The following is a 72,089-nucleotide window of genomic DNA, read 5'->3' on the forward strand; positions in this document are numbered from 1 at the left end:
GCTGTTGTAAAGGAAAAACACATCAAAAGCATACGACAATGTCTGAATGTTGCTCATAATTGTTAAAAAATGAAATATACCTATTCTTACTTTACTTTAGGGATACAAGGCTTTATTAATGAGTTAATGCCAACCGTAGCCTATTTCGTTTTCATCTTCATGACTTACTAATCGCAAATTTAAAATAATAATCAATTTAGGATAAATTCATTATAGTGTAAGCCAATATATTATATGATTTTAAATTAGGAGTAAATTTAAAAAATTTAATTTAAATTAAAGATGTTAAATTTTGACCATATTTATTTAGTCACCCAAGACACAGGTGTATGTTTCGGAGTCAAGGAGCAGACAAACACAGCGTTCCCACGAACCAAGCGAATACGATCGCCATTGCTAACCATGCTAATGATGTGCCGAGTCGGCCATTTTTGGTATTCGAGTACTTTAGTACTCATATAAAAAAGAATCGAGTCAGTACTCGAGTCCAGAGTATTCACAATGTACTCGAGTTAGCATGAAGTACTCGAGTACTTTGTAACACATAGAACCACGGAAGACCAAAAAAAAGGCACTCACTAAACAAAATTAAACAAGTTGTTACTTGCACAATTCCTGCTGCATTCACTCGTTTGCCTATATAGGGTACATAAGACTGGAGACAGTGTACGAGTACCGTCGGTATTCGAGTATCACTGGTACTCGAGTACCACTTATTAGTACTCGAGTATGCGAGTTTATGTAAGTACTCGAATACTGACTCGAGTCGACCTGACTCGGCACATCCCTAAACCATGCACATTACACTTGATTCGTGGAACCGTTTGTGTCCCTACAATAGATTAAATAGTCTTTTTGCACCATCTTATCTACAACAAACAAAAATATGAAACTCACACGATGTCTCTGATTACAATGCGTACAGAATTCACCGACAGGGGGCGCCGGGGGCAGGTACGACTTCTCCTGGTCGGGGTTGGAGGGCGAGGGGTTCGGCTTAAACGCACTCAGCGGTTGCAGGGTCACAGTGTCGCACCCCACACAATGGTAGACCATCGACATCTTACTACATGGTGAAAAATATGAAATAAATTATGATTCGGTAAAAAGCTTTTATGGAAAGTCAACCTGAAAATTGAAGTTCCATAAAAGTTTTAAGATAGAATAACTTTTTTAACACACTTTTATTAGCTTGGGTTGTATGTATGTATGTATGTATGTATGTATGTATGTAACTATGTAACGGAATCTTTGAACCCGATTTCTATCCACTTTGAACATTCAGTTTAATACAAAATTTTGAAGAATTATCAAAAACCGATGACAATACACGATTTTAAAAATTTCGTACCATTGTCCTTATCAACATCCTCAGGATTAACGATTTTCGAGGCGAGATTGTTCAAGCGCCTTAGAGAAAGTACATCGCAAGTTACTAGATCGATTTTTAGGACTCCGTACTCACAGGGTAAAACGAAACCGTCCGCTGTCTGTTCGTGTGTCACAGGGCTTTATCTATTAAACCGTAATAGATAGACACTTGATTTTTTTTATAAAGGATGCATAATGGTGGTCACTATGGTACAAATACTAAAAATTAATAAAATAAATATACATAGTTTATAAAACTAAAAAAAACACGCTTTTATGATAAAATCCATTTATCACTTTTCGAAAAGCACCCCACACTTTTTCCACAACTATACTATTTACTGTTCCTTAATAGATTTCTAGATTGAAAATTATTATTTACTTTTTAGTTGATTTGACAAGACACAAAAACTTCAACAAATTCAACAAAAAACAAAATCTTTAAGAACTATACACAATTTAACAAACGCGCTATGAAAACAAGAAAACATTCGAGTTCGATCGGCTACACAACTTAAAAATGGAGGCACAAAAAATATTTTATATCCCGATTGTAATACCATTATCACATTTTTTCAATCTACCTTGTTTTTCAATATTATTATAGTATAGAACTTTTTTTTTCCGGTTCCGGCGGTAGATTTGTCAATACGCACGTCACAGAGCTCCGCGAAAAATAAAAATAATCAGTGTAAAAAAGTGCCAACAAAGTGTATCATACAAACTATTCACTTCAATAAACAACAAAATACGTGACCAGCGAAAAAATATACAGAAAAAGTGTTAAATTGCGTGAAAAAAATCTAACCGCTTGTAAACATTCTTACCTACAAAAGTAATGTCATCGAAATTACAGTGTACATAGACAATAGAGTGGGAACTGTAGTGACATCATTGCCATCAAAAAAATAAATCACCAGTGTTGACACGGCAAAACAAGTGTTGCCATAGTATTAATACAAAATTACCTAAAATGGATAAAAGTATGGAAATCCTATTGGCAAAACTAGACGAAAAGTTAGACTAACAGACTAAACTTATAACAGCTTCAGTAACACAAAATGTCATGGCAGCACTGGACGAAAAGCTAAAAGCAATCACTGAAGAAAACGCCCAACTTAAAAATAAAATAATAGAGCTTGAATCAAAACTCAAAATCGTCGATAAGGATAAGCGCAAAAATAACCTTGTCTTTTTTGGCATCGAGGAAGGAAAGGCAATAACAGAAATGGAGCTAGTAGACTACATAAAAGACATAATAACAGAAATGGAAGTGCATTTTGAAGTTTTCGAAATCAATAATATTTATAGAATTGGTAAAAAGGTGCATGGTAAAAACCGGCCTGTTGTAGTCTCCCTCACAACTATGTGGAAAAAACATATGATTCTGCGAAACAGCTCTAATAAACCTGCCAGAAGGTGTTTATATTAAAGAGAATTATCCTAAGGAAATCATAGAAAAGCGTAAACAGCTACAGCTGCAAGTTGAAGAGGAAAAGAAAAAAGGGAATATAGCATTCATTACATATGACAAATTGATAGTAAAGAAACCACAAAGAGGAAAAGAGACACTTCAGTATCACCGAAAATGCCCTCACAAAATAAAGTCAATGCATGTAACACTCAAAGTACTTCGAACTCCCAGAATAACACCCCCTATAAAACTGCAACAAAGGAATTAATCAGACCAAATTTATTGAACTACGTAGAGCGCGGGAGATCAGCAACATTCTCAAACCCTTCAAAAAACTAACAAACGACACCCGGATCCCGCCACCGGGATGACGACCCGCGTGGCGGAGCGGCCACCATACCGGTCTGACGCGCAAAGGGTCCCGGGTTCGATCCCCGGCCAGACAGATATCTAAATGATGAATTTAGATTTCTGTTTCTGGGTCTGGGTGTTTGTGTATTTGTCTATGTGTGTGTCCATGGCACCCACGACACAGGGAATCCTAGTGTGGGGCTGTGAGTGTAGAAAGCGTTTATTTATTATTTATCCGAACAACCCCAACAACCATATTACCAAACACAACATTTACAAATTGCACCCCAAGCCGGCTTGCCACTGTGGGGGAAGAAGGCAAACACCCTCCACCCAAATCAAAAAAAAATATAATTTGAAACACCCTAGAACAAAACTACATATAACAAACATGCACAAAAAGAAAACAACATGGATAAAACAAGATAGAAAGAACACTGAACAAATAAATGTCTGCACACTGAACACTCGGACACTAAGAACAGAAGAGAGCCTACAAGAATTAGAAATAGCCATATCTAACATAAAATGGGACATACTGGACGTTAGCGAGATGAGAAGGCCAGGAGAAGGGATAGAAGAGAGGAATGACTATATCATGTTTCACAAAGGAGAATCCACTGGACAAAAAGGAGTAGGTTTCCTTATTAAGCCTAAATTGAAAAAGAACATTGTGGGATTTGAAGGAGTTTCTGACAGAATTGCCGTAGTCCATCTAAAAGTTCCGGGTTACAGCCAAAACTGGGCCATCTTCCAAATATACGCCCCAACGGAACAAACCGGGAAATCAGACATAGAATCTTTCTACGAGAGTATCTCATCTCAGAAGCAATAAAACCGTACTACAAAAACAATATAATAATCATGGGCGATTTTAACGCACAGGTTGGAGAAAGGTTAATTGGAGAAGAATCTACAATCGGAAAATTTGGGCATGGCAAAAGAAGCCAAAATGGTCAAAAACTAGTAGAATTCATGATGGAAAATAACCTTATTTTATTGAACTCAATTTTTCGCAAAAATACTAAAAGCAAATGGACGTGGTCCTCCCCAGGCGGAAAATACAAGACTGAAATTGACTTTATCATAACCAACAAAGCAAGAGCGTTCACATATACCAATGTAGTTAAAAACCTCAACTTTAACACAGTCCACCGCATGGTAAGAAGTTGTCTAAACCTAAACCAACCCAAAAAAATCCAGGAAAAACTTAGTAAACAACAACAAGCTGTATCAAATCTCAGAACACAGTTATGTCACTAATTTCCGCACAACAGAATCACTCAATCAAATTATTACCTCCGACGTAGAAACTGGGATCAAATACAGGAAATTACAAAACAAACTGAACGAGATGGTAGTCAGTAAAGCCAGTAGCAAAGCAAGCTACTTGAGCAAACGGACACTAGAATTAATAGAAGATTACTAATAACAACCAAAGCGGGTGTTCAGTTTTGTCTATGGTTCTACGGATTAATTATCTGTCGTTGGTATTAATTTTAATCTGTAGGATTAAAAGCATAGAGATTTATAGTTTGAATTAATTCGTTGTAGTGTCGTTGTCGTCGTGTCGTTCGCGGTGGCGGGAGCCTGATGGCTTCCGCCACCGCAATTATATATATATATATATATATATATAGATATATATATATATATATATATATATATAAAGATTTGCCAAAGTAATCCTGGAAAGAATATCAATAACACTAAATGAAAACCAACCTGTAGAGCAAGCAGGATTCAGAAAAGACTCCAGCACAATAGCCCACATCCACACAATAAAACAGTTGATGCAAAAGTATAATAAACAACTCTAACTAGCGTTTATAGACTACTCAAAGGCATTTGACAGCCTCAGACACCAATACGTATGGCGGAGCCTCGAACAACAAGGGGTCCAAAGTCACTACATAGAATTACTGAAGAGTGTCTACAAATTTAGCAAGGCCAGTATTAAATTAGAATCAATAGGCGAACCATTTCCTATTAACAAGGGCGTACGCCAAGGGGATCCTCTCTCTCCCACGATATGTAATGCCGTACTCGAGTATATCTTTAGACAGCTGAACTGGGAACACTTAGGTCTGAACATTAATGGAGCTCGCCTAAACCACATAAGATTTGCCGACGATCTGGTGCTTCTTGAAGAGAATCCAGCAGCAATAGAAAAAATGATGCAGAGCCTAGCAAATAAAAGCAGAGAAGTTGGTCTGCAAATTAACGCCAGTAAAACAAAACTGATGACAAATTCAAGAGAAATAGACATTATGGTAGATGGCAGTAAGATTGAATATGTTAAAGAATATATCTACTTGGGACAGATAATATCACCTAAAGATGAAATGACAAAAGAAATAAACAACCGTATAGCCCAAGGATGGAGAAAATACTGGTCACTGAAGGAAATAGTGAAAAGCAAGGAATTAGGCAACTACATAAAAAAGAGAACATTCGAGACTTGCATTCTTCCGATCCTTACTTATGGATGTGAAACTTGGTCAGTAACACTCCATCATAGGGAAAGACTAGCAAAATGTCAACAGGCTATGGAAAGAAGCATGTTAGGGATAAAAATCAAAGACAGAGCCTGGAATGGAGATATAAGAAAAAAAACAAAACTTACAGATATTCTTACTCAGATAGATGTCCAAAAATGGAGATGGGCTGGGCATATGCTACGCCACCCCGTTAATAAATGGAGCAAGCAAATCACTGTTTGGCAACCAAGAGACGGCAAAAGAAGAAGGGGGCGTCAAGTCAGGAGATGGGAAGACGACTTAAAACAAACAGCGGGACCCTTCTGGATGAGAGTGGCAAGGGATAGGGTCTATTGGAAGGAATTGGAGGAGGCCTATGCCAAAAGGCACACTGAGCTTAGGGACTTCCTGTAACCCTAGGTTTAGGAATAAAAAGGCTATAATAATTATAAAAAAAAATTAACAAAAAAATACAACCGACTTCTATGTCACTACAAAGTAAAAAATCATTGAAATAAATGTTGGTTTTGTACATATTTCTGAAGTCGGCACTCAATATATTTCGTTGGATAACGATGTAAACAGCGTGTCTAATATGAGCGCCGACTTCAGAAATATGTACAAAACCAACATTTATTTCAATTATTTTTTACTTTGTAGTGACATAGAAGTCGGTTGTATTTTTTTGTTAAAAATTTTTTTCACCCTTTTTAGTGATGACATACTAACATTTATATTAATACAATATAAAATTGTATAAACGTGATCATGAATTAAGGTAAGGTCTGAATTTACATTGATTGGAACCGCCCGCTCGCAGGCCGCTGCCGCGCCCTGCTCGCTTAGTTTTATATTGTATTATATGTTCCAACCTAACCTAACTAAATAGTCAATGATGTGAACCTAGAACCTACACGAAATATCTTCAAACACAACTCAATTATTCCCATCGGTTGAGGAGTTACATATTTTGTCTCCGAGCCACATTATCAGACCCTTAAATAGTCAATGATGAACTGGCTTTGTAATTTCATTAGAACCTACAACAAATATCTTCAAACACAACTCAATTATTCCCATCGGTTGAGGAGTTACATATTTTGTCTCCAGAACCCGCTCTGATCCTCATCATATTTAAATGGGACCAACTTGTAGCAATTGTACACACACGAAACTAAAGGCATTAAAATAGGTTCATAAACGGCGAAGTTATGGCTGTTATATTTACATGGGTGGAGGAGTTCCCCTCATTTTCTCCAGATCCCATCGATGGATCCTAACCAAATTTAAATGGGACCAATTTCCAGCTCGTCTCTATACAATAAAAAAAGAATTATTAAAATCGGTCTACTAACGGCGGAGTAATTCGTGTACATACATAAAAAAAAAAAAAGATACCGGCCGAATTGATAACCACCTCCTTTTTGAAGTTGGTTAAAAATAGTATAGAACGAAATTCAGGTAATATAAATATTAGAAAATGTGAATTGATCTTAATTTATTTAAATTATTATTTTATTATCGTTGTAATACTTTAATATCGTCAAATATAAGAAACTACCATTTGAAACATATGTTCTTGATAGGTCAACACCTTTGTTTGATTGATTTAATGATTAAAGAATTAAGGTGTTAGCGTGTCTCATATAGAGGCTTAAGGTGACAGAAAATATTTTTTATAAAGTGTTGAACGCGCCACAGCCCGGCGCACGCGATCGGGTGCGGGGAAGCGGTGCGGGGAAGCGGTGCGGGGTGCACCTTCCTCCGCGCCCCTTACCAAGACGACGGAGGCGGGAGCGCATTTATCCTCGAGCGACCAGCCAGTGCCTTCAAAACCTTCAAAGCGACCGCACGCTACTAATCTGTAAAATTTCGGTTAACATTATACCAGCTCCAAACACTTCTACGTCTTTCATTTCGGGGCAGTTACCCCTAGCTCAGGGAGATAGGGACTGCACGCCAACAAATGGTCCTTCGAAGCAATCAAGACGCTGAAATTTAACAAGATTGATCAGAATTCGTCGATTCAAGAACGCCGGCGCTTTTTAACGGACTTCGTGCCACGGCCGCCGTTAAGTCTTACCAGTCGGCGCATTCATCGAGGGCGGATTCAAATAGTAACGGGCGGCTACGTCAACTACATCGCGGGACAAGAAGCTCAATTACGTGGTGCACCGTAATCGTGAGATCGTTTCATATTCCTATTTATAATCAAACTTTCACTATCCATCCATTTCATTGCATCTATTTATTTCATTAAACGTGTACCATTTCATATTCACTTCCATTAAATTTCAACATTTCTTCGAGACTTCATTTTCATTTCGAAAATCACTTTACTGTTTCATATATTGAAGGTGGTAGAACCCTTTGTGGTTCAACTCCGGCAGCACCACCGCCACACCTATTTCTACCTAATAACAGCAGTGTTAGTCGCTGCTTTATTCCGGTTTGAAGGGTGTGGTAAGGGAGACAGACTTTTCCGAGGCGTTCCAGCTTAGTCCTCAGGGGTAGCGGCGCATCTGTGGCCGACCTCGGGTAGGAATATCTAATCCTATCTGAGGTTGATTACGGATGTCCATGGGCGGCAGTAGCCACTTACCATCAGGTGGACTGCATGCTCGTCTGCTACTCTTATATTATAAATAAAATATATATTCGCATTTCATGCTATTTCATAGAATACTTCTCTTCCTCCATTATTAAGCCATTAATCATACACATCCATTTACAGTTTCAAATAAATCCCCTGTAACATTTTTTTTTCCTTTGCAGAACACGTGGTGGCGCAACGTGCTTATATCTGCTTTAGCATATTTTTCTTTTTTTTTTTTCTCTCCTCTTTTGCAGAGCACGTGGTGGCGCAACGTGCTTATTTCTGCTTTAGCCTATTTTTTTTTTCTTTTCTCCTTTGCAGAACACGTGGTGGCGCAACGTGCTTATATCTGCTTTAGCATATTTTTCTTTTTTTCTTTCACTTTTGCAGAACACGTGGTGGCGCAACGTGCTTATTCTGTTTTATCCTACATTTTTTTTTTAAAGCGTAGCTTGCTTGCATTTTCCTTCTTCTATTACTGGACAATATTTTCCAATTTTTTTTTAATATTTTGTGAGCTACGAATATATTCTTTTTTGCCATTCTGCTAGCCTTACTTAATTTACAATGGCTACCGAAAGTAAAATAAGTGATTTATGTAGGAAACGTGGTTCCATTAAAGCTAAGCTTACGCAATTTTCCACATATTTAGCTGTTGTAGAAAGCTGTGAGAAGTTGAGTCAACGTCAATCCTCAGAATTAGATGTACGCCTAGTCAATATTAACAACTTATATGCAAAATATGATGCTTTACAGACCGACATAGAACAGCTGGTGGAAAATCCCAACGAGCAGTATGAGGAACGAGAGCGGTTCGAGAGCCAGTATTACGAGCTGGTGGCCCGCGCTCATTGTTTGCTCCCGCGCAGCAGCAAGGCAGCTACGGGACTTAATACTTCAACGGTAAGCTCATGTGGCGGATGCAAAGATGGACACAAGAAACGCGTTAAATTGCCTATTGTAGAATTACCTACCTTTTCAGGTAGCTATCAGAATTGGCTTGAATTTAAAAATACCTTTATTTCTTTAGTTCACAATGATACAGAGATGGACAACATAGACAAGTTACATTATTTACGGGCTTCTCTTAAAGGAAATGCTTTATTAGTCATTGATAACTTAGATTTTAGAGGCGATAACTACAATATAGCATGGGAGCTGCTTTGTCAAAGATTTTATAATAAGCGACTGTTAATTAATAATCATGTACAGGCAATTTTTTCAGTAGAATCCTTTCATAAGGAGTCCAGCGCTTCTTTACGTTACATAATTGATGTGACCAATAAAAACTTACGAGCCTTAGCCACATTAGGTTCACAATCGGTGGATCACTGGCTTGTAGATACATTAATAATAAATATTATGACAAGTAAGTTAGATAATGTAACCAAGCGACAATGGGAGGAAAATAGAAATACTTTAACCGATTCTCCCTCTTTGTCTCATTTTATTAAATTTCTTAGCAATAGGGCTGACTTATTAGAGACTTTGGAAGAAGGGCAGGTTCCAAAAAATAAACTTGATTCACAAAAACCTAAAAGTTTTGTTATAGCTACTGGAAAAAGTGTTAAAGCCATATCATGTCCTCTATGTAAGCAATCTCACTTTTTATTTGCGTGCCCTGATTTTAGAAAATTAACCGTAGATGAACGCGTAAATAAAGTCAATGCGTTTAACGTTTGCATAAATTGTTTACGTCCCGGTCACAAAAGTTTTTCTTGTCGCCTCAGTAATTGTAAATATTGCAAATTAAAACATAATACACTTCTTCACGTACATAACGACGTACCCCAATTACAAGAAAGTAACGTTGCCTTATCTGCAAACCATTCCAATAACTCAAACATTGTGTTACTGTCCACAGCCTTGGTGAATGTTCTGGATGCTAATGGGGAGCCGCACAACGCCCGAATCCTTCTGGACAATGGGAGCACGGCAAACTTTATAGCTAAGGATCTTTTACGCAAACTTAATCTTCCTAGTCATGCCACTGGTTCAAGGGTGATAGGCATAAATAGTCAGGTGTCAAATAGTTCACAATCATGTTCAATTACATTAAAGTCGTCGATTAGTGACTATAAGATTGGCATTGACTGCTTCATTTTACCTGAAATTACTTCTTCTCTTCCTAGTACATTTATTAATATTAATAATTTATCTCTTCCATCCGGTATTCGTCTTGCCGATCCTACCTTTAACATTCCGTCGTCCGTTGATATATTAGTTGGAGCGGAAATATTTTGGGACATTGTAGGCGCGAATCAAATTCATTTGGGTAAAAATAAACCCACTTTAGTAGAATCAAAATTAGGTTGGCTTTTATCAGGTGTAGTGCAAAACAACAAAAATAAATCACCCGTACCTGTATGTATGTTCACACAGAATGACCGTTCAGATTTAGACTTGTCGCGTTTTTGGGAACTTGATACGATTCCTATTAAACATGAACTTACATCAGAAGCATGCATACGTGCATGCGAGAATAGCTTCATAGATTCTACAGTACGTAATAATAATGGACAGTTTGTTGTTACAATTCCTTTAAAAGAAACGCCTGATAGTTTAGGTAGTTCTTTTGAAATGGCGAAACGTCGATTTCTACATACTTCACATACACAACTTAAGCCATTTGTGCGCCATCGCGCCTGTGAAGTTCGGGAAGATTTTAGTAATAATACGTGGCGCTACGTTCCTTCCCATGATAATCCCGCTGACCTCGCGTCGCGAGGCCTCAGTGCTGACCGCATAGGAGATTCATCTCTTTGGTGGTCTTTATATGGCTTTAACACTTTTTCCAGTAGTTATAACAAAACTTTTAGGTTTTTGTGAATCAAGTTTATTTTTTGGAACCTGCCCTTCTTCCAAAGTCTCTAATAAGTCAGCCCTATTGCTAAGAAATTTAATAAAATGAGACAAAGAGGGAGAATCGGTTAAAGTATTTCTATTTTCCTCCCATTGTCGCTTGGTTACATTATCTAACTTACTTGTCATAATATTTATTATTAATGTATCTACAAGCCAGTGATCCACCGATTGTGAACCTAATGTGGCTAAGGCTCGTAAGTTTTTATTGGTCACATCAATTATGTAACGTAAAGAAGCGCTGGACTCCTTATGAAAGGATTCTACTTAAAAAAATTGCCTGTACATGATTATTAATTAACAGTCGCTTATTATCGAATCTTTGACAAAGCAGCTCCCATGCTATATTGTAGTTATCGCCTCTAAAATCTAAGTTATCATCTTAGTTTTTTCGAGGGTAGGTGCTTAAACAGCTGACACGTATTTTGTGCAACTCTACATTTTTATTAAATTTAAAATAGTAAAACATTACATAACATTAATGTTTATGTGATAATAAACCCACCTACCAGCTATTTATCCTTAGTTCAAACTCACAATTAGTTTCCTAGTGACACACATTGCAATAACCTAAAATAAAAATGGAGTCACTGCAAAGTTCACTGTCAGCCATGTCCACACTGTTCACAAGCAAGATGGAAGAATTCCAACAGCAGCTGCAGCAAAGTGGTTCTTCCCCACCATCCACGTCATCCTTGTCGGCAGACTTCACCGCTTTCCGACTCTTCATACTGTCTGCTTTGGACACTCTGCAGAAGCAGATGGAATTTCTGGCCCGTCAAGTAGACCGCTTGGAGATGAGGGGAAGGCGTAAAATGATCTTGCTGCATGGAGTACCAGAACAAAAAGGTGAGGACACAATAATTACTGCAGCAAACATTGTCATGAGTAAAATGAATCTTCAGATTGCACATGACTCAATAAGTCGGTCACATAGATTAGGCCAGCCCACTCAGAACAGACCGCGGCCCCTGGTTGTCAAATTTAAAGAGGTTGCAATACGGGATCAAGTGTGGTTTGGCAAGGCTAAACTGAAGGGCACTGGAGTCACGCAGTCCGAATTCTTAACGAAGTATCGCCATGGCCTCTTCATGCGGGCCAGGCAGCAGTTTGGGATTCATAGGTGTTGGACGCGGGAAGGTGTCATCAACGTTCTGGCACCTGACGGTTCGCGACATCGTGTGGAGTCCTTGGCAGACCTGGAGGCCATTCCCACAAACACCTCTTCTGCGCAGCCAGCACTAGGTAGCAGGCCGCTGGACGACAGGGGTGCGCCGCGCACTCGGAAAACAACGAAGAAGTGAGACACCGTGGTTGTGGTTATCTTCTTAGTGCTCTTATTTCCGATTTTAACATTCCCCCGCTGAAGTGAGTAACGCTGATGTAAATATGTTCCATGTTCTTGTTTTTCTTATATTATTTCACCGTATTTTATTCATTTCCACTCTGTAGATTAGTTGTTATTGTAGTATACTATTTATATTTGTTAATATTATTGTACTGTTCGAACTTTTTTACGCATACCCTGTTTGTTTACAATATTTTTAACATTGATAATGGCCATAATTTATTCTTGCTTCTCAAACTGACATTGCAATCTGTCATGTCATAGTTTTTGATGTGACGTCGCACGTCAGACTGACATTGAGGCAAAGATCAACGTATAATTGTGCCATTGACGTGTCAATTTTTAATAACATCAATTAAATGTCGCTTTTTTTTATTTTTATTGATCTATTTTCTGTTGTTTGATTATTTTAAATCTCCGTTGTTATATATTATCGTTTCTTATACAGCTTATTGTGTGTTTTAATAGTTTATTGTTGATAATTTGATTTGTTATTCTATTTACTTATTTTTTCTTTTTATCTTTCTTTTCATACAGCTGGTGGGTAGGGGTTAAAGAGATAATTATTTTATAAACTTAACTTATAATTATTGTTATATACATACATACTTTAAATTAGTACTAGGTTAGTTTGTACCTACTAAAATGGTATTAGAGGACTGTGGCGAACATTATTTTTCCTTTTCTTCTGCCTCTGATGGCTCAAATAGTGACGACAGCTTTGAAAGTATTCCTCCCCTAAATAAGACTCTAGATTCTCACTTCTCAGATGTTCTGAAGAATTTTAATGTAGTTCACATAAACGCTCAGAGCATTCCGGCACATTACCCCGATATGTTGTCAACATTCGATAGCCAGCACATACACGCCATCCTAATTTCAGAGTCATGGCTTAAGCCATGTCTTCCTTCAACTACTTATTCTCTTCCCGGATTTCATTTAATTCGAAACGATCGCACTGCTCGGGGCGGTGGCGGCGTTGCAATTTATCTGCGTTCCCATATCCCTTTCACAATAATAAGTATGTCACCGCAGGACTTGTCTGGGAACGCAGCTGAACATCTTTTTATTGAAGTTCAGCTCTCTCATATTAAATTGCTTCTTGGTGTATTTTACAGCCCTTCTCTCAGCATCGATTATTTCACCTGCCTGGACAAACTGTTTGAAGATTTATGTCCTCTCTTTCACCATACAATTGTTATGGGAGATTTCAATACTTGTTTAATCAAACAGAATGTCCGATCAGTTAAATTAAGAAATATATTCGATGCCGCTAACTTACATTTACTACCCCTTAATGCAACACACTTTTTTCCTAACAGTAACCCATCTTTGCTTGACCTTATCATTGTCTCTTCCCCTGATTATGTTAGCAAACATGGTCAGTGTGCTGCTGAGGGGTTCTCCTATCATGACCTCCTCTACATGTCATATAAAATTCGACCTCCAAAGGCAAAGTCAAAAGTTCTATTTCAGCGAAATTTTAGTGGAATGGATTTAGTAAAGCTCCGTGAAGATGCTGCCAAAATTGATTGGAGTGCCATAAAGGAAGCTAGCGATATTGACGAACAGGTGGCAATTTTCAATTCTCTTTTAATCAATTTATATGATCTGCATGCACCTGTCCGTCCGGTACGAATAAGACATCCACCAGCTCCATGGCTGACCGATGAACTAAGGGCAATTATAAATAAAAAGAACTCCGCAAAGGCGAAATACAAGTTGGATTCTAATGACGATAATTTTGAAAAATACAAGACAGTTAGAAATCGGTGCAACATGATGTGTAGAGACTTACAACGACGCCATGTCTATAAATCAGTGCAGAATAAAGATCCCAGCCGTGTCTGGAAGTTTCTCAAAAAATTAGGAGTTGGGAAAACACAGAACTCTCTCCCACATGACCTGGACTTAGACAATTTAAATCGTCATTTCTCTAACTCTTCTTGCATGGAAAGCAGAATTAAAAAAGATACCTTAAATCAGCTGTCAGTTTTTCCCAATCTTAATTCTCCGTCTTTTTCTTTTAGTCAATTTGCCGATCGTGACGTTGAGAGGGCTCTACTCTCCATTTCCTCGGACGCAGTCGGAAGTGACAGCATTAGCCGTAAGATGATCACTCCCCTCCTTGATCTACTCGTCCCTATTATATCATTTATCCTCAACCAATCTATCCTAAAGAACTCGTTTCCCTCTCCCTGGAAAGATGCTCAAATTATTCCTATTCCCAAAAAATTGAAACCTACTTCCTGTTCTGATTATAGGCCTATTTCTATACTTCCTTTCCTTTCCAAAGTCCTTGAGCGCCTTATCCACCAACAACTACATTCCTATCTCTCCAATGATGCCCTTTTAAATCCCATGCAATCCGGATTCCGTAGTGGTCATAGTACGGCTACTGCTTTACTGAAAATCACTGATGACATACGGGAGGGGATGGACAACCAACAGCTCACGGTGTTGACGCTGCTGGATTTCAGTAAAGCGTTTAACACCGTGGACTTCGACATCTTGTTGGGAGTTCTTCGTTCTCTTAACGTATCTCCGACAGCGATTGAATGGTTTCGTAGTTACTTGTTTGGACGCCGGCAACGTGTCCAAGTTAAAGATTCTTTCTCTAATTGGACTAGTACTGGAGCCGGTGTCCCACAAGGTGGCGTGTTGTCCCCTTTGCTCTTTGCCATCTTCATAAATTCTATAAACCTCAATCTCTCTTCTCTCTACCATCTGTATGCAGACGATCTACAAATTTATCAGAAAACATCTTTAAATAATTTACATCATACGATACATTCTATCAATGCGGATCTTACTTGTATTTCGAATTGGAGTAGGTCATTTTGTTTAAAATTAAATGCCGAGAAATCTCAAGCTATAATTGTCGGTAGTTCAAGGGTGGTAGCTAAAATTAATTGGTCTGAGCTTCCATCTCTCACCTTGGACAATGTGGCTATTCCCTTCAGCAGCCAGGTAAAAAACTTAGGCCTGCATATAGATCAATGCTTGTCCTGGGTGCCGCAAATTGCCGAGGTAAGTAGGAAACTATTTGCCGCGGTTGGGTCACTGCGGAGACTAAAAAATTTACTACCCGTTCCTACTAAAATTATGCTTGCGCATTCCTTGCTTCTACCTATACTTGACTATGCCGATGTGTGCTACGCTGACATTACCGAAGAGCAACTTAATAAGCTTGAGCGCCTTCAAAATTTATGTATACGGTTCATATTCGGTCTTCGTAAATATGACCACATTTCAGAGTACCGCACTAAACTCAAGTGGCTCCCCATTCGTCTTCGTCGGAATGCTCATATTCTGTCACTTCTCTACTGCGTGCTATTTGATCCCAATTCTCCTCCTTACCTTAAAAGTCGATTCAATTACCTCCACTTAACCCATGACCGCTCCTTACGTTCCACAAATAACCTTATCCTCAGCACTCCTATACACTCCTCCTCCTTCTACAAAAAATCCTTTACTGTTGTTGCTGTCCGCCTCTGGAATTCCCTTCCTAAGTCTATCCGTCTATCCAGTTCTTTGTATATTTTTAAGAACCAAGTCAAGGCTCATTACTTGCAGCTTTGACTTGGTTTCCTTCTTACTTTTATCCTTTCTTCCTCATAACATATTTCCTTCTTATGTTTCCCTTCTTACCTATGTTACGCCATTGACACAGGATCTTTCTGATATGTATTTATGTATATACTTTCTTATTTCTATTTATTATATACTATATGTGTACACCCTACCTTCTTACGATCTCATATTTCTTTAACTCCATCCCAAAGGTTGTCTGGAAGAAATCGCTTCTAAGCGATAAGGCCGCCTTTTTGTACGCTATCTCATTTATTGTGTTATATGTATCTTATATGGTGTACAAATAAAGAGTATTTGTTGTTGTTGTTGTTGTTATCAATGACTAATAAAGCATTTCCTTTAAGAGAAGCTCGTAAATAATGTAACTTGTCTATGTTGCCCATCTCTGTATCATTGTGAACTAAAGAAATAAAGGTATTTTTAAATTCAAGCCAATTCTGATAGCTACCTGAAAAGGTAGGTAATTCTACAATAGGCAATTTAACGCGTTTCTTGTGTCCATCTTTGCATCCGCCACATGAGCTTACCGTTGAAGTATTAAGTCCCGTAGCTGCCTTGCTGCTGCGCGGGAGCAAACAATGAGCGCGGGCCACCAGCTCGTAATACTGGCTCTCGAACCGCTCTCGTTCCTCATACTGCTCGTTGGGATTTTCCACCAGCTGTTCTATGTCGGTCTGTAAAGCATCATATTTTGCATATAAGTTGTTAATTTTGACTAGGCGTACATCTAATTCTGAGGATTGACGTTGACTCAACTTCTCACAGCTTTCTACAACAGCTAAATATGTGGAAAATTGCGTAAGCTTAGCTTTAATGGAACCACGTTTCCTACATAAATCACTTATTTTACTTTCGGTAGCCATTGTAAATTAAGTAAGGCTAGCAGAATGGCAAAAAAGAATATATTCGTAGCTCACAAAATATTAAAAAAAATTGGAAAATATTGTCCAGTAATAGAAGAAGGAAAGTGCAAGCAAGCTACGCTTTAAAAAAAAAAAATGTAGGATAAAACAGAATAAGCACGTTGCGCCACCACGTGTTCTGCAAAAGTGAAAAAAAAAAGAAAAATATGCTAAAGCAGATATAAGCACGTTGCGCCACCACGTGTTCTGCAAAGAAAAAAAAATGTTACAGGGGATTTATTTGAAACTGTAAATGGATGTGTATGATTAATGGCTTAATAATGGAGGAAGAGAAGTATTCTATGAAATAGCATGAAATGCGAATATATATTTTATTTATAATATAAGAGTAGCAGACGAGCATGCAGTCCACCTGATGGTAAGTGGCTACTGCCGCCCATGGACATCCGTAATCAACCTCAGATAGGATTAGATATTCCTACCCGAGGTCGGCCACAGATGCGCCGCTACCCCTGAGGACTAAGCTGGAACGCCTCGGAAAAGTCTGTCTCCCTTACCACACCCTTCAAACCAGAATAAAGCAGCGACTAACACTGCTGTTGTTAGGTAGAAATAGGTGTGGCGGTGGTGCTGCCGGAGTTGAACCACAAAGGGTTCTACCACCTTCAATATATGAAACAGTAAAGTGATTTTCGAAATGAAAATGAAGTCTCGAAGAAATGTTGAAATTTAATGGAAGTGAATATGAAATGGTACACGTTTAATGAAATAAATAGATGCAATGAAATGGATGGATAGTGAAAGTTTGATTAAAAATAGGAATATGGAACGATCTCACGATTACGGTGCACCACGTAATTGAGCTTCTTGTCCCGCGATGTAGTTGACGTAGCCGCCCGTTACTATTTGAATCCGCCCTCGATGAATGCGCCGACTGGTAAGACTTAACGGCGGCCGTGGCACGAAGTCCGTTAAAAAGCGCCGGCGTTCTTGAATCGACGAATTCTGATTAATCTTGTTAAATTTCAGCGTCTTGATTGCTTCGAAGGACCATTTGTTAATATTAATAACTTATCTCTTCCATCCGGTATTCGTCTTGCCGATCCTACCTTTAACATTCCGTCGTCCGTTGATATATTAGTTGGAGCGGAAACATTTTGGGACATTGTAGGCGCGAATCAAATTCATTTGGGTAAAAATAAACCCACTTTAGTAGAATCAAAATTAGGTTGGCTTTTATCAGGTGTGGTACAAAACAACAAAAATAAATCACCTGTACCTGTATGTATGTTCACACAGAATCACCGTTCAGATTTAGACTTGTCGCGTTTTTGGGAACTTGATACGATTCCTATTAAACATGAACCTACATCAGAAGCATGCATACGTGCATACGAGAATAGCTTCATAGAGTCTACAGTACGTAATAATAATGGACAGTTTGTTGTTACAATTCCTTTAAAAGAAACGCCTGATAGTTTAGGTAGTTCTTTTGAAATGGCGAAACGTCGATTTCTACATACTTCACATACACAACTTAAGCCGTTTGCGCGCCATCGCGTCTGTGAAGTTCGGGAAGATTTTAGTAATAATACGTGGCGCTACGTTCCTTCCCATGATAATCCCGCTCACCTCGCGTCGCGAGGCCTCAGTGCTGACCGCATAGGAGATTCATCTCTTTGGTGGTCAGGGCCGGACTTTTTAAAATTATATTCTTCATATTGGCCTTCTTAATATAATTCTTAATTTCTTTGTTAATTAATAAATTCCCTAGCCTTACAAAACTAAAACGTATAAGTGCTTATATTTTCAGATTTATAAATAAATGTCGTAAGGTTAAATGTACATCGGGACCTTTAACGTTAGCTGATCTAAATAACGCCACAAATGTACTTATTAAATTTTCTCAAAAACATTCCTTCCCTGAAGAATATTCTGCCTTAAAGGCTGGCAAAGCGTTACCCAGTAAAAACAGACTTTTGTGCCTTTCACCTTTTCCAGACTCTGATGTCATTATTAGAGTTGGGGGCAGGCTTAGCAATTCATATTACGAATATAATGTTAAACACCCTGTTCTTCTTTGCAGCAAACATCATTTAAGTACCCTTATATTTGACATGCTTCATAAAAATCTTCTACATGCGGGTCCACAATTACTGCTAGACACAATTACTGGGTGTTAGGCGGTAGAAATTTGGCAAGAAAAATTACTCGGTCTTGTACTAAATGTTGTCGAATAAAGGGGGAAACTATACAACCCATTATGGGAGATCTTCCAAGGGAACGTTTGCACTTAGAATTTCCATTTTTAGATACCGGTGTAGATTATGCCGGGCCAATAATGATAGCTAACCGTAAAGGTAGAGGATGTAACTTAATTAAATGTTTTATTTGTGTCTTTGTTTGTTTAGCCACACGAGCCGTTCATCTTGAGCTAGCCTCGGACTTAACAAAGGAAGCCTTTTTAGCCGCTCTCAATAGATTCATAGCTCGAAGGGGAAAGCCGCGTAGCATGTTCTCTGACAATGGAACAACCTTTGTCGGTGCATTTAGCGAATTGACTAAACTTCTTTCACAGGATCTACTAAGCGGCTGTCTTGACAAAGGTATTAATTTTCAATTTATTCCCGCCTATACTCCACACTTTGGTGGCTTATGGGAGTCAGCGGTAAAATCTGTTAAACATCATTTAAAACGAACCTTAACCTTAACTAATTTCACTTTTGAAGAAATGGCTACTTGTTTAATTGAAATAGAGGCAATTCTAAACTCTCGACCTCTCACTCCACTTTCCAATGATCCATCAGATCTTTCTCCTCTTACTCCAGCTCATTTCCTTATTGGACGATCTCTGATAGCGTTGCCGCATCAGAACATATGCAATCAAAATATAAACAGTTTGCAACGTTTCCAGCGGATCCAAGCACTAAAACAACATTTTTGGACTCGCTTCTCTAATGAATATATTTTGTGGCTTCAACAGAAGACAAGGTGGAGGCAATCAAGAGGAGAACTAAGGGTGGGTGCCTTAGTCCTGATCAAGGACAAGTCCGCGCCACCACTTCAATGGCTTCTGGGGCGCATCATAAGGCTACTGCCCGGAGCTGACGGGGTTGCGAGAGTAGCCGATATCCAAACGCGCAAGGGTGTCATCCGCAGGGCTTACACAACGATATGCCCTCTTCCCGTAACATCATCAAATTTTGAAGAGACTTCAAGGCGGAGAGTATGAACGCGCCACAGCCCGGCGCACGCGATCGGGTGCGGGGAAGCGGTGCGGGGAAGCGGTGCGGGGTGCACCTTCCTCCGCGCCCCTTACCAAGACGACGGAGGCGGGAGCGCATTTATCCTCGAGCGACCAGCCAGTGCCTTCAAAACCTTCAAAGCGACCGCACGCTACTAATCTGTAAAATTTCGGTTAACATTATACCAGCTCCAAACACTTCTACGTCTTTCATTTCGGGGCAGTTACCCCTAGCTCAGGGAGATAGGGACTGCACGCCAACAGACATATATATGTACTTTTCTGTGGCTTAGTTGTTAGGAATAACGGCGCATCTGTAGCCGACCTCAGGTAAGAATCTAATCTTGTCAGGAGTTGATTACAGATGTCCATGGGCGGCAGTAGCCACTTACCATCAGGTAGACGGCATGCTCGTCTGCTACTTTGAATATTATAAAAAAAATTAGGACCGATTACGGAAATACATATTTATAAAATAAATATAGTGAGTCAAAATTGGAATAAGAACTTTTAAAGAAACAATGGCAAATTTAAAATCAACTTTTATATTATACCTACCTTAATATGTTATTGTATTGTATGCCCATGAGGCCGGAATATGGCGGACAATTACCCAATGTACACCTATGTTTTTAAACCTATGTTCCACAATAAAGTTATTTGATTTGATTTTGATTTGATTCTCAAGTAGTACACACGCATTTAATACTAAATCAAAAAGGCTGAGATAAATATTTATTTTCTGAGATGAAATGGTAGCTATAACGCTGTACCTATTCAATGTAAGTATAACGCAATTGAACGCCACCCCTACATACACAAGTATTAAAATCGAACGTGCCTGATCATACCAAATAATCTCGGTTGCAACGCCGCTGTCCGAATCAATTAGGGCCCCGAGCCTTTTAGGACTTATCGTGAAACTGTAAGAATGTTACGGTGTGCGGAATTAATAACTGCAATTAACTCGGATCTTATTCGAAGTGATGTTTGCACAACCCTAGTGCTTAAGCCCCCACACAAGTACGGAGAGCGTTGTTTAGTCTGCTCACAATAGACACCGTTACGTCGACCCTCTCAATAAGAGAATGATGTAAAATGTAATCTCGCTCGGAAAACATGAACATTGTAATGTAAATTTCTCTTTTAACCCTGGACTTTTTTTGGAGTTTACTCCTTAAGAAACGATTTGAGTTATAAGGCCCGGTACGGAAATTTTATGAGGAGTAAAATCAAGTGTAACACGAAAAGTTGAGGCGTAACGGTAACCAAAATATGAATCAAGAGTGCTTTTATTAATTTAAAATACAGTAAGTTCAAATCCCATATGAAAGTAATTATTACAATAAAAATAATTAGCAATATATAAAACATTAAAACGTCATTAACTAATTTGTTTACATTTTTGCATAAATTAAGTTATAGGTTTGATCATTTATAAACACTGTGAAAAATATGAACATTGGCGCCATAATATGATTAACAATCTTTTATGAACGTTTTTAAAGAAGAGTAACATATAAAATCAGTAAGCAATTGAATAAGATATAATATTAGCAAAATAAGTTTTTAACATAAAGAGGCTTTTGTAAGTTACTGATATATTAATTTAACTTATAAAAATGGATGCATTATTGATCAGCACCATCTATCAACGATAAACGGGCAAAATCAAAACAGTATTATTTAATATTTATTACAGAATTATTGCTAATGAATTATGTTCAAAATAAGTTATATGAAATTAGCAATAATAATAATAATAATATTCTTTATTGTACCCAATATAGTAAACAAAAATAAAAACATACAATTTAGGACGATACAAAAGGCGGCCTTATCGCTAACACAGCGATTTCTTCCAGGCAACCTTAGGGTGAGGAGTTAAAGAGGGGATGAATTAAAAGAATAGGTAGGGTGCAAATAAATGTTATTTTAAATAGTACTTAATACATAAAATCAAGTGTAAATTAAAGATAACCATAATAAAATAATAAACATGCTTAATATAGATATTATATATATAATTATAAACAAATAATAAACGAAAGGGGAAGAAACTATAGATTAAAATTAAAAACAAAGATAACACAGTTTAAAAAGATTGAAAGCAAGAGCACAAATTTAGGAAGGAAAAACAGTTAGAGTTTAAGGTAATGGGATTTGACAAGATTTTTGAAGGAGTATAAGGATTGGGAGTAACGAATAGAAACAGGGAGGGAGTTCCAAAGACGGATAGCGGATACAGTGAAGGATTTTTTGTAAAAAGGAAGTTGAGTGAGAGGGAGTATAGAGAGCAAGATTTTCTGAGGAGCGAAGGGATCGGTCATGGGACAAGTGGAGAAACTGGAAGCGTTGTTTAAGGTAAGGAGGGGCAGTTGGATTAAATAGTAAGCAATAGAGAAGAGATAGAATGTGAGCATTCCGGCGAAGGCGAATTGGGAGCCACTTGAGCTTAGCACGATATTCTGAAACATGGTCATACTTTCTTAGGCCAAATATAAACCGTATACATAAGTTTTGGAGACGCTCAAGCTTATTTAATTGCTCCTCGGTAATGTCCGGATAACACACATCAGCATAGTCAAGTATTGGTAGCAAGAGAGACTGTGCAAGCGTAATTTTAGTTGGAATGGGCAAAACATTTTTTAGTCTTCGTAGTGAGCTCACTGCAGCAAAGAGTTTCCTACTGACCTCTGAGATCTGAGGTATCCATGAAAGGTGTTGGTCCATGTAGATACCCAGATTCTTTACCTTATTACTATAAGGAATATGCACATCATCCAATACAATTGGTGGTAAGTTGTGCCAATCAATCCTAGAGGTCAGTCGCGAACTCCCTATAATGATTGCCTGAGACTTAGTAGCATTCAATTTTAAGCCAAAGGCTTTGCTCCAGGTCGAGATGCAATCTAGATCAGCATTAGCAATCCTGATGGCGTTGGGTAAGTTGTTTAGGCACGCATGATTGTAGATTTGCAAATCATCTGCATATAGATGGTAGAGAGAAGTGAGATGAAGACTAATAGAATTTATGAAAATAGTAAATAGGAGAGGAGACAACACGCCACCTTGTGGTACACCGGCGACAGTATTCAACCAGTAGGAAAATTTGTCATCAATTTGAACCCGCTGCCGGCGTCCGTACAAGTAACTATGAAACCAGTCAATAGCCGTCGGAGATATGTAGAGAGAACGCAAGACCCCCAAGAGGATATCGAAATCAACAGCGTTGAACGCATTGCTGAAATCTAACAGCGTCAACACTGTCAGCTGTTGATTTTCCATCCCCATGCGTATGTCATCAGTGATTTTTAGCAATGCAGTAGCCGTGCTATGACCTGGACGGAAACCGGATTGTAAAGGATTAAGTAGAGCATTAGCGGAGAGAAAAGAGCTAAGCTGTTGATGGATAAGGCGCTCAAGGACTTTAGATAGGAAAGGAAGTATAGATATGGGTCTAAAATCGCCAAGGTCGGAGGGATTGGACTTTTTGGGTAAAGGGATGACGTGGGCATCTTTCCAGGTCGAAGGGAAGGAGTTTTTACGGACGGAATTATTTAGAATGGACGTAATGGAAGGGAGAAGTATGTCAAGGAGAGGAATGATCATTTTCCGGCTAATGCAATCACTGCCGACCGCATTTGATGGTATGGAGAGTATTGCCTTCTCGACATCACGATCCGAAAATTGACTAAACGAAAATAAAGGAGAAGTTGGATTGGGAAAATGTGAAAGTTGATTTAAAGTTTTTGCTTTTGTTTCGCTATCAATGGAAGACGTGGCGGAAAAGTGACGATTTAAATGAATTCTATACCAATACGTTTTCAATCAATACGTTCTATATCAATACGTTTTAAATGAATTCTAGAATTATAAAACATTCAGAAACAATCCAAATTACATATAATAACATGTTTATTGAGTCTCATATAAATTTCATCCGTAAATTGCAACAAGGATATTTTATAGATGGCAAAGAAATTATAATTATTGAGTTTTAAGTTATAAAACGTTTAACATTGTTTTAAATATAAATATTAAATAATTATATTATATTAAAATTTACTTTAATATAAACAATTATATTAAGTTACCATTATAATATTTGGCACCAAAATACATAGATTGATAAACTTGCAAACTTACAATTTATAAAACTTGCCACTAGATGGCGCTATTTTATATTATTTTGTAACATACTTTATGTAATACGCATTATTGAAGTAATATAAATAATCCGAATAATTACAGATATATGTTTGTTTCTCTTATCATTTTAGCAGATGCGTTCATTTACCTACCCTTTTTTCTATTCGATATATATCATAATTATCATTCGTAAGGAGTAAACTCCAATCGTGCGTCGTAGCTGACACACACACACTTTTTTTTAAATTGAAGCAGGTAACGTATTTACTGTCCACGGCCACTGTCGCCCATAGACATTAATGACGCAGCTCATACAGAACAGGATCTACCTGAAATCGATCACAGATGCACTTTACTTCTGGGGACTATCATTGTCGCCTCGTATGTAAGTCAGCCGGCGTCCACAAGCACATTCAGCATATGGACGACTGTCAACATTTAAGGACTTTATTTTTATTGCCAAAGAATACATCTTTTTAAGAATAGTAAACAGACATGCAGTTATGTAGTTCACAAATGGGAACGAAGTGCACGCGAATCTGCTAGTCTGCTCTGAATATAGAAATGAGTCGCGCCGCCCTAGCAAATTGTACATCTACTCGCAACAACTTCAGAGCGGACTAGCAGTTTGGCGCAGACTATACACGACATCTTATCGTTAATAGTGTTAGACATTTCCAAAGAATCCACAGACAAAGTCTAATGACTTCTCTCAAGTGATAATAATCCGATGACTTACCGTGTCTAAAGAAAATTGTTCAAGATTTAGAGAAAAATATAAGTTCAATTCAACGTTAGTTTTAATTATTAATGCTAGACTAGACAAATCTAAGAAGTTTTCTGTAAGGATTTAAGTTATTCAAAAGAAACAAACATAAACATCTTGTTCATTGCCTTGTTTATTTTATCTTAAAAATACAGTGTTTTATTGTAATCGGATATCTAATGGGTATGTCTATAACGGGTGTATTCAAAAGTAAATTCGGCAGGCGGTTCTCAAATAAATTAGGTAAAAATCGTGCAGGAGTTCATTGAAAATTAAAAATACTTTGTATTTTAACCTCAATAATCTACGTTTACTTTACAAGAAGTTTCGTTATAAAAAAAAAGATTTTCAAAATAAGTTTAATCTACATCTACATATATGTAAAGCTAATCCTCAAATGGTATGACCTTAGTAGCAAATAACTTAGTGTAACACAGGATTAGGTGTGGAGTAAAGGTGGTAGAACCGGTGGTTACGGTTCGAATCCGGTGGCACCACCGCCGCACCTATTTCTGCCTCATAACAGCAGTGTTAAACGCTGCTGTGTTCTGGTTTGCAGGATGTGGTAAGAAAGACATACTCTTACGAGGCGTTCAAGCTTAGTTCTTTGGGGTAGCGGCGCATGTGGGGTCGACCTCAGGTAGAAATATCTAATACTATCTGGGGTTGATTACAGATGACCATGGGCGGCAACTCACTCGTCGTAGGCCGTCAGCGTGCGGTGTGTGGTGACACAGCGGCGACAGCGGTAGGGCAGCCCGCTGCGGTGCCGGCGGTGGTGGGCCGCCGTCTGTGTGGGCTGCGATACCATTCACCACACGCGTTGCACGCTAACCTGGAAAATTAACATATGAAGTCATAGATAAGTATGGATATCTCACCTCCTTGTAATTGAAGGAAGCCATTAAATAGCTTAAATTGCTGTCATGGTGTAATTTAACAATGCCGACGTGTGCAGTTACGTAGTGCAAAAACACGAAATCAAAGAAAAAGTGCGGAGAAATACCGTTTCATTCGTAAATGCTCTAAAAACTACATTTTTTCATATTTTTCAAACACGAAAATAGATGACAGTGACAATTTCAATTGTCAAAACTGGTTACATTTTTTGATAAGAGTGAGTATTATGTATGACGTTCACATTTAGTCACAGAAATCAGTTTTGTAAGGTAAATCACCCTACAGTCTCAGTTCTTTGCTTGTATATATGCAATATGTTGAGAAAACTTCGATAGCGTGATTCAGAAACGTGTGGCGCTCTTGACGAGTAGCGGGAAACCACCAGGGACATGATGATATGATGAAAATGTGGATCTGAAGTTGGTTGAACCCTTTGTGGTTCGACTCCGGCGGCACCACCGCCACACCTATTTCTGTTATAACAGCAGTGTTAAACGCTGCTATGTTTTGGTTTAAAGTGTGGTAAAGGAGACATACTTATCCAAAGCGTTCCAGCTTAGTCCTCTGGGGTAACGCATCTGATGCCGAGACCTCAGGTAGAAATATCTAAAATAACATCTAATCTAATAGGGTTGATTACAGATGTTCGCATGGCAGTAGCCACATACCATCAGGTGGACTGCATGCTCGTCTGCTACTCCTATATTATAAAAAAATACATATAAAACTCACTTAGGATTAGTGAATGTGACAGTATGAGTCCGCATATGAGCCAGTAGTGCCTGCGGGGTCTTGCACCGTTGCTTGCATATGCTGCATATCGCGTCCTTGGATGGCTTGCTCTCCTGCTTAGGGGATGTTAGCCCAGGGGAGCTCTTCTGTCTCGGGGGTAGCGTTTTTAGGGATATCCTGAACGGGTAACGAATATATTAATATAATACCTTTAGTTAATTATAGTCCGAGTCAAACTTCTAGTCCGCTCTGAAGTAGTTGCGCGTGACAATTTATAAGTAGAGTTCCTTTTAATGCTTTGTAAAATGTTTTACCAAATTATCAAATGGAACTGTTATTGATAGTCATTAAACATTTTGTATTTATAAAATATAGATGGGACCAGTTTAGCGATAACTTGTAGCTTTCTATTGATCAAAATGATTGAAACAATTAAAACTAGATGGCACTAGTTTAGCAATCACTTACAATTTTTATCACTGCTTTGATCGAAATAAAATAATCCTACTCGACACTAGATGGCTCTAGGGTTAGATCCTTACAGTACTCGGAACGAAGTTCCGGTTTAAAATCAGCACTTTATAACTTATGTAATTATGTAATAATGTTTAAAAAATGTCTTATTTAATTATATGTATCAGCAAATATACAGTACTATTTATAATAATGTTTACATTATTATTAAGAAGGTTAAATGATTATTTACCTCAAGTGATTTTTATGTATTTATGATTTATCATTATTTACTATATATGAGACATGATTTAAAATGTTAAAAAAATAAAATATTTAAAGTAATTTTAGTTTAGAGGTTGAGAAAGAAAAATAAATTAAAATAGAAATTAAAATGTGCAATGAGTATAGTTCATGGGTTGATTTGCATCAAATCTACGATTGGTCAAGGGGGTTCTCGTCACTGATTGGATAATGGTAATTCATAAATAAACTCTTTTATGCTATTAAAACACAAATAAAATTAATAACAAAATGTATAAGAACAATCTAAATATGTTTTAAAACAATTATTGTATTAAGAATCTTAGCTGTGATACTGGACTGTCAAACAATTTAAATATAACTTATGCTTGATGCTGATTGGCTATTATACACAATAGATGTGTGTGTAAAATTCAGAGGATATAAAAAGGAAGGAAAATAAAGGGAAGCGACTTTTTGGACTTCCGCCGCACTTACGTAAGTTAAGTACTTCTTAATATAATTTTATTTTCATTGTGTTTTTGATCAATTGTTGTGTAGTGTGTACTGACTATTAGGTATGTAATAATTAATATTTGTTATATTCCTCTGTAATTTAATTGTTTTTGAATTATTTATTGTGTTCTTGCTATTTTTTAAAACTAACTATTTAGTATTACTTATACTACTTTTTTGGTTTACGTTTTAGTAAGACCACTGGTCATTATTTTTAATTACCTTCCATTACTCTGTCATTGTAAATGTATAATAATATAATATTAAGATATTATGTCCTGTTTAAGTCTAAAGTTTAGACCACTGGTCATTATTTCTAATTACCTTCCATTACTCTGTCATTGTAAATGTATAATAATATAATATTAAGATATTATGTCCTGTTTAAGTCTAAAGTTCTCTTTTTCGTAACAAATGTAAAGGTGTTATGTAACCTTAAAAATAAACCCTAAGTTTATGAAGGTATTATTGTTTTTATTAAAGACATCCCTTACACAATTAATAAAAATACATAGACTACGTACCTATATTTCTAAAATCATTAGCTTTTCCTAAATAAATTGAATTATCTGATATATTTTAACATGGGTCTTAGGGATTTTCTAACACGCGCAGGTGTAGTCAGAGAGCCAATGCGGTCGAACACAACCACAAGCAATACTCCGTAATGTGTCCGCGGGGAGTCTTCGTCCCGCTGATATCTACCATTTGCTGTTGCGACGCAACTCGTTTCTATATTCGGAGCGGACTGGCAGTTTGGCGCGGTCTCTACTAGTATTAAATCGCCCAGAATGGATTCCAAAAATACAATATATTCTCCCACAATCATCATCATATTTGTAATAATACATCTGTATCCACTAATGTATCACGCTTCGATTACAAAAGACAGCAAAAATGATTTCACAACTTAAAATTGTGTTATAAGTTATATGCGTATTAGAATTCAATTATAACATGCTTTAACGGTAAAAAAAAACATGAAAAAACCTACACGCCCAAAAGTTCTTTTTAAACTTTTTAAAGATGTATAAAGTCTACCTACAGTCTACATCTTTTTTATATAATATTGGAGTATCTGCTACTCCAATATTATATTTAAAAAAAAGACTGCAGAGCATGCAGTCCACCTAATGGTAAGTGGCTACTGCCGCCCATGGACATCTGTAATCAACCCCAGATAGGATTAGATATTCCTGAGGTCGGCCACAGATGCGCCGCTACCCCTGAGGACTAAGCTGGAACGCCTCGGAAAAGTCTGTCTCCCTTACCACACCCTTCAAACCGGAACACGACAGCGCCTAACACTGCTGTTATTAGGTAGAAATAGGTGTGGCTGTGGTGCCGCCGAAGTCGAACCACACAGGGTTCTACCACCTTCCTAACTAATTACCACCACTTAGTACTTACTACCACTTAGTAGACTATGGCCTAAGCATCTCACTCTGAGAAGAGACCCATGCCCATTAGTGGGACAGCGAGACACACTTACTTGACTCTTTTAGCTGGTAACTCTGGTTTAGTGTCCCTCTCTCGTGACCGTTTCAGTCTTGATAATGTAGGCAGACTGTTCTCCGTCTGTAACATAGAAATATATTGTAGTTGCACTGCCTTTACTGAGGCAGAGTGTGCCTTTATTAAGGCAAACAGTGCCTTTGCTGAGGCAAAATGTGGCTTTGTAAAGGCAAAGCCTGCCATTATTACGGCAGAGTGTGCCTTTACTAAGGAAAAAAATCTGCCTTTGCTAAGGCAAAATGTGCCTTTATTAAGGCATGGCCTGCCTTTATTACGGCAGAATGTACCTCTAATAAGGCAGTGCATGCCTTTAATAAAGGAAACCATGCCTTGACTAAGACAACATGTGCCTTTAGGAAGGCAGAGCTGCCTTTACTAAGGTAGTTTGCCTATAATTGTCAAGTACGTGTCAGTTGTATAAAATGTTTATTTTTTTTTTTCTTAAATAAACATAGTTGACATAAGATTAGAGTCAAACATGAATTTGGTTACATATCTATGAAAGAAAATTAGGAAATAGCAGAGTTTAATTTAATGAATGGATTTAATTTTTAATCGAGTTTTCTTTCAATCTACCCCTGAGAACTAAATTGGAATACCCCAAATAAAAGCCTTAGTACCTAGTAGTAGTAGTAGTGCTGTCATAATAGAAATAGGTTTGGCGATGTTACCACAATAGAATCCTTCAAGATTCTCATGAAATTTATTTAAAAAAAATGAAAATAAATAATAAAACATACCTTTTTGTCTTGTCCCTTTTTCAAAATTGACTTTGGCGGTGGTGATAACGACTTTTTCCTCTTCGACTGAAAAAAAAAATACACTAATGATAAACATTAATTACCTCATAAAAGATGGAAAAAAAAATAATGATGATTAATTTCTAATACGCACATAATATTAAAAAATCTCTGAAGTGTGTAAACGTGTCTACCTGTGTCTACCAATACGCACTTGTCCAGCACGGTGGACTATGACTTAATCCTTCTCATTCTGAGAGGAGACCCGTGCCCAGCAGTGGGACAGGAATGGTTTCTTTTATAATTATATAATATAGGAGTAGGAGACAAACTTCCAACCCGCCTGATGGTAAGTGGCTACTGCCACTCATGGAAATCTGTCATCAACCTCAAATAGGATTAGATATTCCTACCCAAGGCTGCTACTAAGGACTTACGAGGACTAAGCTAGAAGGCCTCGGAGAAGTATGTCTCCCTTGCCAAACCCTTCAAGCCAGAACACAGCAAAGCTTAACACTGCTGTTATAACTGAAATAGGTGTGGCGGTGGTGCCGGAAACGAACCGCAGTGGTTGCTACCACCTTCAAACTAAGGTTGACAATGTTATGATAAATGCAGTTTTGGTTTATATCAAAATCGGCTTCGCAACTCTTTTCAGCATTTTTCACTAATCCTTATAGTTTTGGATTTGGCCCTGAAGGCCTATTAGAAAAATTCACTCTGTATAAAATTCTCTGTATAAATAATTCTTCTAATTATCCTGCAAGTATTTATAATGACAGATTTTTATTATTAAAACAATAACATATCTGTAATTTATTGAGTGTGACATTGTCGCTCTCCTTGTCCCGACCGCCACGTCGCAACCGCGGAGGACTCGGCTGCCGTTTAGATCTCGACTCGCGACCTAAGTTGTTCGTCAACTGTTGGTCAGAGAAATCAAGTTAATATGGTACATGTGGTTCTACTGTCACACTTCCATCCATCAGCCTTTACTAGTCCACTGCTGGACATAGGCCTCCCCTAGTCTGCGCCACTCCGACCGGTCTTGGGCCGTCTGCATCCAGCGGTTACCCGCCGTCCGCTTCAGGTCGTCAGTCCACCTGGTCGGGGGGCGTCCTTGGGGGTTGTTGCCATAGTCACCGCGCTTGGCTGTGCGTGTTGGTGACCGCAGTATGGTGGTAAAATCACAGAGAGACGCTGCTGCCCATCTCCTGGTTTTTGTCCCTTAGTCGACTCTTACGACATCCACGGGAAGAGAGGGAGTGGTGCTATTCGCAGCCGGCACCACACGGCCACGACACAGCACACTTATTTATGTTATAACAGTGTAGTTTCTTTTTTTTGTTATCGAGTGGGATATCTTCAATAGGTACCCGGTGCCGTGGGAGCGACACAGGGTTATGTGGGACTCTTACCGTACTAAAACCCACCCGGTGGCCGTCCTCGACGCTGCGTAGAAGACTCCGGGATCTCCAAAGGTACACAACCGGAGTCCTCTTAGCGCGTTGCCCCGTCGGGCTCCGCCCAGGTGAGCATAACGCTCGCCACATCATTTGATGTACACGACGGTACCCGAACACACATATTGCCGTCCTTCCCGATATCGCTTGCTGGACGGTTCGAGCTTCCACTCTTGCCGCCCGCAACCCCGGAAGCCCCCTTTTAGTCGCCTCTTACGACAGGCAGGGGATACCGTAGCCCTATTCTGGTCCCGGGACTACAAGGACAAACAATGTAGTGCTGCTGTGTTCTGGTTTTAACTCGTGGTAAGGAGACCCTTATACTCATCCATTAGCCTTCAGGGTAACAATGCATCCGTGTACCTCATGTAACTTGTGGCGAGTTTACAGGTTACTCGTAGTTTACAGATGGTAGAACCATCTGTGGTTCTACTCCGGCGGCACCACCGCCACACCTATTTCTGTTATAACAGCAGTGTAGCGCTGCTGTGTTCTGGTTTGAAGGGCGGTAAGGAATACATACTTTTCCGAGGCGTTAGCGTTGAGTCTTCAGGAGTAGCGGCGCATCTGTGGCTGACCTCAGGTCAGGAATATCTAATCCCATCTGGGGTTGATTACAGAAGTCTACGGGCGGCAGTAGCTACTTACCATCAGGACTGCATACACATTTACTAGGGTTGATTACAAACGTCCACAAACGGCAGTAGCCACTAACCATCAGGTGGGCTGCAGGCTTGTGTACTACTACAATATTATAAAAAAAAAACTGTCTTCATGCATTATAATTTTTTTTTTTGTAATTTCTCGAGGGCGCTTGTGGAAAATCTTATGAGCCTGAATTATGACAACACCAACAACTAATCAACACCGTACAGTACTCCATCTATACTAATATTATAAAGAGGTATAGTTCGTGTAAAACTGCAAGTCCGCTCTAAATATAATGAATCGCGTCGCCATAGCAAATTGTATGACTACACCTGCTCGCAACAACTTCAGAGCGGACTAGCAGTTTGGCAGGGACTATAAAGTTTGTAACTACGATTGTTTGTTAGTTTGTTTGTAAGGGCTAATCTTCGGAAATACTGAACCGATCATGAAAATTCTTTCACAATCAGGAAGCTACACTATTCAGGAGAGCTATAGGCTATATTCTATTATAATTGAACAAAAAGCGGGCGAAGACGCGGAGACTGCTAGTCTATACATATAAATAAAATTGGAGTGTCTGTTTTGAATATTGAAATAACCGCTTTTTACTACATGCATATGAATATACATACGGTACATAGTACATACACCCAAAATAACATCTTTTTTACAATTTTTGTCTGTCTGTCTGTTTGTTCTGGCTAATCTCTGAAATGGCTGGACCGATTTTGACGGGACTTTTATTGGCAGGTAGCTGATGTAAGAAGGAGTAACTTAGGCTACTTATATTTTAGAACTAGCTGTGCCCCGCGGCTTCACCCGCGTTATTTCATTGTAACGCGGGTGAAACCGCAGGGCACAGCTAGTATTATACATTACCACAATCTTGACTTCCTTCTTCTCTGGTTCCTTTTTGATCTTGCCACCTTTCAGCACCTTGGTCTTCTTGTCTGACAGTGGCTCGTTGGAGTCCTCATCATAGACACAGATCGGCTCCGTCACCCCCAGGATGCAGTCACCGGCGTCAGGCTGTGGAGGAAGGAACATTTTGGAGATAAGTTTCTTAGATGTAGATTGTAGACGGTATAGTTGGAATGGCAGCCATAGAAGTAAATGCATTGTGGAAATTTGAACTGTCTACCTAATCCAATTCAAAAGACAAAGCCAAAAAAAAAGAAGGAAACTGTTTCTCATAAGGCAACCTCCTTTTATTTGTATTTAGTATGTAAACATTTCAAGTGTCTATCTGTTACAGTTCACAAGACTGCCCTGTGACAGGCGGACAGACAGCAGATGCTTAGTTATAGGATTTCTATTTACCCTTAGGGCACTGAACCCTAAAAAGATTTTTATCTTTTCTATTCTTTTTAAATGGGCATGATGACAGTATTAAAAAATTGAAGAATAAATGATTTACTTAAAAACAATATATTCTCAAAAATAGCCCAGTTTTAATAAAAACTTTAGGATTCATCATATTTTCAATAAAATAAAAGTGTAAAATAATGCAGTCGGCCATCTTGTCTAAAACGCTAAATTCAAAATTAGAAAGAAAGAAAGAAAGAAACATTTTTATTTAGATAAATTGCAACACAAAAGAAATATAACGGAAAGACGGAATTAGTTTTAAAAATGCTAATATTTCCGTTAATACTGAATTTATTGCCGAAATAATACGATTTTTGGAATCAGTAGACATGTAGCTACATTATAGAAGGGGAGTTCAAAATTTGTCATCATGCCCATTCAATATAGGTTACTATCAGAAAGAAACGATCACTAGAGAGATGGTCACATACCGTTCCCAAAGGCATCATCTGCGGTGGCAATCCAAGTCTTAATCTCGTCCGTTTGTTTGTCTGCCGGCACATCTCCAGGAACTCGTAGAAATCATTCACTTTGTCCACACAAAGCTCGCAAATTAACGGAGGCATCTTATCATCCTGTTGTACCTGGAAGAATAACGAAGATAGCATCAGTGTGGTTCTTTTTTTTTATAATATAGGAGTAGCAGACGAGCATGCAGTCCACCTGATGGTAAGTGGCTACTGCCGCCTATGGACATCTGTAATCAACCCCAGATAGAATTAGATATTCCTACCTGAGGTCAGCCACAGATGCGCCGCTACCCCTGAGGACTAAGCTGGAACGCCTCGGATATGTCTCCCTTACCACACCCTTCAAAACAGAACACAGCAGCGCACACTGCTGTTATTAGGCAGAAATAGGTGTGGCGGTGGTGCTGCTGGAGTCGAACCACAAAGGGTTCTACCACCTTTAAATTGGTTCATCCAGAAACATCAATTTCTAACTACTTTTTTTATTTTAGTGAAGTAGGAAATGATCATGCAGTCCACCTGATGATCAAGCTACTGTTGCCTGCAGACATGTGTAAATAACACCATATAATATAAGATTCCTATCTGAGGTTGGTAATAGGTGAGTTGCTACCCCATGAGGACTAAGCTTAAACGCCTCGGAAAAGTATGTCTCCCTTACCATACCACACTTCAAACCAGAACACAGCAGTGTTTAACATTACTGTTATTAGGTAGAAATCAAAGATTAAAAAATAGAATCTCAAAGATAGAATCAGCATGGTTCAACCAGGTACCATCATCACCTCTATGTTTATTGTGAACCAGTTCGGCGAGCCAGTGTGCAGGTGTGGATGTACTGACTTACACATGAGGACCGGCTAAGTGGGGCGTGGGACCGACGTAGGAACATGTGATCGGCTTCAGGTAGAACCTACTCTATATGGAGTTGAGTTGGTTACAGATGTTCTTCCTTCAGTGATCACTTATCACCTATACCCCAGCCAAATTGGAAGAAGAATGTTTACCAACAATCGTTGCTTAGCAACCGATAAGGGCGTATAACAAAAACCTTTTTTCGTCGGTGCAATTTTTTTACAAATAATATAGTAAAATTTAAATGGTTTTCTATCAATATTGCTTGTTCTATTTGGCACATTATGTCTGCTTTGAATTCAATATTATGAATAAATATTTGACCTTGACTTTACTTTTAGTTTTCGAGATTAATCTCGTAAATTTTATTTATTATTAATTCGTATTCAAATGTGTATTAAGAAAATTCATAATTCTTGTACTTATAATGAATTGTGAAATTCTATTTTGATGATATAAATGCATATTCATATTACAATGCATGCATGCGTTCATGAACTCACTTGTTACAATGAACTGTGAATTGGTAGATACTCATATCCAACCCACAAACCACTCTGCTGCGTTGTGGATTGGTAAAAAGTATAATAAATTCAACTGTATTTAAAACACCAAATCAAAATGAGACCAAATCTTCTTACAACCTGGCATTCACGTGACATGGCCTATTTATAGGGTTATCTTATATGCATCGCATGTAATGAGGTATAGAAATAATGGATATAATTTAATTGTGAGGTTATCTGTAGAATTAAACATAAAAACAAGGAAATTAGTAATTTTTACAGTGCCAGATTTTTGATGACCCTAAAATCGGTTTGTTTACATGAATTCTCTTCGCATCGTGGCGGAGGTATAGGACTGCATGGTATTGTGTGTATCAAGTGCAGATAGGTACTTTTCCCAGATATGTAGGTTTTCTTGTATTTTACTTCATCATTAAGCAAGCGAAAAATCATTTATCATTTCATAAGTCTGTGATCAACTTCAGGTTGCCTGCTTCATATGGGCTACAGATGTCAACAGTGACCTTACCATCAGGTGGACTGCATGCTTTATTGCAACTTCGATCTAAATACCTTATAAAAATATAATGCATAAATGAAAAATGCACCACCATTACATTATTACTGTTATAACAGCAGTGTGGCGCTGTGTTCTGGTTTGAAGAGATACTTATAAGAGACATTCCAACATAGTTAAAGTTATCAATGTGTGTGGTCAACCTCAAGTAGGACTGCAATCATGTCTAGAGTTTGTCAGTCGTAGCCGGTAAGAGCCACTGACCATCAGGTGGATTGCATGCTTATCTGCTACTTTTATCGTATTTTTATATAGAGTATATAGAAAAGAAGCTCTAATAAGTATAAACATAGCACGGGTTACCTCAATTTGAACACATTCTCTTATTTTCTGCCTTAGTACCACATCACAACCGTCCAGGTTGACAATACTTTGAATTATAGGCATTTTGTAGCCGCCACCCGCACCACACAACCGACATGCTCGGTATATCTCGTAAATAGTATGTTTCTCTATCTTTTTATTAACAAAACGATCCATTGTTATTATAAATAAACTTATTTCTGAAATACGTAAATGTCAATAATGACGATGTTGACTAGCGATGTGCGGTATCGATTATTTATAATCGATTAATAGATTCCACAAAAAATCATTCACAATCGATTATTATTTAGATAATCGGTTGTAATCGATTATTGGGACAAAACTAATTAAGTTATGGTAACCCTATTTGCTAAGGGAATCCCCGTCTCTATGAGTAGAAAACTGTTGTAGTAATCGGGGAAATCCCGAAAATTATATTTTATTATTGCTTTCAGTTTTATAAAGTTTTTTGATTCATTATTCTATGAGACGTACAAGATCTATGACGCATTTAACTCGACTCTGCTTATATTAGTGAAATTTTAAAATGAAACGCCGGCAAAGTATTTCATACGTGTGGACTCATTTTGACAAAAGTGAACAGGAAGCTACTTGTAAGTTATGCCAAAAGAAAATTAAACAATCTATCTTATGCAAACACTATGAAGAAGCAAGAACACATTTGAAAATGATTTTGAACGATGTGGAATATATGGCGGCAACCACAGATACATGGACTTCTGATTCTAATAAGTCTTATATCACTATAACTGGGCACTGTGTATACAATGATGAATTGCAATCATTAGTTCTTTCGACAAGAGAACTTCCAAGTCCACATACTGGAGAACACATAGCAGAACATTTGCGTCAAGTATTTGAAGAATTTTGTATTCTATACAAAATAGTTACAATAGTTTCAGACAATGCACAAAATATGAAAAAGGCAATTAATCAGAGTCTTCAAATACACCACCATCCATGTATTGCTCACACACTTAATTTGAGTGTCAAAGAATCGCTTTCTGGAGATCCATCCTTGCAAAATGTAATTCAAAAATGTAAACGAATAGCCACGAACACGACACGAAAACGAATTACCCATTTCCGTCACAGAGCCAAAAGTACTGGGATTCTGTCTGCAAAACAAAAACTAATGAATATGCCAATTTTGAAATTAAAACAGGATATAGAAACTAGATGGAACAGTATAAGTATTATGTTTGCGAGATTGTGTGAAGTTAAAATCCCACTTACAATTGCTCTAACAAAAATTGATGTTGCATTGGAATTGGAACCCCCTTGATAATAACGAATGGAAAGTATTAGCCGAGTGCGTTGAAATTCTAAAAAACATAGAAGAAGTTACAGAACAGTTATCTGGCGAAAAATATCCTTCCTTGGGAATGGTAATCCCATTAATACGAGGACTGCAGTACAACTTAAATGCAACGAATACCGAAACATTAATTGGAACCCAAGTTAAAGTAACACTATTAGATGTCGTACAAAGACGACTTGGTATGCTAGAAAGCAATAAACATGTGGCAATAGCTTGTCTATTGGATCCACGTTTTAAAAAACTTGCTTTCGGTACCGATAGTAATGCAGCAAATGCTCAACAACGTTGTATAGAAGAACTTACATATCTCAGAAATAGCACTATAGAGGCTAATGAGCTTGAAGTTACACAGACACAGCAGCTTGAACATGTAACTGCAAAACCATCAATCTGGGATAATTTTGAGCAAAACAAATGAAATTTTATCGCAACAACTGCATCTGAGAATATAATAACATTACGACAATATTTAGAACTGTCTCTGCTTCCGAGGACAAGTAATCCTCTGCTATATTGGAAGAGTATGAAAACAAATAACTCGCATTTATACAAATTGCATTTGAAATATTCATGTATTCCCGCCACTTCCGTTCCCTCGGAGCGAATTTTCTCTAAAGCAGGTCAGTTGACGAATCTAAGGAGAAACAGACTGGACCCAAAGCATCTTGATTACATCATTTTCTTGAACGCTAATTGGAAATTATTTTCTGTTTGATTTTTAATGTTAAATATTGTTGGTTTTATTATTATGTGATTATTTTTTGTATGATGAGTAGTCATAAATATTGTTTTTTTTTTTTTTTTTTTTTAAAGTGAGTGATTAGGTTCTGTTTGACGTTTAGTTTAAATATTGTTTTTTTTTTGTAATAAATAAGTGGTTATGTTCTGTTTGATCTTTAATTTTAAATACCTTTTTGTAATAAATAGTGGATTAAATTTTGTTGTTTGTTTCATTTAATCTTTAAGACAATTTGACATTTTAAATTTAAGACTAATAATCGATGAATAATCGATTAATAATCGATAACATAATTTCGCATAATTGGGTACTTGACAGTTATAACAATAAAATATGAAATATGTTGGATATGATAGCTTATAAGTAAACATAAATTATGCAGTATTTCGTTTATTTTTTAATACGCTCTAAGTATTTTAATTTTTAAAAAGAAATTTTCGATTTTTTATCTGTGGATTTTAAATCCCAAAACGGCGACAGTGCTGCCTCAAATGTCATGTGACGTCACTACATCGAAACCAAACAAGACAAATAATAATTAAATCGTTTGCTGTTACAGTTGGTTGAATTTATAATATGTTGTGAACCGAAATGAAGCCATACTATATTAAAGCTGATAGCGTGAACCTGCTTAAAGAATCTCCATATATGCAGTGCAATAAATCAAAATGGATACAAAAACTTCCGTGAGATAACCTATGGAAATATCAAATAAACAACGTAAGTAAAACATTCTTTATATTTACATTTAATCATATCGGACAATTAAAACATTTCTTAACTGACTTCAGACAGAAGAAAGGTTGTCTTCAAGTGATTATTAAGATTTTTTTTAAATATACTTATATTCTTATGTGAACTGTTTTAAGGTTATTAATTGGTTATATTTATATTTACAGATCTTCCCGACAATCGTATAGTGACGACGTTATAGAGTATGTGCAGTTTAAGAGGAAGGCAAGTTTGTGTTTCATGAAAAGTAAAAGTTGTCCTGAACACAAGGTACATCAATGAAAATGAAAATGTGATGACTGTCCTGCCTAGAAGAAGTGAGGAGCCAAAAGTTTCGAAAGTGGGCACCAGTCTGAAATACATAAAGTAAGGACACGGGAAATAGTACTTCTTTACTTGCGTAACCTACCCAACAAGATGAAGGAAGAAAAGTGACCATACAGTTCCTATTATTGCATTGCAATTTAATTCTGAAAATGACAGTGATAAAAATATATATCCATTTGTTACGGAAAATAATTTTAGTAATGAAGAAAAGCAGACATGCAAGCAGCACAAAAATGTAGCTTAGGTGATCTGTAGTAATTATTGTAACTGTAACATATGATAAATATATACAAAAGTTCTACTGTATGTACTCACTAATAGAACCATATAAACCAAATAAACAAAGAAATCGGTTAATAAAATACTAATATTAGCAAATCATGTATTTTTAATTATACAGTCCAGTAACTTTTTTGACGGTGGTAGAACCCTTTGTGGTTCGACTCCGGCGGCACCACCGCCACACCTATTTCTGCCTTATAACAGCAGTGCTAGGCGCTGCTGTGTTCCGGTTTGAAGGGTGTGGTAAGGGAGACAGACTTTTCCGAGGCGTTCCAGCTTAGTCCTCAGGGGTAGCGGCGCATCTGTGGCCGACCTCAGGTAGGAATATCTAATCCTATCTGGGGTTGATTACAGATGTCCATGGGCGGCAGTAGCCACTTACCATCAGGTGGACTGCATGCTCGTCTGCTACTCTTATATTGTAAAAAAAAAAAAAAAAAACTTAATCAGTGCACATGCACCATCAATAATAACACAGTCATGAAACATTTTAATTGTGTCCTATTAATTACAGAATGGGCCCGTAAAATAGAATTCTCATAGACGTCTTATAATTCTATTCTTATCATAGACATCTATATAATATATTAAATATATGAATACTTCCACTTGCTGTTTTGTTTTGATTACGTCCCGTTCCAATTGATTTGGAATTGACGAGTCACTCGAGAGTTACTAAATTTATTCCTTTTCTTCAATAATACTTCTCTTACATAGATAGTATAAAATGTCATTGCTTGCAAACAGAGGATTTAAACATATAAGAATCTGCAAGTTCTTTAACGTTTATGAGATTTGGGTTTAGGAACTTGTATAAGCAAATTTGTTAGGATATTTAGCGATCGTACTTGAACACATCGTCACTGCACACGCCTTGTAATTTGACATTCTTGCAATTGTACTAATAAAAGTTAAATAATTCCCAAGATTTCCCCTAAAGTATGTGTAGCGTCGAAGTTTATTTCTATATTTTCAATGTGTTGACGTCACGCTACGAAATGACACTTGACCGCCTGTTTTGGCGTAACGTTCCGTTTACCGTAATAAAAATATGTTTTTTATTAATAAATAGCCCTTTTTTCGAAAAAATGATCAATGAAAGGCATATATAATACGTATATGAATTCATTAAAACAGTTTCCCAAAAAGTGTCAAGTAGCCAATCGATTAATCGATTAGTCAAATAATCGAATCGGCACATCACTTATGTTGACCCACTTGGCGCCACGGTTGCCAACTTAGGGGTTTTCCCCCCAGATTTAGGGGGTAAATGAGTGGTATGGGATTTTTCTAGGGGTTTTATATGTCTAGGGGTATTTTTATGGGTTTTGTAAAGGCGCGGCGAGCAAAAAAAAAAAAAAAAAACGGGAAACGTGTCATAAGCTTGCACGGCGTCCAAAACAAACATGTTCTGAGCCGGCACGGCGGGGCTAAAAAAAAAAAAAAACGGGAAACGGGTCATAAGGTGGCACGGCATAAAAAAGTGTAATATATTTTTAGGGGAATTTTCAAATAATTAATGCAATTATAGGGGGATTCGACTTCAGTTTAGGGATAAATATTTTTGAGAGTTGGCAACACTGCTTGGCGCTATTTGGGGACTTGACATTTGGCTGTCAATGTTATCGCGTCTCTCGAACACCCGCGCAAGTTCTAAAATCGAAAAAGCTTAGTACCGAGTGTTACTAGGAGTGCCAATAATCAGGATTGCAGTGTTTGGATGCCCTTCTATTGGATTGCAGTGCAAACATAAGGATTGCAGTGCCCAATTAGAAGTGGAACCAGCCTGCTAAGCCGGACGAAAAGCCTGCGAGTACCCCCCGGGACAACTTTTTGTAAGTACCCTCCTAAAATCTCACTTCGGGGTGCGAGCGAGAGAGCACCATAGTGTGTCTCCGTACACCCGTCCCTTTCGTGTGTGAAAGGGTGCGAGTGCCGGAGTGACCGCGCCTATATACAACCGCCGTCGTCGCTGGCGCCTTACTGGGCTCTGCACAAGCGCGTTTCCCCCGGTAGGGATGGCCGCACGACGGGAGAAGAGCAAGGAGGGAGCGCGCCGGTCCTCCGGCGCGAACCCGCGAAGCCTCGAAAGGGATGAGGGTAGACGCCTCTTGGTGCGCGACATATTTGCGCCCCGGAGTGAACTACCTCGACCAGCAGAGGAATCCCTGCACTCCATGATTGTGGTTAGCAGGGACCGAAGGGGGACTTGGAGAGGCTCTGCCGCCGCCACCACCAGCCGAGTAAGCTCCGCAGGAGCCCGGCAGGAGGAGGAAGACGACGTGCCCTTGCCCCTAGGACCCAGACAGGACATGCTGGTCCTAGATCTCGACGAGCCGACACCCGTGGCACCACCATCGTCGCCTCGGAGGGCGAGTAAGATTCCCAGACGGGTCTCGCCCTCGGACTCGCCCCAAGAGCCACCCGCGAAGTTGTCGGCCGTAGAAGAGAAGATGCCTGCTTCTTCATCAGAAGAGTTTGAGGACAGCGTGGCCTCGGCGGATACTGCTACTGCCGTCAAGCAGATACCTAGGTCCCCCCCGCGCTCCCCCTCCCTATCTCCTCCGCCCCCGAGGGTGCCTTCCGTCGAGGCCGGCCTCGACAGCACGGCGATAGCGTCGCGATCGCTGTCGTCGCCGGGCCACGATGAGGCCCCCGCGAATCCAGGCATTCCCGCACCGACCTCACACCCTCCTTCCCCTGTAGGGCACAATTTGCTAACAGATAGGGACAGGGTTAGTGGCAGCCCAGTCTCACCAGGAGCAGTGAGACGGGAACACTCATATGCCGCGGCAGCGTCGATGCAGGCGTCACAGAGCGCCGCTTCTACCCCACCCCGAACGGCAACTGCTGGAGCAGCACCGCCCTCATCCGTCGTCGGTGAGTCCCGCGGGAATCGAGTCGACGACAGACCCAAAGGGTATCCGCCCATAGTAGTGGAGCGGCTACCCAATTGGGTGCAGCATTGAAGTGCTGCACACCCGATTGGGCCGGGCGCCTAGCGCTCGGCCCTATGGAAGGGGGATACGCTTTTTCCCCTCAACCCCGGAAGAATACAGGATAATCCAGGCCTACCTGACCGCCCTCTCGGAGACTGAGCCGGACCTCTCCTGGTTCTGTTACACACCGAGGGAATCCCGCCCCACTAAGGTGGCCGTGCGTAGATTACCCGGGGATACGAACCCGGAGAGAGTGTGTGAGGCGCTCAGGGGGCTTGGGTTCCCTGTACGCTTTGGAACCCACATCCCACCACAGAAGGGTAGGCCCGGGTGTGTGTTCCACGTACAACTGGACCACATGGGGCAGGAGGAGCTCGCTAGGCTCTATAGGGTCAACGAGCTACTCTACATGCCGGGGGTGGTTGTTGAGGCGTGGACGGGCCGAAGCGGCTTGGCGCAATGCCACAGGTGCCAAGGCTTCGGTCACTCCTCATACAACTGCTTCCGGCGCCTTAAGTGTGTCCGGTGCGTGGAGGCACACGCAACCCGGGAGTGCCCTCTCCCGCGAGACGCTCCAGGCAAGTGTGCCAACTGTCAGGGGCCGCACAACGCCAACGATAGGCGATGCCCGGTCCTGAGGAAGGTGGCGCGCGCCAGGAGCGTACACCTACGACCCCCAATCCCCGGCATACGCCAAGCGCGGAACGCCGCTCCCCCTCCCCAGGTACCCCCTGCCAGAGGACGAGCGTTCACCGCTGCTATGGGACACCAAGCGCGCGTCGTGGAGGAGCATGCTGGCACGGCTGGGGCCTGTCTGATGGCACCCGCAAACGCGCCGGCGCCTGGGCGGCATGCCGCTGTTAACAGGCGCCAGCGCGGCCGCCGCGTCAGCCCGCACCACGCCCCGTCCGTGCCCATCCCCCAGCCCAGGCTGTCGTCGTGGAGGGCACTAGCCGACAGGGACCGTAGAGGCGGCCAAGGGTCGAGGTAACAGAACCCCCCGCCCCCGCCATTCCCAGACTCCTACCCCCGCTGCGCGGCCCTTTCGGGCCCTCGGGCTGGACACGCCCGCAGATGTGTTCATCACAGCCGCACAGGCAATCTGCGAGCCCCCCAGAGCCCGCAGTAAGACGGACTGGGAGAAATTTAAGAACTTTTTACCAGTCATTAAATTCAGCGGCCCTCTCTCCTCACCCGAGGGAATCGAGGCCGCCACCGAGGTATTACAAACCTCTATACAGAATGCCCTGGCGGCCTCGACCACCCAGATCCCTGTGGAGGCGGGTCGCTACTCAACACCTCTCCCAGCTCGTCTGAGCGAGGCCCTCGCTAAAAAGCGTAGACTGCGTGAGCTCTGGGCGCGCACCCGATGCCCCCGGGTCAAGCGTGACCTCAATGCGTTGGCCGAGCGGCTGTCTGTTGAGATGGCGGAGCTGCGAGGTGCCGCCTGGGAGATGAGGATCGACCAGGCGAGCGAGACGCAGACGTCACTTCACCATTTAAACAGACAGTTAACTCGAGCTAAGGTCCCCGTCACCCCCCTCCTAGATGGCGAGGGGCGGCGGGTCCACGCAGCAAAGGACCGCGCGGAGGTGCTTGCGGAGTACATGCAAGTGCAATTCTCACCGCACCCACCCGCACCGTACGTCTCCGCGCACCATGAGCAGGTAGAGGGTAGAGTAAGGGATTTCCTTAGGGGTCCGACTCCGGCACTCGAAGGGATTGAGTTTATCTCTCCCACAGAGGTAAGGAAGGCGGCCTCACGTCTATCCAGGCGTAAGGCTCCAGGCCACGATGGGATCCCTAACGTGGCGCTTGGTATGCTGTCCCGAGGGGCCCTGGTCGCTCTGACCCGGGTCTACAACGGCATCCTTCGCACCAGCCATTTCCCGACCATCTGGAAACTAGGGAAGGTAATCGTCCTCCCGAAACCGGGGAAAGACCGCCGTCTCCCGGGTAGCTACCGCCCCATAACCCTGCTGTCAACCACAGCCAAGCTGTTTGAGAGGCTGGCGTTGAAACGACTGCGTCCGTTCCTTAATATAAGGGACGAGCAGTTCGGATTCCGCGCTGGCCACTCTACAACGCTACAGCTCACGCGGGTTATCCATCATTTGGCATCCGAGCTTAATTACGGCCGTCACACCGTCGGCGTCTTTCTTGATATAGAGAAGGCGTTCGACCGTGTATGGCACAGTAGGCTCGTGTGCAAAATGATGGATACACCTGCCCCGGCGGGGCTGACACGGTTGATAGCATCGTTTCTAAGTGAGCGGCAGTTCTATATTTCGGTCGAGGACGTCGCCTCAGACCCTAGGCCCATATGTGCGGGGGTGCCGCAGGGAAGCTGCCTCTCGCCGTGGCTCTACTCGCTATACACCAACGACGTTCCCACCCTTCGCGGTCACCTGAAGGAGTGGGAACGGGACGTTATGCTCGCGTTGTTCGGAGACGACAGTGCGTACTTCGCGTCATCCCGCCGAGCTGAACTCGCTGCCGCCAGGATGCAGCGCCTGCTCGACCTATTACCTATGTGGCTGAATAAGTGGCGCATGGCTGTCAATGTCGGTAAGACAGTCGCAATACTATTCAGCCGCAAGCGTATTATGCCGTCGCCGCTACGTCTCCGGGGAACGGAGGTAGCTTGGCAGACCCATGTTAAATACCTAGGATGTAGCATCGATCGCTCGTTGCGTATGACCCCGCAGGTGGAGCACTCGATCCACCAGGCCCGAGTGGCCCGAGCGATGCTCCGACCGGTGCTTACATCCAGGTTACCGGTACGAACGAAACTAGGTATCTACAAGACCTACATTCGTTCCCGACTTACCTACGCGGCGCCGGCATGGTACGCGTTGGTCTCTAGGTCGAACCGACAGCGTCTCCAGGCGCAGCAGAACCTGGCCTTGCGAGTGATCGTGGGGGCAGGTCGCTACGTCAGGAACGACGTGTTGGAGCGCGACCTTAAAATGCAGTCTGTGGAGGAGTTTGTGGTCCGCCTCGCTCGCTCGATGTACGAGCGAGCTGAGGCTGGACCACACTCCCACCTAAAGGGGTTCGCGCCCCTTCACGATCGACCACCTGAGGGGCGGCCGCTTCCGCGGGAGCTCCCAGGGTTGGTTCCTCCCTCCGACCATCAGGAGGGGGACTGCCAGCTTGGTAATTTGACCGAGTCCCGTACTCCCCGCTAAACAGCGGGGTTGGTATAATTTTAATGTTGTCTCATTATATTATCATATTATTAATAATATTATATTATTATGAAAGAATATTAAAAAATCCGGGGGGTATTCACCCCCTTGAGAATTTGCCCGGGCAAAGAGGGTACCCTCGAGACCCGAATAATCCCTACCCACCCCCCATATTGCAAACGCAGACGCGGCATATGAGAGACCGGTGGGTATGTAGTCCCGTCTTGCTTTGCGCTATTTGGAACAGTCGCCATTTTGTACCATAGACAGACTAATCAGAGACTACTTATAGACTTATAGTACATTCCACTTACCGCTCGAAACGATTGCGCAAATTGTGGTGAAAGCCCAATATGACCATCAAATATTATTTTTTTTATTTATTTACAAATTTGTGTACACAGAAACATAATAAAATACGGCATTAAAAAGAGATGTAGTACAGAGGACTACTTATTTCAATCTGAAATTTCTTCCAGCAGCCCCTATGGTCGGAAAGTTTATGTAATAGGCAAACATAGTGTGCACAAAAATAAATAGATAACAAAGACATATAATATATACAAATAAATACACATAATATATACATATAATATATAAACATAATATATAAATACACATATATACCTAATTATGAAAGAGATAAACAGTGCTCTTTTACTTTTCGTTTAAACAAAGAAACATTGTAAGTGAGACGAATATGAGGCGGAAGTGAATTCCACAGTCTAACTGCATGAACGGAAAAGGAGTGGGAGTAGAAAGAAGTTTTGTGAGAAGGATAGTTAAAAAGGGATTTCAGATGGGATCTACAGGGTGCCAGAGAAGGCCGTGTATACGAAAAACGGCGTTTCAGATACGAGGGAGAGGATGGACTTTTCAGGATATTATAAAGGAGACAGAGGATACGAGTATTCCTGCGAGAACGGATTGGGAGCCACTTGAGATCCTTGTGAAAATGAGAGACACGATCGAACTTCCTTAAACTAAAGATGAATCTAATACAGAGATTTTGCAAGCGCTCAATTTATTTAATAGCTCTTCTGTATATATATATATAATATATATAATAGCTCGGCTGAATAAGAGTTTGAGTTAGGGAAATTTTTGTTTTAAAGGGCAGGAAACCTTGAAGACATTTAAGCGAGTGTAGAGAGAAGTGGACCTTGCGGCTTACTTCTCGCACGTGTGTATCCCATGATAAATTAGCATCCAAAGTAACATCAAGGTTTTGTACTGTGTTAGATAAGGGGATTTGAACGCCATCAATGATTATGGTTGGTAATGTACTAAAATTTAGTAAATTTCGATGGTATTTACTACCAATAATAATAGCTTCTGATTTTCTGGGATTTACCAAAATGCCAAATGCTTTAGCCCACACACTTATCCACGAGAGGTCATTATTCAATACATTATTCAATACATTGAAGGTGGTAGAACTCTTTGTGGTTCCACTTGAAGGTGGTACAACCCTTTGTGGTTCGACTCCGGCGGCACCACCGCCACACCTATTTCTACCTAATAACAGCAGTGTTAGGCGCTGCTGTGTTCCGGTTTGAAGGGTGCGGTAAGGGAGACAGACTTTTCCGAGGCGTTCCAGCTTAGTCCTCAGGGGTAGCAGCGCATCTGTAGGCGACCTCAGGTAGGAATACCTAATCCTATCTGGGGTTGATTAAAGATGTCCATGGGCGGCAGTAGCCACTTACCATCAGGTGGACTGCATGCTGGTCTGCTACTCATATATTATAAAAAAAAAAAAAAAATTCGCTAACGGCGTTAGGTACAGTGAAGTGACGGTATAGTTGTAAATCATCTGCGTAAAGATGGAAATTTGAGGAAATAATTTTTGTAATGGAGTTTATGAAAATAGAGAAAAGTACTCGTAATGGAGAGAGAACGCCACCCTAAGGAACACCAGCAGTGAGCTCACACCAGTCCGAGAAATACTCCCCTTGGCGGACTCGCTGTGATCGTCCTCGAAGATTAGAATTAAGCCATGTAACGGCAGAAGATGAGACATTAATGGAACTGAGAACTCCAGAAAGGATGTCGAAGTCTACGGAAAAGCACTGCTGAAGTCCAACAGAACCAGTACGATAAGAAATTTGTTCTCAATTGCCCACCGAACATCATCAGTGACATTCAGCAGCGCAGTTACGGTGCTATGACCAGGCCGGAAACCAGACTGGTAGGGGCTAAGAAGAGAATTATTAATTAGGAAAGTGGAAAGTTGCTTGCGGACAATGTGCTCAAGTACTTTTGAAAAAAATGGCAGGATAGAGATAGGACGGAAATCCGAAAAAGAAACGGGGTTCGTGTTTTTCGGCAAAGGGGTAATGTTCGCCTGTTTCCAGACAACAGAGAAGGTAAAGGAGGATAAAGAAAAATTAAATGTATGGGACATTATAGGAAGGATATTATCAAGGATTAATAAGATCATCTTTGAGCACAAATTGTCATTTCCAACTGCGGTCGAAGTTATAGATTTAATTGATTTTTTAACGTCTTCTTCCGTAGCTACCGTGAGGGTAAATGGTGAACAAGATGGTTTTGGGATATTTGTAAGTGTAAATAATGTTTTGTTTTTAGTGACGGGATCCAAACAACAAAGCAAGAGAGAGAAATATTTATTTAATTGGTTTAGATCCAAGCCACTATTAACAATAGATGCAGGCTTGCAAATTCCTACAGATTTAAGAAACTTCCAAACCTCAGCGGAGCTACGGTTGACAAGAGAGTCATGGAAATAGCGTCTTTTTGCATCCCTACACAGACGACTACAGCGATTCCGTAAGGACAACGTTTAAACTTCTTTTTGGCCTTATCTCTAAGGGCCATACACTCTTTGATATCCGAGGTAAGCCACGGAGCTGGAGCATGCCTAACCTTAACGCGTTTAAGAGGTGCATGGCTGTCATAGAGTTTGAGAATCTGGTGATTGAATTCACGGACTTTGTCGTCATGCTGACGCTATTTACGAGTGGTGTCCAGTCAATAGCATCATCATCACGCCGCAATGCCTCCAAGTCGATGCCCCTGTAACTGCGAAGTGTGAGATATTGCGATCTACGCTTAGAAGTACGAATATGATAAGATAAATACACAAGATCGTGATATGAAAAAGAAGAAGTGATTTGCCCATGTGTATCGACGTTACCAGGTTAAGAAACAATCATGAGATCAAAGAGAGATGGGGTGCAATTTGGAAAATGATGAGTTGGCCCAAGTGGCAGAATGTGAAGATTATAGGAAGCTAGAAGAGATTGCAATTTTAATGCACGGAAGTCATTTTTTAATAAGCATGTGTTAAAATCCCCCATTAATAGAATGTGATCAAAAATAGGGCACATGCCAGCTAAAATGTCATCTAACGTGCTAAAGTAATCAATATAAAGATTAGGACAATATAATACCCCAAGTAACACTTTAGATGAATGAAGCGTAAGTTCAAGAAACAGGTATTCAGCTGATTCACTGTATTGTGAAGGAGAAGCACTTACCACCTTATACAGTATGTGAGCGCGTAGGTAAATGCATATACCTCCACAGCCTTTACCTGTTCTATCATTACGTACAAGGATATATCCTGGTAACGCGAACTGGGAGGAAAGAAGAGAGGGTTTGAGAAAGGATTCCGAAATTAGTAACGCGTCCAAGTGTGTGTTACTAAAGGATGCCAGAAGATCGGTGTAATGTGCAGGAATACTTTGCGCATTTATATGAGCAACATTAAAGTTGGTTAAGTAACTGGAGTAAGAAGAGTAAGAAGAGGAAATCTGTTCGTGCAGGGTTACACATACAGAAGAAGAGTCACTGTCCGCACTAACAAAACTACAGGATGACGAAGAGCAGGAGAAAAAACTATCATTAATATCAAATAGGTCATTCATAACCTTATAATAATAAAACTACTTTATAAAATAATATCAATAAATATTTAAATATACATACAATCCTTATTATACTATTTAAAATATAAATATGTACATACACCCTTAGCACTCCCCATTAGTGTTGTTGAAAGAAATAACTTACAGTGACATCTACTTTCAGAAACATAAGATTTCTAACAAAAAACTATTTTAAAGAAAGTAAACAAATGACACTTAACTACACAGTACAGAAAAATATATATATTAATAAAAAAATAAAATTTTAACAAAAAATACAACCGACTTCTATGTCACTACAAAAAATAATTGAAATAAATGTTGGTTTAGTATATATTTGTGAAGTCGGCGCTCAATATATTTAGTTGGATAACGATGTAAACAGCGTGTGTAATATGAGCGCCGACTTCAGAAATATGTACTAAACCAACATTTATTTCAATTATTTCTTACTTTGTAGTGACATACTCGTAGAAGTCTTATCTTAGAATATCTTCAAACACAACTCAACTATTCCCATCGGTTGAGGAGTTACATATTTTGTCTCCGAGCCACATTATCAGACCCTTAAATAGTCAATAATGAACTGGTTTTGTAATTTCATTAGAACCTACACCAAATATCTTTAAACACAACTCAATTATTCCCATCGCTTGAGGAGTTACATATTTTGACTCCGAGCCACATTATCAGACCCTTAAATAGTCAATGATAAACTGGTTTTGCAATTTCATTAGAACCTACACCAAATATCTTCAAACAACTTCAAACTTCAAACAACTCAATTATACCCATCGGTTGAGGAGTTACATATTTTGTCTCCAGAACCCACTCTGATCCTCATCATATTTAAATGGGACCAACTTGTAGCAAGTGTCCACACACGAAATTAAAGGCTTTAAAATAGGTTCATAAACGGCGAAGTTATGGCTGTTATATTTACATGGGTGGAGGAGTCCCCCTCATTTTCTCCAGAACCCATCGATGGATCCTAACCATATTTAAATGGGACCAATTTCCAGCTCGTCCCTACATAATAAAAAAAGAATTATTAAAATCGGTTCACTAACGGCGGAGTAATTCGTGTACATACATAAAAAAAAAAAAGATACCGGCCGAATTGATAACCTCCTCCTTTTTGAAGTCGGTTAAAAATGTGTCATTTTACCACTGAGTAAAACATAGAAATAAAAGTAAAATAGACATAGACAAAGAAAGAACTTACAGCGACATCTATTTTCAGTAGAACAACAATGACTTTAACAAAATTAATTATATGACATTACACTATGTACGCAGTGAGGAAAAAAGAAAAAAAAACTTGTGTAATTTTAACATTGATTAAAACATTCACAAATAAAAAAGAGGAATAATAAAAGACATGAAACAGAACGTTACCACTTTTGTGTATTGACGTTGTCAAAGTCAAACGACATGATCTTAAAAATGTCCACGCTTGTTACTTGTCACACTTGTCAGTTCAGCTGTCAGCAAGCAAAATTAATCCTTAAGAAGTAACTTAATTACTATAATACGTAAATAAAGTAAGAACAAGGTAAATAAGTAATTACTCTTGTTTTTAGCATACCGACAAGTTAAGTTATAATTTTTTATACGCGGCCAAATATAAGAGGTATACAGCGTAATTACGATGGTAATAGGATAAGAGTTGTGTTGTAAACATTGTGGAACAAGTTGATTAAAAACTTATCGACGTCGAGTTTTCCGGGCAGCAGTTACAGTTTTCGAAGCAGCACTTTGTGGAGACAATTGTGTGTGTGTGTTGACAGACTCGATTCGCAAGCTGTATCGGTGCTCACAGGAGGATATGAGGCTATCAGTGACTGAAGTTCAGCCATGGTTTCAATCTTCTGCCTGGATTTGTTTGGAAGTAGCACCACAATTTTACCCTCTGAAGTCCACGAGTTCTTTACACCAAAGTGCTTCCGCGCTGCCATGAAAGCTTTATGCCGCGCTTGAGTGAGAAATTCAGATATGGTGATTCTGTGCCCTTCAAAGCTGTTTTCTCATCCCAAACGGCCTGTCGATGTTGAACTTCGTGGAACCTTACAAGAATTGGTCTATTCTTGCCATTGAAGGAACCCAGGCGGTGACAGACATGTAAGTTCTCCGTCAGTATATCGGACACCTTCATTTGGTCGGATATGACTTTATAAATTATATCCATTGGTTTTTCATTTTGTTTTCAGGCAGCCCGTGGAACAATAAGAACTTTCTGCGCATGACAGTTTCATGTCTGTCCAAACCCAGTGTCAGGCGTTCCATTTGAGATTTTAATTTATTTAATGGCTGCCAAACAAAAGACTTGAATTCACTGAACTCACGGGACAATGAAGTGATGTCAGGATGTACAGGACTCACACCAGCTGAGAACTTCTGCAATTTTTCTTCATAACTGGCCATACGTGATGAAAATAATTTTTCCAACTCTTCTAAATTGCTTGACAGCTGATTGTCCATTGTTAGGCAGGAGAGATTATATGCCAAAATATGTAATTTAGGAGAGATAACAGAAGAATGTGAAATTGGCAGTGAGTGCAATAGGGTTTACCACACAATTAATATCACAATCATTTGCAGTAAAAACTTACACTATTTTACAATTTTAATTATGAAAAATAAAGAGCACACTAAATTTGCGTATATTATCCGCGACTACCCGCGAATGCGAATGAATGAATTATGTTCCCAGTAGGTACTACGTGGTCGCGAATCATTTCGTGACATCATAAATGACGTTGAGGCATTGTTTGCAAAGACCACGGGCCTCAGGAGGAACAATACCATGGATGTAACAATCGTTACAGCTAGTAAGTGGAACGTACACTTAGTGATACGATTGTATTATTGTTGTCAATGTTTATTGTTATATCCAGATTAAAATAATCTATATATAATAGATTAAATCCCTATATTATTATAGGTTACTATACTCTTTGGAACATTTGTACTATGAGAGGGTTGTTGTTGATGTTGATGAATGTTTTTCAAGAGTATGTTTCAACGGCGTCGCCAGCCGGCCAGAAAGTGTGATGAAAGGTGGTTTTTGTCATCACCAGTGGAGAAAGTCATCATCATCATCACCCAGAAAATGAAGATACAAACATTTATAATCATTTAATCAAAGAACAAAATTGAAACTATAATAATTATTCTTATAGGTACTTGTTTTCGAAGTTTATCAAAATTTATCTAGTTTGCTAACTTTTCTATGTACTTTTTTAGCGACTCTATTAAACCAGACACCGCTTGGTTCGACACTTTCAAAGTGTTGTAGAGCTCCAAAATCTTTTTATCTTCCCAAAACATTTTGTTGTCGTCCACATTTCGTTTCAAATTTAACATATTTATTTCTAGCGTGTCTATATTTGCAATTATATAGCCTCTTTAAAGCTCTCGTTGTTTTTAAACGCTTCCTTAACAGTTTTTAATGACGTGATTTTATTGGCTATTTTTTTAAAACTTTCTTCTAAGTATAGAAGTAATTTGTTTTTTATTTCTGTTGGATTTAAATCAAGTGCAGATCTTCGTCCACTAGTATTATTCATACAAGGACAAGTTCTATTACCAGTAATATCCGTTGAGTTCTTAGTATTATTATACGAATTTATTTTATTGTCGACACTAGCGTCATCTGTATTTTTAGTATTCTTTACGTCGCATTTATACCTTCTTCTATTTTGCTGCTTCCCAAACGGTGTGTTGTACATAAACGTGTAAAGTTCTTTTTGGTTTATGGCGTCTGTGACTCGTTTTTGTATTTCGGTTATTATTTTCGATGCGTCAGTCAAATTACGCTGGATTTGTTGTAAAAATATGCGATGTCTCAGTTCATACGTGTATCTCGATTCTGTTGTCGTTGTTGAAGGCTTACGTGTTGTTTTTTTTACCAAATAGATCAGATCACCATTCGAACATTCGTCTTGAATTCGCGTTGTCAACTTCCTCCGATGCTTTATCGTTGTCGATATAATATTTATCATAATCAAGTACTTCTTTACTCGGATTGTAATTATTCCTTAAGTGTAGTCGATACTCTGGTAATATTCCATTTTTAATTTTCACAAATTCTCTTGATTGCACCTTAGTTATAATTATTAATGTAACTGAAAATTTAATAATGAATTTGAAAGTGGTCGAACTATTTGATATCTTTCGGCGATAAAGTTTACTACACCATCTATTTCTGTTATAACAGCAGTGTAGCGCTGCTGTGTTTTGGTTTGAAGTTTGTGGTAAGGGAGACATACTTATCCGAGGCATTCCAGCTTTGTCCTCAGACAGCGGTGTATATGTGTCTGACCTCCTGTAGATGATACAGAAGTAAAATTGATTATAAGGTCACTAAAAAATACAGGTTCGGTAGGTTATGATGACATAAGAGTACAAAACTGATAAAAGAATGTGCCAATTACTTGTGTAAACCATTGTGCCACATAATTAATACATCGTTCTTGCAAGGGGATTTTCCAAACGCTCTAAAATTATCTGTTGTTAAGCCTCTTCTAAAAAAAATGATCCAACAGACATGTCTAATTATCGGCCTATCTCACTTATACCTATATTGTCAAAAAATTTCGTAAAAGCGATACTTAAACGGCTTTATGGCTTTGTCATGCAACATAAATTATTAAAGCAGGAACAATTTGGCTTTCTTAAAAATAGATCAACTACTTTGGCTTGTTTCAACGTAATTAATGAGGTTGTACAGGCTTTAAATGACAAAGCAGAAATCGCAGCTATACTCTTAGATATGTCCAGAGCATTCGATTTTGTTCAACACGACCGACTCTTGGACAAATTACAGCATTATGGTATACGTGGACAACCGCATAAATTGCTATGTAATTATCTGCGTAATAGAAAGCAGTATGTAGAGATATCTAATATTACAAACAATACAAAAAAGAGCTGTAAATCTTCTGAGAAGTATAATAATCACGGAGTCCCTCAAGGCAGCATACTAGGACCGTTTTTTGTTTTTGCTATATATAAACGATCTCCCCAGTGTAACAAACCATAAATCTATACTATACGCAGACGATACAACTATCATAGTAAAATGTAATAATGTTGCAACTCTTACCGTAGAAATTAATAAAACTTTAAACTCTGTTATGAGATGGCTAAGTGCGAACAATTTAGAAATAAACATTACCAAAACCAAAATAGTTCATTTTTCTACAATAAAACAGCGAAAAAATCCGTTAAATATTCAAATTAATAATCAATTAATAGAGGTTGTTACTGACATACAAAATCTAGGAATAGTCTTAGATAAGAATTTAAATTGGAAAAATCATATTCATGCCCTTTGTAATAAACTAGCTAAATTTATCTATGCTATCCGAAATTAAGACTGACTATTTCACAGGATGCAGCACTTAGCGCCTACCATGGCTACTTTTCCTCTATATTATCATATGGCCTAATATTATGGGGCAATTCTGTAGAAGCAGGGAAAGTTTTTTAACTCCGAAAGAGAGCTATTCGAGCATTATGTGGCATAGGACAACTTGATAGCTGTCGTCCCTTATTTAAAAAACTAAAAATACTGCCACTGCCTTGTATGCTTATTTGTTAAAGCATCATGCATATTTGTTAAAGAAAATCCCGAATACTTTACATTAGAAGCACAACCTCACTCATTAAGGTTAAAGGGACATATGGACAGGCACAAATTGTTAATACCCAAATGTCGGCTGCAAACGCTTAAAAAGAATGCCCAGTATTGCATAATAAGAATATATAACAAATTACCAGTGTTTCTTAAAGATTTACCGAATCATACGTTTAAATTGAAATTAAATAACTGGCTTTTGGAGCATAGCTTTTACAGCCTGCAGGATTACATGACATTGTAAAATTAAATGAATTTGTAACAATAATGTTTTATTTTAAACTGACATTTAAGCTATCCACATTTAATTTTATTGTATTTAACTATTTGGTAGTTTTATATTATTTTCTTGACATGTGATTATTTAATATTATTATTGACTTGATGCTTATATAATTATTATTATTAATCGACTAATGCCATACATGTATTATAATTCAATTAGTAACAAATTTTAATTTATGTTGTATATAATTTTGTTGAATTTTTGCAAACCTCATAGAGGTAGAACACACTGGACTGTAAGATGTACATAATATCTGTGTAATAACTGTGTTCTAGAAAATAAAGGATTTGAATTTGAATTTGACCTCAGGTAAGGATATAATCTTATCTGGTGTTGATTACAGATGTCCATACGGTAGTAGCCACTTACCATCAGGACTGAATGCTTGTCTGCTACTCCAAAATAAATACACTTACGAATTATAATACGGCGAACCATCTTATAACACGAAAGACTGTAAATGAACGCTCTCACAGTGGTGTGATATGAAAAAATCACTAGTTTTTATAATTAGTACATAAAGTTCGCATGTATGACTATTTAACGCATTACCGAGTCAAGTTTAGGAAATTGTTACATCGTACAGTTATGCGGTAATTATAGTGTGACGGTTTTAAAACTTAGTTGACGCAAGTCTACTAAGGTGGTCAGAGGCCCGGGGTGGATGTTGAATGAGGCCTCCAGTCTAAAAATCCATCATCCATATCTACATCTACTTATTCCCCCCCCCTTACACCTCCCCCCCAGTGTAAGACGCAGTTTCTTTATTGTAATCATAGATTAGTAAAGATTACTCACTCCTAACAAGAAAATGTATCCAGTTTTGAGAATTGAAATAGTTGCGTAAAAAAGTTTTACCACGTCTCCGTGCTAAAATGTCCCTAAAACATTTGAAATAATTATTTATTTATTATGTAAGTTACGCAGTATTAGTTATTTATTTGTAAATTTTCTCTAAAAATGTTTTATTTGTCAAGAATTCAAAAAAAGAACTTACTAATAAGCCGTTTGTGGCTTCATTCAATTTCAAGGCGGCGAAGTATCTTTACTAATCTATGATTGTAATAAGGATGTTACGGTTATAATATTTCTTACCCAGACGAACGCGCATATATGTCGGCAATTCCATTATATGTAGTATATAGATAGATAGATAGATATTCTTTATTGCACACTTCAATAGATCATAACAATAGTACACAACTATATAGGTTAAATTAATTGTATGCTATAGGCGGCCTTACCGCTAAGCAGCGATCTCTTCCAGGCAACCTATGCATGGAAAAGGTAAGGAGGATAGTGAGGAAAGTGGGAAGTGTGTATGAAGTTAGGGAAGGAATATTAAACATAGTATAGTTAATGTAGTTAATGTAGTACACAAACAACAACAAAAAAAAAAAGAAATAAACACAAACACATAAAGCAAATCACAAGATAATAAATATTGATAGTAGAAAGCGAACATAATATATTTGACATATATGAAAATGACGATAGCGAGAAGGAAGGTCATGGTAATGAATAGAATTTAACAACTTCCTTTTTAAAAGTATCTAGTGATTTATTTAGCACGACGTATGGAGAGGGGCAGTTTATTCCACAAGGTAACAGCAAAAGTAGAAAAGGAATTTTTGAAGAAGGATGTAGTATGAGAGGGAGTTTGGAGTGAGAGATTTATGGAGGAGCGAAGACAATGATCATGAGTAAGGTGGAGGTACTTGAAACGATCTTTTAAATAGGAAGGAGCATTGGGGCTAAACAGTACGCAGTAAAGAGCAGAAAGTATATGCACATTCCGGCGAAGTCTGATTGGAAGCCACTTGAGTTTAGTTCGATAATCGGATATGTGTTCATATTTTCGAATCCCAAATATGAAACGAATGCACAAGTTTTGAAGACGCTCAAGTTTATTAAGTTGCTCTTTAGTTAAACCAAGATAGCAAACATCGGCATAGTCGAGAATGGGAAAGAATAAGGATTTTGTTAACGCAATTTTAGTCGCCGTTGGGAGAAAGTTACGAAGCCTCCTGAGCGAGCCCACCACGGAAAACATTTTCTTACTTACCTCCTCAATTTGAGGTGCCAAGATAAATGTTTGTCAAAGTGTCAAAGCCGAGATTCTTGACTTTATCGCTATATGGTATGCGCAATCCATTGAAACTTACATTAGGTAACACATTGAGATCAACTCTAGATAATAAGCGAGAATTACCTATTATAATAACCTGTGTTTTACTGGGGTTAACTTTTAGGCCTCGAGCATCACTCCAAGCTAAAATGCGAGAAAGATCATCATTTACCGAGTGGATGGTGTTAGGTAGATCACCTAATGTAGTTTGCTGGTATATTTGAAGATCATCTGCGTAAAGATGGTAGAGAGAAGTTAAATTGTGACTTACGGAGTTAATAAAGAGCGAAAAAAGAAGAGGGGACAACACGCCACCTTGCGGTACCCCAGCAAGTATATCAGACCAAGCAGATTGAGTATCCTGTACCTGAATACGTTGCCGGCGACCATGCAAGTAACTTTGAATCCAGCCTATCGCTGTCGGAGATATGTTGAACGAGCGGCGAATGGACAAAAGGACATCATGGTCCACAGTACTGAAAGCACTGCTAAAATCCAAAAGCACTAACACTGTAAGCCGTTGGTTATCCATGCCTCGGCGGATGTCATCCGTGATATGCAACAGGGCGGTAGTCGTACTATGACCAGGACGGAAACCAGATTGGAAGGGATTTAAAAGGTTATATTTGGATATAAAGAAGCTGAGTTGTTGGTATACGAGACGCTCAAGAACTTTGAAAAGAAAAGGTAGGATGGATATAGGACGGTAATCAGAGAAGTAAGAGGGATTGGACTTCTTTGGGTTGTGGATAATTTGAGCTTCTTTCCAGATAAGAGCAAAACTGCATGTAGAGATGGAGTAATTGAGGATATAGGTCAAAATAGGAGGTATGATGTCAATGATAGGAATTTATCATCTTACGACTAATGCCGTCACAACCAACGGAGTCCGAGTGGATAGTAAGAAGGCTCTGTTCAACATCACGACCAGTGAAGGCGTGAAATACAAATGCCGGATGTGCAGGAGGGTAAAGTTAGAAAGATAATTCAATGTCAATGTGTAATGTAATATTTAATGGAATCCATTTTATTTAAGAGAGACCTATGTCCAGCAGTGGACTAATGTGGGCTGAAGATAGATGCTAGTTTTTTACTACTATATTAAAAATATTAAAAGAACTAAAAGTTTTTATAGTTAATCAAATTAAAAAGTGATAATTGTTGCAAATCTATCGTACAGCAACTTTGCAATGAGCTTTCTTTAAGGCGTTAAACAATGCCACGAAAATCATTAATTATGATGATCCTGACAAGGACAAAGGGACAAAATAATTAAAAATCGTGAATTGTCATCGGTTCTTGATAACTGTTTAAAATTTTGAATTAAACTAACCGTTCTAAGTGGGTAAAAATCGAGTTGAAATATTCCGTTATATATTGTTGGAAATGGCCACAGGAGAACGAGAAAATAAACTATGAAATATAATAAAATAAAATTCACTCCAAAAAGATACTTTTTATTATATCGAATCATTGACAGAATGACAAATCAGAAGAAGTAAAATAATATGTTTTTCAGCTGCCAGCTTTATCATATACAACCTACTTGAATATTATACATTATGAGAGGCTTGGATTTTTGCTATATTCCAACATATATACATACAGGTCAATCTAATAAAATCGTGGTAACAGCGAAAACATGGGCACTCACCAATTTACAAATATACACAACAGGTGGCATTGCTTTCAATGTAATCTGTTTACACATGAAAAAAAACAGATGTCGCTGTACCAAAACTGAAACGCGGTGACGATGTTACGATGGGAGTACTATAAGAGGCACGGCTAACAGTCCCTGTTGCCTGTTGGTGGCTGTGCTTACTAACAAAGCACAGGGAGAATTTGTGTACTAGGTAAATACAAATTTTTAAATCAAATCAAAAACAAAAACGTCGTTACTGGCGTCCTTTATAAATGTGTACAGGCTAGAGTTGCCCAACTATCGATAGTCTCGCTATCGATAGTTGACCTTGAGAACAAGTAACAATATCGATAGTACTATTGATACTATCGATATAACCGATATTATCAATACTATCAATATCACAAATTAACTAATACTATTGATTAGACTTGGGCGGTATAACATTCAGCAGAGAATATATTTCATTATATATTTCTAACAATAACAACCATTATTTGTTTTCGACAATGAGTGTTGTAATATTCATTATCTGTTCACTCGTGCCGCGTGCGCGTCAGTTCGGCAACCATCGGAGATTCCGAGATACTCGGTCGTTACCTCCGAGTACTCGAGTACCTCCGATTGATTCCGATCATTGCCGAACCGAAGCCGACTAATCACAACAGTGTATCAAGGTCAAAAAATAATGATGGCGAACTTCACATCGTATAACTATAAGAGCAACTTTTACTTTTATTAAAATACAACAATTAATTATATTCCCATGAAGATAGATTCATTTCTTCGCTGTTTGTTCAATGTTGTACTTTCATTAGAAAGTTTGTTTTGATTGCGAGCGAACGTACGTTGCGTAGGTATTATACTCGAAAATTCGAGTTGTTATAAATAATAATTATAATTGTATGTGTGTAAAAATTGGTATTGTAAGTATAATATAGTACAGAATAATGTTAACGAAGAGTTTTGTAGGTCGGAATCCAGACGGATAACTGGCAATGTATATATATATACTTTACATACTTAATACATTCAGACAGTCTTAAACCTGTAACAAGTAGGTAGTAGATATTTCGTTGAAATCAAATCATTTTCAATCAAAAACAAACTTTTTTCTATTAATCTAATTATTTAATACCTTTAAACAAGCAATTCTTGTATGTATATATATATCAACGATCCCGAAAACGGCTCGAACGATTTTCTTGAAATTTTGTATTTAAGGGGTTTTGGGCGTGATAAATCGATCTAGCTAGGTTTAATTTTCAGAAAATATCGTATTAACCGTGTTTTCATTGAATAAAAATGTCATACAATATCATTAAAATACGAAGGTAAATTTCGCCACCATTTACGAAGTTAGAATAGTTCGGTCGGGAAATCGGGCGCATTATTACGCAGGAAACCCGGGTTCAAATCTTGGTCCGTCCGATTTCTTTTTCTCTTTTTTTACTTGTTCTTAATTAAAAACTTGAACTAATTGCACTACTGACATTTTATTTCAAATAATTTGTATTTTTGTTTTATTATTACAGCACCGATCATCCAGGAACTACATTTTAAAACATGCAACAATGCAACTGCAGTGCTATAACTTTTAACCTAACGTCCAACAAAATGTTATAATTGCTATTAAACAATCAACATAAAATTTTACAATGAACATAGGTCTCAATACAATATAATATAATGAATAATGCATTACGAAAATATAGCTCTAACGCCCAAGTCTACTATTGATGGGAAGCAATAGTATCGATAAGATCGATAGTATTACTTGATAATACTATCGATAGTATCAATTTTTTTAATGTAATACTACCGATATCATCGATACTATCGATAGCATGGTAAAGTATTGATAGTATTACATTATCGATACTTTAAAATCCACCGATAGTATCGTTCCCAAATTTAAGCTTTTGTATTAAGTAGTATTAGTACTACAAATTTTTGATGTGAAACATCTATAGCCGCACGTAAAAAAGATTTCTGGCGTGGCGACGCTTACCTTTAACTACATAGACAAATGTTCTATAAGGGACAGAGCTATTAGAACAATGTGATAAAAAAAGACAACTAGTGTTTGACCTTGCGTTTCAAGTGTACGCAAACGTAAATATTGACAATGGAATATAGTGACCAATGATTACTTCAGTCAAAACGGGACATCGATTTTTTTATGTCAAATACTTTTTACTTGAAAAAATATAGTTAAAAATAATAAAAAACACGATTTTATGATAAAATTAACTAAAAAGTAGAAAATAATTTTCAATCTAGGAATCATTTAAGGAAAAGTAAATAGTATAATTTGCAAAAAATGTGGGGCGCTTTATGAAAACTGATAAATGGAGCACCCCATGTTTTTTTCATAATTATAATATTTACTGTTACTTAATTGACAATGGCAACGGTTCATTTCGGAGACAACGGCACGAAGCATCGAAAAAAGGGACTGTCCCGTTAAAAACGGGACGTATGGTGGTTTTCCCATTGATACGCATGCTTGTCAAAGAAATGAAATAATGGAACAGAAGGTAAAAAATGTCCAAAACTGTCGATAATAGTTTTAGTACATCGTTTACGTAGAAATGTTATAGTACAGTTTAACTAAATAAATTATTATTATATAAATATATAATTTGAAAGAATGTATCTATACAGATGTATCGACTGGTTTAAAATATACGATTTAAAAATTGTTTATATTTATTATCATAGATTAGTAAAGATTACTCACTCCTAACAAGAAAATGTACCCAGTTTTGAGAATTGAAATAGTTGCGTAAAAAAGTTTTGCCACGTCTCCGTGCTAAAATGTCCCTAAAATATTTGAAATAATTATTTATTTATTATGTAAATTACGCAGTATTAGTTATTTATTTGTAAATTTTCTCTAAAAATGTTTTTATTTGTCAAGAATTAAAAAAAAGAACTTACTAATAAGCCGTTTGTGGCTTCATTCAATTTCAAGGCGGCGAAGTATCTTTACTAATTTATGTTTATTATTTTCAGTTTTATTTTACACACGACCATTAATTGCAAAGTTGTGTACATTTTATAAATGTTATGTACTAGCTGACCCAGCAAACATTGTGTTGCCATATAAATAAAAAAAATGTTAAGGGTGAACAACCCGATATATGAAAAATAGATAGTAGCCAATTCTCAGACTTACTAAATATGCATATAAATTTTGATGAAAATCAGTAAAGCCGTTTCGCAGGAGTAAAGTAACTAACATCGTGACATGCGAATTTTATATATAAGATTCGAATCTTACTGTGGTCTTTTTGAGGATTAATTTCTGGCTATACAAAGATTGTTTATTAAATTATGTTTAGGTTAATTTATTCAATTAAAGAAATTTTAAAATACCGTATACTATCCTATATAAATTTTATGGTAATATTTTTTATTATTTACCACAGGTATCGAAGAAAATTTAGAGATTAGGATACAGAATTTCCCATATATCGCTTTTATTTTATTAAAATAAACTATAAAAAGTTATATTTTGACTAAAAACACACTAATATAAAAATTAAGCAGTGGGATCTTAAACTATAACATACGACATATGAACATCGTGAGCTTCAATAAAATGTCACTTCTGTTCTGTTGATCTATGACCATGCATTTTGCGTCTTTATCACTTTCATTGACAAAAACATACTTTGTCTCTTTCTGGTTACTCACGTAATCATGGCGGATCGAACACGAAAAATAAACAAAATTTAATAATTTCTCTTTATTTACGTGTGATAGGTGATTCCATGAAGCTTGTTTCTTTTTCGAGCATAATTTTTGCATTTACGCATTGCACAAGAAGGCATTTTGAGGCTTAAAATTCAAAATAATGACGTTTAACGTGTTCAGTGACATTAGTGTGTATTACTACGCCGCGCGAGAGCGACTGGAGTCGTTTTAACTCGTTTTACACCACTTGACGTATTTTGTATGTTTCAAGTTTTGCCCGCTTGCGGCGTAACTTCAGGTTATAGATCAATGCTTGAAAACAAATTATTTTTCTAATAATAAAATGTCTGACCGTGATAATTTAGAGAGTGAAAGTGATCAGCCTCCTGCAAAGAAAGCAAAATCACACTATGACACACCATCAAGTCATCAGTAAGTTAAATATTTTTTTTATAATTAAAGTATGCATTTATCTGTGCATTAAGCACGCGTATATTTGGTGTGTTTTAAGCGCCAACAAATGTAAAATCTACTATCTTGGTAGATTAAAATTCACATAAATTTCATTGCATACAATGTTTTTAAATTATTAATTAATTTTAATTTCATTCTTCTCAGAGAATAAATTTATTAAGACTGACATAATTGTATTTCAAAATCAGCTGATGGCGTGCAGCGCACGAAAGTTTTTTCTTATTTGTTATAAATATGAACATTAAAAAAATAATTATCATTATGACATATTTAGTTCCTATCACAATATGTTCTTTTCTGCATATTACTTTTACAAAATAATGTCGATGTTTCACATCTGCCAGGCGTCCCGTGACGGCTCACATTTTTTTTATTAAATTCAGATACTCTTTATAATTAATACGTTTTCTATACTAATATTTTTATGATATATTTCCTTGCTATGTACTTGATTATAGAAAGGCAATACTATCGCAGTTGATTTAACTATCGATAGTGTAAATTATTGATACTATCGATACTATCGATAGTATTACTCCTAAACGTATATCGGTCTTCGATTGTATCGATACGATCGATAGTATTGATACTATTGAAGCTAATACTATCGATGCTATCGATTATATTTTTGAATAACAATACTATTGCCCTACATCATACTATCAATAGTATCGATAGTATCGAAATTATCGATACTATCGATAGGCTATCGATACTATTTATATGACGTCAACTATCGATAGTATATCGATATTTTAGCAATAGTCGACTATCGATAGGCAACTCTAGTACAGGCTGCTGTTGTCCCTGTAGTTGCGGGACCAGAATAGGGTTACGGTATCCCCTGCCTGTCGTAAGAGGCGATTAAAAGGGGCTTCCGGGGTAGCGGGCGGCAAAAAGGGAGCTCGAACCGCTCGGCCAGCGACCCCGGGAAGGACGGCGGTATGTGTGGTCGCACACCGTCGTGCCCACCAGACGGTGTGGCGAGCGTCAAGCTCACCTGGTCAAAGCCCGATGGGGCAACGCGCTAAAAGGACTCCGGTTGCGTTTCCTGGAGATCCCGCAGTCTCTACGCAGCGCCGAGGACGCTCACCGGGGGGGTTTTAGTGCGGTAAGAATCCCACATAACCCCGTGCCGCTCCCACGGCATAGGGTACCTTCTGAATGTTTCCCCCTCGTAAACAAAAAAAGGGTAAAGACTGCTGTAACGTAACATGTAATGTTTTGAAGGTGGTAGAACCCTTTGTGGTTCGACTCCGGCGGCATCACCGCCACACCTATTTCTACCTAATAACAGCAGTGTAAGGCGCTGCTGTGTTCCGGTTTGAAGGGTGTGGTAAGGGAGACAGACTTTTCCCAGGCGTTCCAGCTTAGTCCTCAGGGGTAGCGGCGCGTCTGCTACTCTTATATTATAAAAAAAAAAAAAACATAAAGGGGGCATTTCATGAGTGTGGACGCAGCGCGCGCACAACTAGGCATGTAGCCACGCGCATCTGTTTTCAGCATTTTTTATAATATAGTAGCAGACGAGCATGCAGTACACCTGATGATAAGTGGCTACCGTCGCCCATGGACATCTGTAATCAACCCCAGGTAGGATTAAATATTCCTACCTGAGGTCGGGCTCAGATGCGCCACTACCGCTGAGGACTAAGTTAGAACGCCTCGTAAAAGTATGTCTTCCTTACCACACCCTTCGAAACTGAACACAGCAGCGCCTAACACTGCTGTTATTAAATAGGTGTGGCGGTGGTGCCGCCGAAGTCGAATCACAAAGGGTTCTACCACCGCGACTTACCTACGCGGCGGTAAGTTAAGATCGGGACGGTCGAGGAGTTTGTGGTCCACCTCGCACGCTCAATGTATGAGCGGGCGGAGGCCGAACCATACTCCCATTTAAAGGGGTTCGCGCCCCTACACACGCGCTTCATACACTTAATGCGATGGCTAACAGTATCGATTTATTCACTTGCACGCTGAATGAGTTCACAGAGGCAAATTACAAATTATAGTACTTATCTTGTTGTACGTTTTAAATTATAGTGTTTATTAGAACTAATTATATAAGATCTACTTTAACGCATTAGGATAATCCTATAATGTTAAATGTAAGTTTGTACAAAATAAATAAATTAATACACGATTGACCACGGGGGGCGTCCGCTTCCGCGGGAACTCCCTGGACTGAAGAAAGAAACTCCATAACACGCATCTTTTAGAAAAAAAAATTACAATCTCAATTTTAACCTAAAAGTACATGTGGAGCTGGAGCTACTTCAGACCACACCGTTTTGTCAGTCAAATAATCACTTAGTTTATAGTACGCTTTTTACATAGCGTTTGTTTAACGTATAACCACTTTAAAAGACCTCCTTTATGTATAAGACTCGCTGGTTTAGAGAGGTCAATCTCGAAGTTATATTGGTGGCTCTGAAATTATTTCAGTCGTTTAAAAAAACTTCTGTTATCATCGTTAATACGAAGCTTGAATATTAACGATATCGCATTTTTATATTAGTATTTTAAAATAATAAGTCACTCATTTGATTACTACAGTTCAAACATAGATGCAATGGGGATGTCAAGTGGGGATGATATCATGGCGACGCTCGAGTTAACAGAGAGCGACATTCTGGTCGGAGACTTCAGCAAGAACAGTTTAATAACGGGACTAGTTATAATACCTTTAATCACTAATGTATACCTACTTACGTGTAATTGTAATATCGTTACTCTGTACCGTATATGTGACAATATTTATACATGACTACCTTCAAGAAGGCTTCGATGACATCAGAAGTGTCCACCGAACCCTGCAGTGCCCAGAAACCGTAAGTGCAGACCACGTTCTTCAAGTTGTAGCAGTTCATCATCATCCAGTTCACAATCGGATGGCGACCGGTACGTGAGTACGGACATCCCTACTTGACACAGGACTAAAAACCGTGAGTTAAAACATTATTTTGTCATAATATGTGAATTCAAGCTTAGTACAATAAGTAAAAAGGGGGTAGATAAATGTCGTTGATGTAAGAGCAAACGCGTTTGAATTGAGAAAACGGATATATTGAGACTAGTATATTGAAAATAGGATGTAATTTATTATTTTTGTTATTATTGGAGACTTGATTAAGAAAAGTACCTAGTTGTGCATACCGGCAATTCTTAATACTGGATCGAATTGTCCTAAGCGTTACATAACTTAACTAATAATTCAATGGAATGTTAATACCCTCTGAAAACGATATACTTAAATTTTTGTGAACAAACTTTGTTCTTCTCACATTAACAATAACGTTGTAAACGGAGGCGTTTACTTCAAAATAAGTGCATTTTCTGTGAAGAAGTGTGAAATAAAATAAATTTTGCAAGGCTGTTTTTGTGGTAAATCTGATCATTTGGTTATAGTCTGTTGTGTAGAAAGTAAATCCCTAATTGGTCTAAAGTTAAGGTTATAAATACACCTCCTTATGAAAAACATTACAAGGGACTTTCATAGATATGGGAACTTAATGTTCGGTAATATGGGCCAATGTGCGCCAGAAATTGCATACAGATATGAATTCATTTTTGATAACTTCTCTTGTTAAATTAACTTGGCTCACGTATGTACATTTGTTATTATTGTATGGAAGAGACTATACAGTAGCAACAAACGCAGTTACAGAGTACAGTACAGTTCATATAACGTACTCATTTGGTAGGATGCAAAATTTTTATTATGTACTAGTTTCTACCCGCGGCTTCGCCCGCGTTTAAAAGAAAATAATATAACATACTACCATACATAAAACTGAAAATTTGTACCCTCAATTTTGCTAAAGATCATCACTTGCTATCAAATGCATAGTTTACGATTCAATCCATACTAATATCGATTAAAATAATCGATATTTTGGGTCCATATCTTAGATCGCCATCCCTAGTTCCCGTGGGATTTCCGGGGTTAAAACTATCCTATGTCCTTTCTCGGGTCTCAGACTATCTTTGTACAAAATTTCATTAAAATCGGTTCAGTGGTTTGGGCGTGAAGAAGAGACAACCAGACAGACAGACAGACAGAGTTACTTTCGGATTTATAATATTAGGAAGGAGTAAGGATAATTGTACAGAAATATAAAATATCCACGTCGTAGATATTTAACTGACTGCAAATAAGCCAGGATCACGACCGTATCGAGTGGCTGATCATACCCACAAGAGAAATTGTAAATGTATTAAAAAAAGGTTTAGGTTTATTTGAATATAGTTTGAATCTCCACTAATCGTAGCCGAACTCACGCAGTACTGTGTACTACTGCACGAATAAACGGTTCAGGGTTTTTTTTTTACTCCTATCATATCTCGATTTATTTCTACTTGAAAGAAATGAGCTTTAGTATATACATGTACATTAGTAATATGATGATCTATAACTGAGACTTATGAAACTTATGTGCAGCGGTTTTTGGAACATTATATTCTGAAAATCTCCCATTTTACTTCTGACTGACTCACTGGTACACAATATTACATGTCGGTTTTAAATTTTTGCACTCCTTCTACACGTAGAAACTAAGTATGCAACGTTTCGCTTTGTGTTAATAATTCTTTATAACTCTTGATTTAAAACCTCAACATTACACGCCCTTTGGTTTTAAAATTGGGCGCTATCAAATACTGGTAAATGAGGTTTTGTACCTTAACCGTGGTTGGTCATTCAGAATTTGTGGAGACACTTAGACTATCGATATTTCAAGAATTGAGTTTCGTATTGGGTAAACTTAGACTTTATAGTCACATAATTTATATAGATGTTTTAAGTATTGCAAAGAAAATTAGACATGTTTAATATTTGTTTACGTCTAAATATTTTATAAAAAAAAAGGGAATAAAGTGCACTTTAGGTGAGCCACTTACGAAATGATAAAAGGATCCACTTGGTACGGATTCAGAATACAATTTTAATTATACAATGCTATGATCGAGGAGCACGTTGGTAAACTTATATAAATTTTGAAAAAAAAAATGATGTATGCTTTTAACATTAAATTGTTGTTAACTTTGATTTGATCGACGACGATCGATTAGAAGGATACAGACTAAATGTTAATTCAATATGTTGACTAGAAACATATTTTCAATCCATTTCCATTTCCAATTACAAATACATACAAACAGACAGACTAAAATTCTAAAATCATTGAAATTGCTTTTTATTCCTCTTTCTTCTATTTTGTTTTTTCAAATACAGTCGATGTATTGACACGCGAAGCTTTCATTCTTATTATATGTGGATCTTAGCCAAATGAATAATAATGCTGTTTTATATGCCGAATAAAAGCATAGTTACATTTCGATGGGGTTTTCTTATACTTAACTATATCAAAATTAATTAATGAATATGAATTTGTCGGTAATAAAGTTTATCGTAAGACAGGTTTTGACAGACACAGCCTGGTGCAGAATCATAAACAACTTAAAAAAACACCTTTTCAGGTTATAGAAAATTTAGGTTTTTTTTTTATATAATATAAGAGTAGCAGACGAGCATGCAGTCCACCTGATGGTAAGTGGCTACTGCCGCCCATGGACATCTGTAATCAACCCCAGGTAGGATTACATATTTCTACCTGAGGTCGGCCACAGATGCGCCGCTACCCCTGAGGACTAAGCTGGAACGCCTCGGAAAAGTCTGTCTCCCTTACCACACCCTTCAAACCGGAACACAGCAGCGCTTAACACTGCTGTTATTAGGTAGAAATAGGTGTGGCGGTGGTGCCGCCGGAGTCGAACCACAAAGGGTTCTACCACCTTTAAACCTTTTTTTATTTAGGTTGTTATTGATAAGGGGCCACATGTTATGTAAAAAAAAAACATGGAATCTTTTATCAATTGAAGGCATAAATAAGTATAGATGGCCAGTACTGGCCGGTTTCTGAAGTATTTCTTTCGGTAGGTAGTTTATGTAACACTACCCGTTTGATAATTTCCAAAATCCATTTCCGAGCAATCAATGTAAGACAAACTTTGTTTAAACTCAGTTTGGATTAACTGACCATGTTTCTGTCCATTGATCCTTTCCAGAACTGTATTTGATGTTTCATTTTGTGACAAATGACGTTAAATTTCAAGTTCATACAACTTATTACGAGTTATATTCTTTAATAACGCACTGTTTATTCGTTTAACTTATTCGCACTGTTTAGTCGTAAAACATGAATAACGATAATAAATTTACTTTGACACTGCCCTGTCAGTTGATAAAAGACGAAAGTTGGAAATAAAAACACGAAATTATCTTTGTAAGAAAGTATTTTTGAGTGGCACAGACATCCAGTGGCCAGTTATACAACTCTCTATCGGTTTCATAGTTATTAAACAGGTTGTTGAGCATTCGGAAACGCACTAATAAGATAAACGTCGTTTATCTAATGCATAGCTTTATCGAATCAATAGCTGTTGGAGATGTAACTGTTGGACTCAGAAACCAGGCATAAGTAAAGTGGACAGCTGGATGTTGTCATTACTGTGGGTGTAGGGAACCACAGATGGTTTGATTTTTATTTATCTGGAATTAAAATGGTTTAGTGCAGGTGCCTCGGGCAGTGAGATGTTCGCGGGTGTCTCTTGGTGATTCATTTGGTAGGGTTGGCCAAAGGCATCGCGTACGTTGAAACATTAAGTGAATATCGCACTGTTGGAGTAAGCTTGAGTTGAGCACTAGCCGAATGTTATCATAAACAAGGTATAATATAATGTTTAAAAACTGCGGTGATACACGACTACAGTGATCCTATATGAACATCACCTAGTTAAAGCCGAGTTTTTGTTATTTAACAATGGTCTAATGCATTCGCTTCAATACCTGTCGCGCATATAATATTTATGTAAAGAGTGCTTATGAACTATGTCTGCAACAGAAACCCGTGGTGAACACTGTTTTAAAACCAGGGTAATACACAACTAGTGTGATCCTATATGAACATCACCTAGTTTAAGCTTTGGTTCGCATTAACAGTTCGGGCCTCTTACGTGCGAGTCGGTATTGCAGGAAAATGCGTAAAGTTTAAATCATGTTTTTGATAAGCAGCTCGGGTCTCTTACGATCGAGTCTGTATTACAAGAAAATGTGTAACTCTTGTGGATTTAGGCATTAAACAATGCGCTTTCTTTTGCAGCTTTTGCATCAGACCATACACGATCGAGGACGAACGTGTGAGCAGGACGGCCGAATGTTATCATTGTTAATACGAAGCTTGAATATTAACGATATCGCATTTTTATATTAGTACTTTAAAATAATAAGTCACTCATTTGATTACTACAGTTCAAACATAGATGCAGTGGGGATGTCAAGTGGGGATGATATCATGGCGACGCTCGAGTTAAGAGAGAGCGACATTCTGGTCGGAGACTTCAGCAAGAACAGTTTAATAACGGGAATAGTTATAATACCTCTAATCACTAATGTGTACCTACTTACGTGTAATTGTAATATCGTTACTCTGTACCGTATATGTGACAATATTTATACATGACTACCTTCAAGAAGGCTTCGATGACACTTCTTATAATAATTTATAGCCTATGTTACTGCAGGATAGAGTACCTAACATGTTTAAAAAGATTTATTCATACCGAACCTGTAAGCGACGTCTTCAATCGAATTATATTAAGTTGTAGAATAAAAGTTTTAATTGAAAATAAAAACATAAGTAATATAGTAGAATAGGTTGTTTTATTATTAGTTAGAATAAGAAATGTTAGGAAAGTTAGAAATAATTAAAATGTAAATAGTAACGAAAAGAGTTACACGTGTCAGTTACACGTGTCAGATGCACGAGTATTGTAACCTTGTAAGTGTAACCTTGTGAACCCCGAATCATCCTTGGACACGTCGCGACAGGTTCAAAAGAATGAATGAGACGCGTGAAGCGAGATGGGCGTATACTCGCACGCCATTGGCCTACAGAGGCATATTACTAGTGAGACCTGTCGCGCGTTCCGCACCTTAATTCGGGGTATAAATATAGGTCCGATTTGCGGACATTGTACAGACGAATCCTGAGCTTCTATGAATAAACACGAAATTGGAGACAAGAACATTGGAAGGTATTCTTCGGTCGACCGGCACCTTTCCCGATACGTCACATTGTTTGGTCCTTCTACGTCGGATAGGGAAGAGAAGAAAAACCGAAGATGCCTACCGTTCGTTCAAGGTCACCGTCACGCTCCAAGCAGGAAGAGCGAAGCTCAGAAGAATCAAGAACGGACTGGTCGATTTTCACACCTACGGACACCGTGACTGCGTCAACGTCTACATCTCGTCACACGATCGCCACCGCCTCGACCGCCGCATTCGCCTCGACGCATGGAAGAAGAACGCGCGCCGCGACGGCCGCGACCGCAGCCACCGCCAACGCCACCGCGACCGAGGCACCGAGCGCGACGAC

At 38.5% G+C, this 72,089-nt stretch overlaps 3 protein-coding genes across 6 annotated transcripts in view; 1 reads left to right on the top strand and 2 right to left on the bottom strand.

Moving 5' to 3' along the window:
- LOC140746684 (tRNA (guanine(26)-N(2))-dimethyltransferase-like) overlaps window positions 1–4,686 on the bottom strand; it is a 6,947-nt gene extending 2,261 nt beyond the window's left edge. Inside the window, exons 1-2 of one of the 2 annotated variants that reach the window (XM_073078791.1) lie at window positions 898–4,686; window position 1 (exon numbers count right to left, since the gene is read on the bottom strand). The exon at window position 1 is cut by the window's left edge and continues 209 nt beyond it. In XM_073078791.1, the coding sequence (XP_072934892.1) occupies window position 1; window positions 898–1,062 (166 nt within the window). In that variant the 5' untranslated portion in view covers window positions 1,063–4,686. The remainder of the gene's footprint in view (window positions 2–897) is intronic. The other variant, XM_073078792.1, reaches the window with a different exon arrangement.
- A 4,511-nt stretch (window positions 4,687–9,197) lies between these two features.
- On the top strand, window positions 9,198–11,041 carry LOC140746577 (uncharacterized). The gene has a single exon (XM_073078705.1). It carries the CDS (start codon window positions 9,260–9,262, stop codon window positions 11,039–11,041), a length of 1,782 nt encoding a protein of 593 aa, XP_072934806.1. The 5' UTR covers window positions 9,198–9,259.
- Window positions 11,042–25,156: 14,115 nt separating this feature from the next.
- Window positions 25,157–36,564, bottom strand: LOC140746685 (uncharacterized). Of its 3 annotated transcripts, none has more exons than XM_073078793.1 (8): window positions 36,334–36,564; window positions 34,054–34,206; window positions 33,134–33,283; window positions 30,950–31,063; window positions 30,141–30,206; window positions 29,378–29,463; window positions 26,674–26,850; window positions 25,157–25,876 (listed from the first exon to the last, which is right to left on the bottom strand). In XM_073078793.1, the coding sequence occupies exons 1-8, from the start codon at window positions 36,508–36,510 to the stop codon at window positions 25,753–25,755; spliced, it is 1,047 nt and encodes a 348-aa protein (XP_072934894.1). In that variant the 5' UTR covers window positions 36,511–36,564; the 3' UTR covers window positions 25,157–25,752. The 3 variants fall into 3 exon arrangements, with proteins under 3 accessions (XP_072934894.1, XP_072934896.1, XP_072934895.1); XM_073078794.1 differs by lacking the exon at window positions 25,157–25,876 and adding an exon at window positions 25,883–26,668 and having other exon boundaries at window positions 26,724–26,850; XM_073078795.1 differs by lacking the exon at window positions 26,674–26,850.
- Window positions 36,565–72,089: the final 35,525 nt, after the last annotated feature.

Source organism: Epargyreus clarus, unplaced genomic scaffold (genome assembly GCF_041222505.1).
Source record: "Epargyreus clarus isolate Ecla_fem2 unplaced genomic scaffold, WU_Ecla_fem_2.2 ptg000013l, whole genome shotgun sequence".
Classification (NCBI taxonomy): Eukaryota; Metazoa; Arthropoda; class Insecta; order Lepidoptera; family Hesperiidae; genus Epargyreus; species Epargyreus clarus.

Bases quoted from the DNA above. Each gene is read 5' to 3' on its own strand.
- LOC140746577 (XM_073078705.1), top strand. From the start codon at position 9,260: ATGGACAACATAGACAAGTTACATTATTTACGGGCTTCTCTTAAAGGA.
- LOC140746685 (XM_073078793.1), bottom strand. From the start codon at position 36,510: ATGGATCGTTTTGTTAATAAAAAGATAGAGAAACATACTATTTACGAG. The intron at 31,064-33,133 runs GTAATGTATAAT...TCTGACCAACAG, and splicing joins AGAAGGAAGTCAAGATTGTG to TTGACGAACAACTTAGGTCG. The intron at 25,877-26,673 runs GTGAGTTTTATA...TTAATTTTCCAG, and splicing joins GTCACATTCACTAATCCTAA to GTTAGCGTGCAACGCGTGTG.